The sequence below is a fragment of the Apium graveolens genome, chromosome 10, assembly GCF_009905375.1.
Source record: "Apium graveolens cultivar Ventura chromosome 10, ASM990537v1, whole genome shotgun sequence".
Lineage (NCBI taxonomy): Eukaryota > Viridiplantae > Streptophyta > Magnoliopsida > Apiales > Apiaceae > Apium > Apium graveolens.
In genome coordinates this window covers 47,333,503-47,405,591 of record NC_133656.1, presented here as the reverse complement: position 1 = coordinate 47,405,591, position 72,089 = coordinate 47,333,503, and positions in this window count along the sequence as shown.

Below are 72,089 nucleotides of genomic sequence, written 5' to 3'. Positions count from 1 at the left end.
CATTCGGCAATACCTCCCCTTCTGGAAGGGTTGTTCTTCTCAGCTTATATGAAATGAAAAGGAGAGAAAAGAACGAATTGAAGAGAATTGTATATATGTAAAAAATATTGCCATAAAATATTTGGCTTGGAATCTACCTCTGAACTATAGAGGTTTGTCATAGGAGAACAAAACATATGTGTATATAAATCCACATCAAGTATAATAGCATCGCATTTCACATGCTTAAAATATTTACTATTCTATCCATCATTCTATGGACCCATGCTCTTCCTCGAGCTTATACACAATCATCTTTGAAACTCCTTCGACATCGAAAATCGAATCTGGGATCTCATTCTAGACATCATCATTACTAGAATTCTATGCTTGCACTGCAACCTTCCTCGTATAGTAATACGACTCTCTATTGATAAGAAGGAATAAGTATTCAATAGGTGGATAATCGACTTAATTAGTCTATCGATGATAACTTATACACCACCACGACCCGATTAGTGGTACTCAATCTCAACATCCATTCCAATACAACTCTCACAGTTGCAAGTAATCGGCTCATTACTCGTAGAATTATTCCTGCATTACTATGGTCCACCGTTGACCTACTGTAGTCATTCATTTTCCATGAAATCTTAATAGCTAACCATACGGAGTCCATACATATTGTATCGAATTCTTCTAAGGAGGTAACATGATCACCGTTCATGATTCATGAAGAACACTCCTGATCCTGACGTACATTCATGACGTGAAGCAGATAAAATTGCAGAAGAGTTTCAATGAAAGCAACGATAGCAGGTTAATACCATTCTTAATCATATGTCTATATTAGGAGACATGAAGCTCAAAGGTTCGTTTATTCCTTTTTGAAACATGGTCCTGGCTTATTCTCAAGATAGTTCCTTCTAAGATAGATAGCCCGCTTATGGCGATTACACGAATCAAACCTTTACCAAACTACTATTACGGTTGGGTATTGCACAGTCATCAGAAGGAATGTCAATCTTCCGAACCGTAATACAACCTTCCCGACTTCAACCATCATCACTGTATCCCTCTCGCACGAGCGCCTATAATTATCCTCTTACATTTAAAGTGTCGGCCACCTCTTTGGCCTTTCCTGATAGTAAAATTTCCTTACAGTCAATGTCATTTTAACCACCTCCAAATAAATTTTCTACCTTATTTCAATCACTGCTTTTGTGAAGATGTTTTCCTTAAAATCTGATGAGTAAAAAAAATCACCATTTTTCCATAAGTTATTGCTTCAGTCTTTAGAGGTTAATCATTGTCACGACTGACTCTCAATCATACTTAGAACATCTTTTATCTTAGGCCCTAATTGCCCTGAACAATTTCGACCTTTACTGGTTCGATCCATATTTTCTCGTGGTTTAACACGTGCCCCACTTGGCATCATTATAATTACGTCATATTTCCTTTATCAACATTTCTATTCTTGAGAATTTTGAATATTACCTTTCTCCTTGTAAAACCTCTAAGGTTATCCTTGAATCGTTCCTCCTGTATTCCCTAGATACAGGGCATATCAAAATACCATTTACTAATACTAGAACCATTGTCTATGTACTTCTAAAAATTTCTCAACTGATCCTTAAATGTTGTTATTACCTTAATCCTTTCCAATTCATACTGTCAAAACTCATACTATCCCTATTAAGGGTGAAATGCCAACCTTTATGCATTCCCCTAGGATTCATTTTAAGTTACCGATGTTCTATCCTTAATTCCACCTTTAAAAGGTACATGCATTCTTCCATGAATAAATCAAGTCATATATCCCTGATAAGGGTGTCTTATTCAATCCTTCCCACCTCGATAGTATATGCCTAATTTCACAATAACATCCGTATTCAAAATGATGTCAATCAATATGGCCTCCAAAAGATAACAACGGTTATCCGCTTTTCTTGCCTAATTTGGTAACGATAACAAGGATGTTCTGGAAGATATTGGTCGTGTTCAACGTGAACTTCTTCTTAATAATTCCTTATTTACTTTTGTTGTTTATCTCAACAGTCACCTCATTGTTAGGATATCTTTCATACCTGGCGTCTCCCTTTCTGGGTATCAAGCCACCGGTCTTGCACTTCACATTCTTGGAGGTCACTTCCTTCATCCAATTTTCCTAATTTCTTACTTCCTTGTCTCCTTAGTCTATCCGCGTCTCATTATTTATCCTTCGAACTATCTCAACGTTTCCTTGAATCCTCCCAACTTACAGGGGATAAAATATATGTATCTCTTATGCCTTCAACCATCAATTTAACTCATGGTGAATCACCCTCATCCTGACGATTACATACTTTTCTATTTCTATTGCTACAAGTCTTTAGGGTTTCCTCATACCCAACTTCCTTATCATTCCTCAAACTCTATTGCCTTTATATTCCTTTCCACTTCAGTTTCTTTTTATTTTCCTTTCTCTTATCATTATTTCATGAACCAACCCAATATAAGCATTGATCTCAAACATCACATCGTTCTGGGATTCTTGTCATCAGAACGAATCTTGACAACTTTTACAACTTAGCTTCATATTTCATCATACTCGTCCGCCTTTGTTCTGGCTCTAAAGCTTTTACACTCTCTCCATAACCTTGGAAATTACTTTCCCGAAAATAATTGACTGAACTTTAATTAGTTTATTCTAACCTCTGGCTCCGTGCCTTTCTTGGACTTTAACCGGAGCCGGTACTGAAAAGATGTTTGAGATTGCAATACAGTCCGAATTATCGGAAAAGAACATATTGTGCCAGGAAAAGTGATGAATGAAGGCAGAGAGCCAACAAATAGATAAGAGATTAATACTGAGAAAGATGATAAGGAAATAATGAGGTATTCCTACAGAATTTGGGTTCCAAATGTTCAAGAGCTTAAAGATGAGATCTTAGATGAAAGCTAGTTTGAGGAATAAGATTTAGAGCAAACCCTGAACGTGATAGTCAGGGAGATCGCCATCAAGATAGAAGGAACCCATAACATAATGAAGTGGAAAATGAGGATCTAAAACATGTAGGATGACCCCGATTATGGGGAGGGGGAGGGAACGTTCAGACTAAGGAAACAGAAGTCGAGTAAGGAAAGGAGACCCGAGACGGTACTCCTATACGACAATTTATGGACCCTTCTAAGACAGAAATTAGACTATTATCCCCAACCACCGCCCTGAGGAAACAATGCGGTGAGAAATTCTTTCAGGACCTTTAAGTCACTAAGCTCTCAGAGTTCCAAGGAAAGGTTGACCCAGTCGAGGCAATAGCCTGGCTAAAGGAAATATAGGAATCATTTGAGATTCTAAATGATGGACGAATCACAAAAGACTATTTTTGTCACTTACCCTCCTAAGAGAGAGGCCAGAGATTAATGGGTTGAATTGATAAGGACCGTAATATTTATCTGTTTTCACTCGTTTATTATCCAAATATGTCACCGTAATTTAATACTTTAATGAATCACTTACGGGTAAAAATAATCTGACAATTCAAGAGAATAGTCTTAAAATTCTTGAAATAGTTTAAAACTATTAATATAAAACTCCCATAATTTTTTTAAAGCATTTTTGGAACACGCATGGGACCCGCATTTCACAATTTAACGAACTAACGTACGGTTAAATAATAGCCAGAAAATTACCTGAATAATTTAAAATTCTCGAAATATTTCAAGCTTAATAAAATATGGATTTGATAATTTTTTGAAGAATTCTGGAATTATATGCTAATTTTACAATTAAATAAAATCAGAAAATCATTTAAAGATAAATAATCAATAAAATATTGATTTCTAAATTTTATAAACTCCTAACAATAATAAAAAAATTATAAAGCAATAAAAATAATTTTAGAAACAATTTTAGCATTTATGAGAATAAATATTCGATAAAATCACTTTAAAAACAAAATAAATTCATACATCTCAAAAATTAATTATACAAGTAATCCTCGTACCTAACAAATTACTCGTAATTAATAATAAAACAACACACAGCTATTAGAACCATCATATGTTTTTTATTTAATAATTCCATAATTACATTTACATATCGGATCTGAAAATAGATTACTTAGCCGCTAAGTAACTATATAACGATATAATTTTATACCAGATTTGGATAATTATCAAAATAGAGTTTCATATAAAACACTTTTTACAAAAATAAGGTAATAAGACCTCCCCTTTCGGGAATACGGGTTTTATCGATCTATAAAATTATTAGTGTATCAAAAATTTTACGTTGAGACTCGTACAGGTCAAACCGTATCCCGGATCGAAAAAGTCAAACACAGAAAATGTTCAAAATTATCAGATTAGGTTATAAAGGAGTTGTCGAAAGAGTTTCGGATTGTAAAAACGTAAAAACGGTTGAGGTTGGATAATTCCCGACTTTATAAAATAATTTTGTATTTATTCAGAAAATAATTAATAAATTCATAAATCAATATAAAATTGTATAATACTCCAAAAATTACCAGAAAAATACCTTATTTATCTATATTTTATTCTGGACATAATAAAATTAATACATCTCGACTTTACCACATATAACATTCACATAACAACACCAATCATCAAATGATTGACCAAAAATCATAGAAAAATCATATAATAATCATTTATTGATAAAATAATTACACGCGCTATCCCGGATATTACATCCTTCCCCCTTTAAAGGAATCTGTCCTCAGAATCATGCTAAGGAACAAATAATGATATTTTTCAAGTCAATCTCCTACCCAGACAACTTTTCAATAAGTTTAGCTCATCACTTCAATCACTACTCAGCAGTCTTTTGCCAATATCAACATCTATTAGTTGCTCATGCAACCTAACTCAAGTCTCCATTTCATACATATGGTGCTAAATTATTCCTCCTGGTTATATACATATAGAAATCTTATGAACTCGTTGTACTTGTGACAACAAGGCCAGCTCATTCATAATCGTTCTATCTATCTCGTTGTCTCAAAGGATGTAATATATAATAGATGATGTCAAAGATTATTGGACCAAACAATGTCTTTAGCATCTCTGATCATAGTATGAAGCAAATCAAATGGATATGTGATCTGAGTAGAAGATTAATGAACAGTTATCTTCAGTAATCAGTTAAGTTTGGGATCAATACTAAGTAAGCTGTATTGTTATCTAAATTTGTATTTTGTACTTGTAACACTTAAAGTCTGTAAAAATGTAAAGGAGCAGACTGGAGTCGTTTTCCTAGAACAGTATCAAGTCTAAGGATTCTATCTAGAAGAAGATCAAGAAGATCATGCCTCAGAAGAATTTTGAAGAAGCTTGGAGTTGAATAAATCTGTTTGGAGAAATATGTTCTAAGTCAAGATCTCTACAAGTCACAGATTTAATGTTATAGATAAGTCATTCGAGAACTCCAGAATGACTTATCGAGAAGTCATTCAAGCTCCAGAGAGTACCGACGGATGAGCAGTGTCTACTCGATGAATGAGTAGTGTCTACTCGAAGGATGTACAGTATCTACTCAATGGATGAGCAATGTCTACTTGACGGATGAGCAATGTCTACTCGATGGATAAGCAACCACTACTCGACAGATAAGCAATATCCACTGGGAGTAGAGAAGTCAGGAAAACTACTCGAGAACTCAAGAAGATATCGACAAGCAAATTGAAGAACTGTAGGTTGGAGATATCGACAAGTCATTCCTTCACTAGAGAACTCAGAGTTATCGACAAGCCTACATTTATTTGAGAACTCAGAGATATCTACAAGTCAAAGTGAAGATATGAAGACTAGATATCTCAACAAGATGAAGACCTCTACAAGCCAAACTCATTACGGAGTGCTAGAGATCTCGATAAGCCTATGTACTTATCGAGATGTCAAGTGTTCTATTAAATCAAAATGGAGATCTCGAAGTACAGTCTCAAAGTACAAAATTGCAGATCAGTTCAATATCCAAGATAAACAATCAACAAACAATCCAACAGCTGGATTGAAAAGTCTACAAAAAGCAGTTTGAAGAGTGTTCAAGATCAATGACAAAGATTAACTGACAGAGGAAGATTAAAGTAAACACAGGATGCCAAAGATATGCTAATCCAGAAATGGAAGATTTATTTTTCTATAAATAGAAAAGTTAATAACTTCTTACCAGTTATTCTAAATAGTGAACTAATATTCTTGAGTACAATTATTCTAAATAGTGAACTAATATTCTTGAGTACTTGCTTGGGGAATAGTAACTAGTCATTTCTAACTATCAAATATGCTTATGTGATTATTACTCTTATTATCCGGGCAACTCAAGAGACTATTGGTTTCTATCTTTGCTCCCTCTCTAAATTAAAACACTTCACTCTTTATCATTCATCACTCTCCTATTCTCAACAAACATATAATTTCAAACTCACCTCCTGTTCATCTCTCTCTCACTCAAATGGATGCCCCAGTCTTTTACAGACTTATTCATGGAGCTTAACAGCCTGTCCATCACCTAGATGAAGACCAAATTTACTTTAATCCCTTCGGAGTTCATGTCCGTCTCAGGGGGTTGTTTGCAGCCCCTTTGATATTCCAAGAGAGATCTTTGATGAACTCTCATGGGATGATCAACTCAACATCCTTTTCTTTGAGATGGAAGTCTCTCTTGAGCAGGAGAGACATGCAAGAGTAGCTGAGTAGCAACGCCTTGCTGCTTTGGAGTTGCAGGAGAGAATCATTTCTCTTGCACACTCCATGTCCAGAGCTTACCAGCACATGGAAAGGAGGTTGGAGGCAGAGAAGAAGAAGTCCACACTAGAGTAGTTAGGATTAGGATTTACTTGTTGAAATCTATGTCTTAATGTACCATGTTTCCATTATTAATGAAAATTCAAATTCTTCTCTAGCATTCTCTTATTTGTGTAATGATTACTATGTGCTTATATATGTATTGAATATTGTCTTTTCTGCAATAAAGCTTGCAACTAAAATATCTTGCAATGTATTCGTCTAATGGAACTCCAAAAAGATACATTTGTTCAATGCATTGCAGGTCCAACACAATCTACTCAGACAACAACAGGGAATTCAGATAATCAATCCACAGGTATTAGTGCTAAAACTGCAGCTAAAACATTTCAAAACCAAACTGCAGTTCCCCCAGGCACAACAACACAAACACAAACTCAAACACAATCCTACTCAGGTTACTCTCAAAAGGAACCTATTTTACATAAGGACAGAATCCCGAAAATGTTCTTCAGTTGTTTTGTTGTTTGAGAAAAGAAACATTGTATCACTAACATGAAAAACTCATCAGATTTTCATGAATATCACTAATGCACTTTCATGTGCAAAACAGTCTTAATAAACTAATAGGTTTGAGGGTAGTACTCCTGAGGGGGAGCTATCTAAATCCTCTCCAATTCAATTGGAGGTTCCTCAAGAAGGAATAACTCCCCTCACAACTCTAGCGATAGCTGCCTTAGCAGTCAAAGCTAGAAGTACAATTGCCTATGATAATGTTTTAAGAAAGGCAAGCATAGCACATTCAAGTGCCAGTATGTTGCAAGACATACAAGGGTTTGAGGCTGGTGCAAATGATAGTAACCCAGTCAAATCCCCTCCAATTCAATTAGAGGTTCCCACTATAAGTGGAGGACAACACACTGTCATAACCACAGAGCAATCTGTGAGTCAAACTGTGACCCTAGTAAAAGATGTTTATGAACTCACTCTTCTGATGAAATGAGTATGATTAGACCTATATGGATTTCCCCTAATCATGTGATCACAGATAAACTCTTCTCAGCCACCTCTTATTTATGTAGGTCAAACAACATTTGAGCCTTTCATGTGAGAATAAGAGAAAAGATTGAGAGAAAAATAGAGAATAAGAGAGGCAGGATCCATCCTGGAAAAAGGAGAGGTAGATGAGTGTATGGATTTAGTAATTCTTGTGAGGGAACTCTGACTCTCAAAAGTTATGAGACTAGTGCAGTGAGAAGTAGTGAGACTACTTATTCTAAAGAACAGAGAGCTTATGACTTTTATCACTAACAGACTTTTTCTATAGATCTAAGTGAAATTTATATTCTATTTGATAAACTCATCACCATAAATCTCACTTAAGCTTGAAGCTGAAGACAGTTTTCCAAATGGACAATGAAAACAACTTGAACAATGTGCATCTAGCTGGATCCTTCTTCCTGGACATAATGTCAAAGGGGGAGAAGATATATCTAAATGCCAAAACGGCTAATGGATGTTGAATAAATCTAAATGCAACTCATCAAAAGAAGACCAGATGGGAAGATTGGTTTCTGCATTTTGTTAAAGTTTTGACATCATCAATCAGAACTTGTGCATAATTTCATAATAAACAAGTTTGGGGAGATTGTAATATATAATACATGATGTCAAAGATTACTGGAGCACACAATGTCATTAGCATCTCTGATCATAGTATGGAGCAAATCAAATGGACATATGATCTGAGTAGAAGATAGATGAAAAGTTATCTTCAGAAATCAATTAAGCCTGGGGTCAATCCTAAGTAAGTTGTATTGTTATCTGAATTTGTATTTTGTACTTGTAACAGTTAAAATCTGTAAAAATTCAAAGGAGCAGACTCGAGTCTTTTTCCTAGAACGGTATCAAGCCTAAGGATTTTATCTAGAAGAAGATCAAGAAGATCATGCCTCAGAAGAATTTTGAAGAAGCTTGGAGTTGAATAAATCTGTTTGGAGAAATATGTTCTAAGTCAAGATCTCTACAAGTCACAGATTTAATGTTATAGAGAAGTCATTCGAGAACTCCAGAATGACTTATCGAGAAGTCATTCAAACTCCAGAAGGTACCGAAGGATGAGCAGTGTCTACTCGATGAATGAGTAGTGTCTACTCGAAGGATATACAGTGTCTACTCAATGGATGAGCAATGTCTACTTGATGGATGAGCAATGTCTACTCAATGGATAAGCAACCACTACTCGACAGATAAGCAATATCCAATGGGAGTATATAAGTCAGGAAAACTACTCGAGAACTCAAGAAGATATCGACAAGCAAATTGAAGAACTGTAGGTTGGAGATATCGACAAGTCATTCCTTCACTAGAGAACTCAGAGTTATCGACAAGCCTACATTTATTCGAGAACTCAGAGATATCTACAAGTCAAAGTAAAGATATGAAGACTAGATATCTCAACAAGCTGAAGACCTCTACAAGCCAAACTCATTACGGAGTGCTACAGATCTCGATAAGCCTATGTACTTATCGAGATGTCAAGTGTTCTATTAAATCAAAATGGAGATCTCGAAGTACAGTCTCAAAGTACAAAATTGCATATCAGTTCAATATCCAAGATAAACAATCAACAAACAATCCAACAGCTGGATTGAAAAGTGTACAAAAAGCAGTTTGAAGAGTGTGCAAGACCAATGACAAAGATTAACTGACAGAGGAAGATTAAAGTAAACACGGGATGCCAAAGATATGCTAATCCAGAAATGGAAGATTTGTTTTTCTATAAATAGAAATGGCAAGTGACAGTTTAGAAAAGTTAATAGAATGCTTATTATCCATTGTGTAAACCAGCAGTTAACTGAGATATAAAGTTAGCACTGGTCATCTAGTTAGTAGTAACAATTTAGATTAAAATTCTTCTAACACTCTCGAGAAGAAGCTGAGCTCCTTAACTTCAAAGAGCTTAGAAATTTTGTAGCAAAACATCTTAATTTTTAATAAAAAAATTAAGTGAGTTTTGAAGACCTGTGTTCTTTATTTTCTGCAAGCTCATATTCTGCATGAACACTTTTCTATACATGATTTAATTTACTTTGTTCAACCATTAACTTTCAAGAAAAGCCTAAAATCAGAAAAATACATTCACCCCCCCCCCTCTGTGTGTGATTCATTACCTACCAAGTGGTATTAGAGCCAAATATAAAAGTAAACAGATTCAAAATCTTGGAAGAATGAATACACAGAAAATCAGTAGCATCAAAATTCCTATATTTGACAAAGCTAACTACACTCTTTGGAAAAAGAAAATGATGCTGTTTATCAGGATGGCCAATCTATTGTATATTTGGATCCTCAAGAATGGACCCTTCATTCGTATTGTAAGAGTTGAGGAATCTACAGATGGAGACATGGTCATACCAGCTCATTATGCTCCCAAAGATCAAGCTGAGTATTCTGACCCTGAAAAGGGGAAAGTCTCCCTGGATAGCAGCTTGCAATTAATATTGATTGAGTCACTTGACAATGTGATGTACTGATGTACAACAATATTGTTAACTGTGACACTGCCAAGCAAATATGGGAGAAGATTGAAATACTCTGTGAAGGAAAGGAGGAAATTAGATCTAATCAAAGAAGGATACTGATTTCATAATATGAGGGTTTCATGGCTAAGCCTAAGGAAAGCATTACGGATGTCTTTGAAAGGTTCAATAAGATGATAAATGACTTGCAGCTTCATGACAAATACTATGAAGCTGAAGAGGTGAATCTGAAGTTCTTGCTTACTCTTTCTGACCATTTGGAATAGAAAATATCAGCAATCAGGGAAGGGAGAGACTTGAGCAGAATAATTCTGGAAGTTCTATATGGAATTCTCAAAACATATGAACTAGAGATGATTCAATGGCAATCATTGAGATCTGGGCAAGGACATGTTGTAGATAGTTCAAGTGCTTTAATAGTAAATGAAGGTCATACATCTAATGATGAACCAAGATCTCATATTCCAGTTGCCTCAACAAGTGAGCAGAGAATAATTGATTCACAGGAGCAAGTTATACTAGAATTGGAAAAGGATGAGTTATATACTCTTGAAGAACTGGATGAGCTAGATCAGTCAATGGCCTATCTGGCTAGAAAATTCTCTAACATTAGAGTAAGGAAGCCAAGATAATTCAAAAGTAAAGGACAGTCCTTTAACAAAGACAACGGTTGGAGAAAGAAAGGGAAGTACAATTCGGATAGCAAGAGTGGTTACAAAACTGGATCTGTTGACAGATCTAATATAAGGTGCTTCAGCTGTGATGAACTAGGCCACTTTGCGACAGAATGCAGGAAACCCAAGGAGGCAAGGAAAAATAAGGCTTATCTTGAACTTGAAGCAAAGTATAAAGCTCTTCTGAAGAAACAGCAAAGCAAAGCTTATATTATAGAAGGTAAAAGTTGGGATGACCCTGAAAATGATGAAGATGAGGAACTTGGAAACTATGCACTCATGGCCTTGGAGCAAGGAGAATCATCCTCATCTAAATCACAGGTACCAACTCTTACCTCCACTAATTTAAATATGAATCAATATCAGGAAACTGTTGACAAGATGAGCACATAAATGTTTCACATTCATACAAGCATGGTTGCTACTAATGAAGAAGTTAGCAGATTAACAAAGTTAAATGAGAAGCTTGAAAGTGAAAAATAAGAAGTTGAGTTGTTTATAGTGGAGCTTGAAGCCTTGAAACAAGAAAATGGATATCTGAAAAACAAGCTCAAGTGTGCAAATGAGATTGAGGTTGTGTTAAGGGAAAAACTGGAGAAAAGTGAAGTAAAGTTAAGGTCCTTCAACAGCAAAAAGAAAAACACTGGTGACAGAAGAAATGCAACAAAGAGTGAAAATATTCCAGCAATGCTGAGAAATGTTGGGTTACCTGTGTTTAACACTTGTGAAGTAAACTTCAGTGAAGAAGAATTGATCATCAAGCAAGAAATTGCAGATAAGGACAATGAAAAGAAAAATGCAAGCTCAATTCAACCTTCTAAGGCTCAAGAAAATCTTATGGATAATCAAAGTACCAAGACTCCTGTTAAAGAAACCAAGATTGAAGATGCAAGAAAGAAGCAGAAAAATAGAAATGGGAGAAAAGGGATAACCAAAAGCAATAATCTGGCCTATGTTGTAGATGTTCCTGACAAGAAATGTGGAAAATGTGGATCTATAAATCATCTAACTCACCTTTGTAAAAAGGGTGTTAGTAAGCCAATAGAAGGAACATGCAAATACAATGAAGCAGATTTAAATGATCCCTACTCATTTTGTGATAAGTTTGATTGCATCTCTTGCAACTTAAAAGTGATGAAAAGTTGCACAAACTGAGAGTAGATCTTAAGGAAACAAAAATTGAGTCTACATCATAAAGGGAAAATGCACAACAATCATTGAACTCTATTTTATCTGAAACAAATCACTTTACTTCTGCTAAATCAGTTAACAAGAAGAAAGTACCCAACACTGCTTGGGTCACTAAACACACCTGAAACTTATTGTGTGCAGGGCAAAGTGAAGAAAGTCATATGGATCATTGACAGTGGATGTTCCAGACATATGACATGTGATAAGGGCTTGCTATCACGGTTTGAGGAGAAAGATGGCCCATTGGTAACCTTTGGAGACAACAACAAAGGATTCACAATGGGATATGGCAAGATTATCTCTGAAAATGTTGTCATTGATGATGTAGCACTAGTAGCTGGTCTTGAGGTGAATCTTCTCGGTGTTATCCAATTTGCAGACAAAGGATTTAAAGTTTTATTCAATAAAGAAGAGTGCACCTTTATCAGCAAGAAAACTGGTGAAATTGCTCTGAAAGGAGCAAGGAAAGGAAGCTTGTTTGTTGCAGACTTGGACTCAATAAATAAGGATGGTATTTGCTGCTTCTACACCAAGGCATCAAAAGAACAAAGCAAGTTATGGCATAAGAAGCTGTCTCACTTGAATTTCAAGGCAAATAACAACTTAGTCAAAAAGGAGTTAGTGAGAGACATGCCCAAGATGGAGTTTGCTCAAGTTGAAGTCTGTGAAGCTTGTCAGAAAGGAAAGATGAAAAGATCTAGTCATAAGTCAAAAACTGTGAATTCTATTAGTGCACCCTTGCAGCTTATGCACATGGACTTATTTGGGCCAATAAATGTCTTATCAATTTCAAGGAACATATATGCACTTGTGATGGTGGATGATTTTTCAAGATACACTTGGGTAGAGTTCATGTACTCTAAAGATGAAACTCCACATATCATAATTGAGCACATCAAGAAGATAGAAAAGTAGGCTGGAGATTACAATTTTGTGAAAAGACTGAGAAGTTACAATGGAACAGAATTCAGAAATGTTACATTAAGTGAATTATGCAAAGGCAAAGGCATTGTTCAAGAATTCTCAGCTGCCAGGACACCTCAACAAAATGGAGTAGTTGAGAGAAAGATCAGAACATTGGTTGAAGCCGCTAGAACAATGCTGCAAGATGCCTAGTTGCCAACAAGTTTCCGGCAAGAGGCTGTCAACACTGCATGTTATACTCAGAACAGATATCTCATTAACAAGGCACACGGCAAGTCATCCTACTCAATCATGTCCAAGAGAAAGCCTACTATAAAATATCTTCATGTGTTTGAAGCAAGTGTTAGATTTTGAAAGACAATTCTGAATATGTGGGAAACTTTGACTCAAAAGTTTTTGAAGCAATTTTTCTGGGATATTCACTGGAAAGAACACCCTACAAATTCTATATGATTGATCAAAAGAGGATTATGGAAAGCACAGATGTGACCTTTAATGATGACAAGTGTCCAGGCTTGGAATGTCTTGATGATAATGAAGCTGAAGCACTTGCATTTGAAAACTTCAACATTGATAGTGATTCTAATGGAGAAGATGATGTTAATGCACAACAAATGATGAATAAAGAGTCTACTGAACAGGAAAATCATGGGAATGGAAGCTCATCTCAAACACCTGAATTTTATGACACAAACTCAGGGGGAGAAAGAGAGGAAGGATCCACCAGTCATACCAATAATGGAGAAAATGATGAAAGCACAAGTCAACAAACGCACACAAGAAAGTGGGATAGAAGTCACTCCAGAGAAGCAATTATTGGTGATCCTACTGCTGGTGTGAGGACTAAAAGTGTAACAACTAATGAGTGCCTACATGCATGTTTTCTGTCTCAAGTAGAGCCTAAAAAAATTGATGAAGCTCTACTGGATCCAGACTGGATATTTGCCATGCAGGAAGAATTGAATTAGTTTGAAAGAAGCAAAGTCTGGGAGTTAGTTCCTGCACCAAAGAGCAGAAGCATTAATGGATCAAAATGGGTGTTCAGGAACAAAATGGATGAAAATGGTATAGTTACCAGAAACAAAGCAAGGTTGGTTGCAAAAGGCTACTCACAAGAAGAAGGTATTGATTATGATGAAACTTTTGCTCCTGTTCTAAGACTTGATGCTATAAGAATTTTTCTAGCATTTGCTGCACATTCAAATTTTAAAGTGTATCAAATGGATGCCAAAAGTGCCTTTCTGAATGGTGAGCTAGAAGAAGAAGTTTATGTGCAATAACCTCCTGGCTTTGAGGATCCAAAATTCCCAAATTTTGTGTATAAGTTACTCAAGGCTCTTTATGGACTAAAACAGGCACCTAGAGCTTGGTATGATACACTGTCAGATTTCCTATTAAAGCATGGTTTTACTAGAGGAACCATAGACAAGACTCTCTTCTACAAGAAATATGATGAAGATATGATCCTAGTTCAGATCTATTTGGATGATATCATCTTTGGTTCTACTAATAAGAAGTTATGCCAAAGATTCTTCAAGCTTATGTAAAGTGAATATGAAATGTGTATGATGGGGGAACTAAGTTACTTCCTTGGACTTCAAGAGAGCCAAAGAAGTGATGGTATCTTCTTCGGCCAAACTAAATATGTCAAGGATCTTTTGAAAAAGTTTGGAATGGTTGATTGTTCACCTGCATCTACACCTATGTCTACTGCAACAAAGTTGGATGAAGATAAGAAGGGAAAGAGTGTAGATATCTCAAGCTACAGAGGGATGATTGGATCATTGCTTTACTTAACAGCAAGTAGAACAGACATCATGTTTGCAACATGTCTATGTGCAAAATTTCAAGCCAATCCAAAAGAATCACATTTGATGGCTGTAAAGAGGATTTTCAAATATTTGAAGGGAACTCCAAACTTGGGATTATGGTATCCTAAGGGAACTGGTTTTCAAGCTGTTGGATACACAGATACAGATTTTGATGGATGCAGGGTTGACAGAAAGAGTACTAGTGGAAGCTGTCAATTTCTTGGACAAAGATTTGTATCTTGGTACAGTAAGAAACAACAATTTGTATCAACTTCTACATCTGAAGCTGAATACATAGCTGTAGGAAGTTGTGCTCCAGTGCTTTGGATTAGAAATCAGCTAATGGATTATGGCCTAGTGTTACATAAAATTCTTAACATGTGTGACAATACTAGTGCTATATTCCAGTTTTCTGCGCTGTTGTTGATTCTGCTACTATTACCGTTGTTATTGTAGCTAGTGTCGCTAATCTAGATATCTTTATAAATGGACCCTAAGAATAAAGATATGGGTGCTTTGATTGGGCAGCATTTTCCTGACGTACGTGCACCGTTTGAACGGTGATATTTTTGTTATACATTATCATTATGTTTTTGAATAAATTTCCTGTTATATTTCAAGAAAATGCCACCCATGAAAGCTACATAGTCTACAGAAAATAGTAGTAGCTTGGCAGAGGGTCCAATTATAAATGAAATTCTAGACTTGTTATGCCAGCAGTAGAAACAACAGTTGCAGTAAATCCAACAGATTCAGCAGTAACAACATCAACAAGGAGAGCTAAACCAAACTACTAGTTTTAAATCCTTTCAGTCTGTTAAGCCCTTAGAGTTCAAGGGCGAAGTGGATCCTATTATTGCCAGAAATTGGCTTAAGGAAATGGAAAATGCATTTACCCTCACGCAAGTAAGTGATGATCTTAAGACCGATTATGCGAGCTACTTTCTTAAGAATGAAGCAAATTATTGGTGGGAATCCACTCGTGCGTTGGAAGGAGAAGGCCCTGTTTTTTGGACGAGATTTACAGAATCGTTCTTGGAAAATTATTTTCCCGATTGTCTAAGGAATCAGTTGGAAGTCGAGTTTCTAGAACTGAAATAAGGTGAAAGAAGTATGTTGGAGTATGAGGCCAAGTTTACAGAATTGGCCCGATTAGTTCCTGAGTATGTAAGTACGGAGGTTTAGAAAGCAAGGAGGTTTCAATAAGGATTGAATCCTGAAATTCGAAGAGGAGTTGTGGCTTTACAACTCAAGACATACTCTTCTATGGTTCAGGCCACCCTGGTAATGGAAAGTGACCAGAAGTTGGCTATTAAAGAAGAAAGTGGAAAGAAAAGGAATTCTGAAGGTGATATAGATGGGAAAGACCAAGGAGAACCTAGTCAGGAGTTGCAGAATCGGTTTGGCCGAAACAGGAGTAAGAGATTCCGGAGATAGAATTTCTCTCAGGCTAGGTCTAGTGCTATTTCAGTTGCTTCCACTCCAGGCCAGTCAGTCAAGTCAGCAGTGGATTGCAAGTCCTGTAATAGGAGACACAGTGGTTCATGCAAAAAGAATACGCAATGTTTCAAGTGTGGATATAGGGTTCATTATGCATCGGAATATAATCCAGAAAATCTAGGAGTTACGTGTTACAATTGTGGAAAGGTTGGGCATATTACAAGGAGTTGTAGAACGGTTACTCAAGATACTACATCCCAAAGGCCAACATCCAGCACAGTTAGAGGTAGAATTTTCAAAAGGACCAAGAGGTCGATCGTTTAGAATTTGGACGTAGTTGCATCTGATTTGACACCTTTCGAGTTAGAAGAGTTCGATGTGATTTTAGGATCGGATTGGTTGTCTTGTAGTAAGGAAATGAGTGATTTTTAGAAGAAGCGAATTGTAAAGTGTATAGAAGCCAATGGTAAGGTAAATTTTTAGGTGCAGAAATAATATAAGAAGTTCTTCCAATTATGCGAGAAAAGGAGTACTCGGATAAGTAAATTATATTTATTGATAACATCCTCAGCTACTCAAAGATTAAGAAAGTCTGTGTAGAACGCCCAAGGATTTCCTCATGAAGATTAGCATGGAAGTAACTATACGCTAAGTTTGCAAGTATGAATTTTAGCTGAGATAAACAAAGGATTTCGATCTTTCCATTAAAAATCTCATAAGCAAAGCCGGTGTGGTACCAGATGCCTGTGCAGAGGGAAATGATTGAATGTAGTTATGATCACTGAGGAGTTAATAAAAGAATTGGAAAGAGTGGAATGTGAAGTTCAAATACCTAAAGGTGATGAGAAGTGAATATATGAGATTACTTTTCAGCCTTAATTGATGGAAATGAGTAAGAGGTGTTCGAATGTTTGGAAACCAAGTTGAAAGCGAGTACCATCTATCATCCATAGATGAAGGGCCAAAGTGAAAAGATGAATCAGACAATATAAGATATATTGAGAGTATATATTTTGGATCTAAAAGGAAACTGAGGTAATTTCCTGCCATTGATTGAGTTTTCTATGTTAATAGTTATCATGCTAGTAGGAGAATGCTACCTTGCGAAGCCTTGTATGGACATATGTATGGTTCCCCACACTATTAAGAGGAAGTGGGAGCATAAATGTTATTAGGTCCTGATTTAATTCAACACACCCAGGACGTAGTGGTGTTGATTTGGAAAAGAGTTGAAGCAGCTCGGGATAGACAAAGAAAGAAGGTTGTTCTGCATCAAAAGAGTATGGACATAGAAATAGGATCGTGGGTATTGACAAAAGTTTCATCTTGGAAGAAATTGGTTAGGTTTGATTGGAAGGGGCGAGTTGAGTCTTAAATATATGGAACCGTTCGAGGTATCGAGGAAAATAAATAGAGTTGCTCATGAATTAGTATTACAGCCGCAGTTGCAGCAAATTTATAGTGTGCGTTCTATGTGTCCATGTCAAGGCAATATGTTTCTGATTTGAACCAAGTCGTTAATTAGGAGCCAATGGGTTCTTATCCAAATCTATTCTACGTGAAATGAATGATCCAAATCCTAAATTGTTAAAAACGAGTCTTTGGGAATGAGTTTATGTCTATAGTAAATCCTCGAGTAGAAGAGTCTACTTGAGAGTTAGAGTCAGATATGCTTGACAAATATCCTCACTCGTTTAGTTAGATCAGTTTCTGAGGACAGAATCTTTTTAAGGGGGAAAGGATATAACGACTCGTGTAACACCCCCAAATCCGAGGTCGGGGATCCGGGTTGTCACGAGTTCCATTTCCCTTAATAACACCCAATCTTAATAAACAATCAACTACTCTATACTGTGACCTCACAATAAACACACACACCACAAGTTATAGTCTCAGAGATGAATATCCAAAAATAACACGAGTCATTTTATTCCAAAATTATATGCCATTACACCTTAAAAGGGTTTCTGGATAAATTTACATTTCTTTGCCATTATTACAATTCATATAGATACATAAGTCTGGTACATCAGAAGTTGATAGTCTAGCCTATTGGTAATTTCTACCTCAGCTACAGCGGCATCAACGCTTCCAGAAAACTGCGAAACGTTTCCTAACCGCTTGCGAATTGGAAGCTTGGTCCTGTTCATCTTTTGTATCTGTTGTTGTGTGATGAAAGAAGAAAGCAAGGGTGAGCAACAAGCCCACCAAAATAATATGTATAATGATTAACTATATATGAGCATTCTCATAGTACTCATGAAATTCTTGGTCAAAAAGAAATGAACCAAGTTTGTTATCTTAACGCGACCAAGTCGCAAAATATTCAGTATATATATACATATATACTTTTCACAATCTTTGAAATCCTCTGACATGTATAATATACACAGAGTTCCCATTTACAACTGTATACAAATATCGTTGCAAGGTGATCTCGTATATCTAACCTTGTCTCAACGTTTTTCTGAAAATCTTTGACATGCACAAGATAATCATTTACTAGATATAAGTTTAAAAGATGAAGTTACAAGATACTCCAATATACTTATATCTTTTCTGAATACTACTTGAACTACCACCGTTCAAGTTATAATTAGTACATCACATATATGAAGCTACAAGGCATAACTTGTATAGAACCAATCTTTGAAATATCATTCAAAAGAAATGAAGTTACGAGATACTTCATTCAATGGAAACACCATTTTGAAAACTCGACCCTGCCAACACTCAACAATCGCCCAGCCGTAGCCTTTCTATCGAAGTGCCCTGGATAGTGTTGCAGCAATATCCAACTGGATGATGAACTCATTACGGGAGTTTGTCGCGCCAGGAAGACCACTTACGATGATCAGTCGCAGTAGTACAACCCCACCATTTTCTACATGTAGAGGAGAACCTGTCGGATTTACTTTTCAACCAAACACTGGACTCCTAAGGAATGGACCGTCTTAGCGGAACTTCCAGGCCATTTTGGGCCAATATAATAAGGCTGGGCCGGCGCCACTCGACCACTTACGCCACTCCTAGTTCAGATGAAATCCATGACTCTGAAACGTAAAGCTCGTCCCCCCTTTCCCCAAGTAGAAACTTGTTGATATGGCTCCACCAAGAAATCGTATCTAGTTGGAAAGGAGAACTCACCGATATTTCCCAGGCGATGCCTGTTAATGGATTAACTTGTTCCAAGAATTTTACTTCCCGAGTGTTGGGTAAGTAATCAAAAATTCTTTTATCAAAATAACAACCTTGTTGCGAATATACAATACACCACAGAGCCGGATCCCTCAGGTTTTGAGCGAGTATTTAAATCCCCTTCGAAAGGAGGATCTTAAATATAAAAATGAGTTTTGGGATCCGCTCTAACTTTTAAAATCATTTTGAAGACTCGCAAACATTTTTAAGAATGTTTGGAGTAATGCTGATTTAATAAAATAAATCAGTCCTAATATATTAGAAAATATCTGAATATTATTATTTAAATAATATTCTCATAAAGAATAATCTTTATAAAAATAATTGAAGTAGAAGTTGTAAAACTTATACTTGAAATGAATATTAAATAACCAAAGATATACTTATACGAAAGTAATATCTTTATTTGAATAATCAAAAATGAGTTTGATCATCGACACATTATTCCTTAATGAAATAAAGAATAATAATTAGTAATTAATCGGAGTCATAAGTCCTCGACTGAATATTCAAAATAATTTTCATTAATAAAATAAACGGAGTCATAAGCCCTCGAATGAATATTCAAAATAATATTCATTAATAAAATAAACGGAGTCATAAGCCCTCGAATGAATATTTAAAATAATATTCAATAATAAAATAAACGGGGTCATAAGCCCTCGAATGAATATTTGAAATAATATTCAATAATAAAATAAACGGGGTCATAAGCCCTCGAATGAATATTTAAAATAATATTCATTAATAAAATAAAGTTATCGAATAAACCTTATTTGATTCATAGTTTTAAAAACTATTCATATATATATAAATATATATATATTATACTCGGAAGCATCGACTCCCGGTTTTAGAAAAATGTTCACCTTTGGGTCCCCTATACTAAGGGTGTATGCAAATTACCGCTTATCTCTAGCATATGTATTATCAACTGAATCAACAGATATATATATCAAGAATACGAAACAGGCATGCATATATACCATATCACATGCTACAAAATATCGCAAGAATTTGCTAATTGACCATCATGCATCTATCACAAGATAATGCATATACATATGTATACATCACAACAACAGTATAACGGATTGAAAACTTGCTTGAGCGACTGGGGGTTATAAATAGCTTGGGACGAGTCTTGTAACCTATAAACAACATATAAGTTGGAATTAAACCAAAGTCACTTATCAATCTATACTTTAACCAATTTAGACTCTAACGCTTGCTTTGCGCTTACTGATTCTCTTAAGTCGCTCGAGTACCCTCGGCTCCACTATTTTTAATAAACTAACCATTATGAGTTTTAAGTCGATTCTTTCGCGAGTGTCTTACCAACTGCCTAATACACTTTACATAATTGTTTCATACTCCAATTAGTCCTTTTTGGTCTTTAACCTATGTTTCAAAGTAAGGCGAGGGGTAATGATTCGTTCGCGAAACGTCGTTACTTAAAACAGCCGTTTCTCCTAAACCGTACAACGGAATCAAACGAACTACATATCAAAACGAAGCTCGTAACATGAAATATCTAATCATGGAAATGGTCAAAACCTAGCAGTGAGTTCACGGGTCCTAATGTTAAGAACAAAAACAGCCTAAAGTAAATCGGACATTACGACGGCTATATTTACGCGATTACCCAAATTTAAACCACTCCAAATCAACCCACAATCAATCCACAATCAGAACCCAATCAAAATTCCATCCATAACTCACCATAACAGCCCCAAAAACTCAACATTAACAATTTATACTATTCTTAATCATGAATTTGAACTACACTTAAGTTCATTAATCAACAATCCAAGAACTACCACTCCAAAAACTTCACAAAACCAACTAAACTCTACATTCACAACAAGCAAGCCTCTCATGAATTATAACAACAAAACTAAACCTAATTACTCAAATAAAGTTAGGGTTTGGAGGGGTTATACCTTCCTTGGAGAGTGGAGAATCAAGTGAATGGCTTGGAATCACCCTTAAAGTCCTTATCCAAGCTTAATCTAAACAAAACTTCAAGAACAAAAATTTTAGTTCTTGAAAAACACTATTCACCATCTTCTTCCATGATTTTTAGGAAGAGATTGTGAATGATTTAGGAGCTCAAACTTATAGGATATCCATAACTATGCATAAGGAGTCTTAGATAATTACCTTGCAATTTAAGAAAGCTTGGAACTAGGTTTTTGATTTTTCTTTCTTTGGAAAAGAAGAAAAGCCGAGAGCTTGATGAAGAATGGGGAGGAAATTTTGTGTTTTTGGTGAAAATGAATTGTTGGCTTGGTTGGTTGACATTTTGATTTATTTTGTTACCTTTTTACCATGATAATTTTTGTGTGGTTCTAATTCAACCAACACACTTGTTTGGTCATGCTTATGTCACCATGTGATGTCACCCTCCCTCCTTTGTCCTCTTCTCATTGGTTTGATGACATCATCCCCACTAATCTCTTTGATTAGCTTTTAATTATTTGGCTAATGACCGATGATCTGTTATACGATTCGCTTAACTTTCGTTTTCGTTTATCGTTTGAGGGATCATACCCGGGATCTTATTACTTAGGTTCCCTTAACCTTTCTCAATACATTATATTCCTTTTTATGATCCTCTATTAAAATCCTTGAATTTAAATCCTTTTTATCCTGTTACCTTATACTCAATTCTTTCGATATCTGGTGAATTTTCGGGAAAAAATCAAAGTGTTCGAATTTGGATTCTGACGATCTTTACATACACTTATATCCCATATAAAGTACTAATAAGATCTCAGAATAACAATAGAAGAACCCCTACATAGTGTGGCATGAAAAGTTTTCTTATTCAGCAAAATCACTATTCATAAGGGTTTCAAAAAAAAAATCCAAAAATTGGGGTTATTACAGTCTCCCCTCCTTAAAAGGATTCCGTCCCGGAATCAGATAAAAAATGAATAGGGATACTCTCTTAGCATTGCACTTTCTAACTCTCGAGTAAATTTTCCCACATTATGGTCCTACCACCAAACTCTGCCTAGTTTGATAACCCTTCTTCTAAGCACCTGTTCCTTTTCAATCTATAACCCTTCCTGGTTGCTCCATATAGGTTACGTCTGGTTGCATGTCTAGGCGCTCATATGCTCCTATTTATCTGGCATCCGAATTATACTTCCTTAACATTGATACGTGAAACACGTTATGACTTGCTACATGTTCGGGGTAGGGCTAGCTCATATGCTAACTCCCCAATACGTCTTAATATATCCAAGGGTTCAACAATTTGTGGACTTAGCTTTCATTTCTTTCCGAACCTCATCAATCCTTTCCAAGGGATACCTTTAACATTACTAGGTCCCCTATTTCCTATTCCTTGTCCTTTCGTGTCAAATCAACATACTTTTATGTCCACCTCGGGTTACTACCAGCCGTCCTCTGATTAGATCTATTACATCCTTGGTCCTTTGGACCACTACTGGTCTGAGCATCTTGCGCTCTGTAACATCATCCTATCATAAGGGAGATCGACATTGTCTTCCCTCAAGGATCTCATAAGGCGATATCTCAATACTGACATATGATCTATTGTCGTAAGAAAACTCAATCCGTGTTAAGTGATCATTCCAAATTCTTTCAAGTCTATTGCACAGACTCTCATTATAGCTTTTAGCATTAGAGCTTTTGCTTCTTAATACCCATTCTTTTCCAGTTCGTAATCGCTACTACCTTCCGTTCCTAATATTATACTGGTTATACTTTTGCTCGTTAGCGTTCTATAACCTTCTAATATCCATGTCAACCTTAGTGTCATGCATGTGTTTCCATTCCGAATACCACCATAACTTTACTACTCCTTTTTTCGGCTGTTTCTATTTTCGATAGCTTGATCCATCATATAGAAGTAAAGGAATTTGTTGAGAGATCACTATGATCATGAACACTTGTTCTATTGCATAGTTAGTACAGAAGGTGGCCAGCCTTTAGTACTTGACAAGCAATTAAACAACATGTGGTATCCTACTAGGCTTCTATCACACAGATAGATAGTCATTCGGCAATACCTCCCCTTCTGGAAGGATTGTTCTTCTCAGCTTATATGAAATGAAAAGGAGAGAAAAGAACGAATTGAAGAGAATTGTATATATGTAAAAAAAATACTGCCACAAAATATCTGGCTTGGAATCTACCTCTGAACTATAGAGGTTTGTCATAGGAGAACAAAACATATACGTATTTATGTCAACATCAAGTATTATAGCATCGTATTTCACATGCCTAAATATTTTTGCTATTCCGTCCATCATTCTATGGACCCATGCTCTTCCTCGAGCTTATACACAATCACCTTTGAAACTCCCTCGACATCGAAAATCGAATCTGGGATCTCATTCTAGACATCATCGTTACTAGAATACTATGCTTGCACTGCAACCTTCCTCGTATAGTAATAAGACTCTCTATTGATAAGAAGGAATAAATATTCAATAGGTAGATAATCGACTTAAAAAGGTCTACCAATAATAACTTATACATCACCACAACCCGATTAGTGGTACCCAATCTCAACATCCATTACAATACAACTCTCACGGTTGCAAGTAATCGGCTCATTACTCGTAGAATCATTCCTGCATTACTATGGTCCACCATTGACCTACTGTCTTCATTCACTTTCCCTGAAATCTTAATATCTAACCATACGGAGTTCATACATGTCGTATATAATTCCTCTAAGGAGTTAACATAATCACCATTCATAATTCATGAAGAACACTCCAAATTCTGACGTACTTTCATGACATGAAGCAGATAAAATTGCAGAAGAGTTTCAATTAAAGCAACGATAGCAGGTTAATATCATTCTTAATCATATGCCTTCAATAGAAGACTTAACTCAAAGGTTTGTTTGGTCCTTTTTGAAATATGGTCCTGGCTTATTCAAAAGGGTTTCAAAAAAAAAATCCAAAAATTGGGGTTATTACAACTCGCGTATTTTTGTATTATTTAAATACGTAATTATGGAATTATTAAATAAATAAAAAATATGTATAGCTTATATCAGCTATGTATTATTTTATTATAATCTATGTGTGATTTGTGGTGTACCAGGGTGTTCGTATAATTAATTATTGAGTTATAGTGAATTGTTTTCACTTTTAAAAGTGGATTTAACGCAAATTTATTTGCATAAATATTTGAAATGTCTCTAAAATTATTTTTATGGTTTTATAATTACAATAATTATTTTAGAGATTTTATAAAATTTAGAAATCAATATTTCATCAATTATTAAGCCCTGTATGATTTTCTGATTCCATTTATTGTTAAAATCCGTATTTAATTTCATAATTCTTCAAAAATTATGAAATTAATATTTATTTAAGTTTGGAATATTCCAAGAATTTTAAAATTATTTTGGAATTTTTTGGGATTAAACTCACCCGCGCTTTGTTTCATTTATTCGTTAAAAGCGGGTATAAATTGCGTTTTTTAAATTGTTTTAAGAATTATGAAAATTTTATTTTATTAGTTTCAGAATATTTTTAATATTTTAAAACTAATTTGATAATTTTCGGGTTAATTTTTACCCGTGGGATTGTTCATTATTTTGTAAAGCACGGATAAATTTGAGGCCTACAATCAAAACTTGGACACGTGTTGGAATTTCAGAATGTACACTAACGCTTGCAAATTACTGATTTGCCGAGAAAAAAATATAAAAATAATAAATAAAAAGAAACAAAAAGAAATAAAAAGAAAAACAAACACACAGTTATACATAGGGACCTTGCTTAATCCCTCTAATCTCTCCTCTCCATTTCGGTCTCGCTCTCTCTGTTTTCTCTGCACTGATCAATCTCTCTCACTCCCCTTTCTTTGTTTTCCTTCCTTTCAATTATTTCTTCTTCATGGGTAAGTCGTCACCACCGCCCCTGTCCTTTCTTCATCGCCGCCGTCCTTATTTTCCAGCGATGGCTGTGTGTATCTATTGCTGGCTTCGTGTTTATTCTATAGTTATTCCTGGTGGGATGCCTATATATGTATGTGTCTGTTACTCGCCCTTGTTGTTCTCCGCAAAGGGATGGAGGCGCGTGTATTGTTGTCCCTGTTGCGCGTGTGTTGTGTTCCTGTTTCCTTATTCGATTTATTCAGACTTAAGTTTTTTTTTATTTCTGCAGTAAATAATTGAGTAACATCCGTGAAAAATAATAATAATTTTGTGCGAGAAATCAATAATTATCGGTAAAATTTATGACGGAAACCCGACTTTATCGGGTACCCACAAATTTTACCGTCGTCGACGATGAGCCTCGGCGAGCCGACGATGGACTGTGATGATGCAGTTCTGAGTCCTAATACGAATAAAATTATAAAATGCGAATATTAGTAATAATTGAATAATACTGGTGATTGGGATTTGTGATTATTGGCTTAATTGTTGGGTTGTTTGTTCATTGAGACGTCGATTATGTTTCGACAGGTAGGCCGATAAACAAATGAGATGCTGTTGATTTCCGAAAAATTAAATTCGCTAATATGGGAGCATATCCTATGATTATCGGAACTACTTGTCGAGTGTATAGATTTGGGGCATTATTAACAACAACAACAAACTAAACCTGCACAAGCGGAATATAAATATAATAATTACTCCGAACTAATACTACTCAGGATCTTTTAAGGATCGAGTTGAAAACAAGAATCACTTACTACACTTTATTACAAACCCAAATCAAACAATCTGTCTTAAGAACTCTCTTTGTTACAAAACTTTATTCTTTCTACATTCTCACCACACAACTTTTATTCAAACTACACAAAACTTTTATTCAACCCAACAGTACTACTTATCTTGTTACACCTGATCTGGCAATTCAAAGCTCTCTTCGGGAGTAGGAAGGAACACTCTTGGTATAAGAGGGTCCCGCTGCTTGACTCGCTTCTTGACTACGCGGGTCCTGATGGGTTTCATTCTCTACCTTAACTGTAAAACAATAGGAATAACAATAAAAGGGGATGAGCCAAAATTGCTCAACAAGCCTGCAACAATATATATAGTATAAAGAGAGAGAAATAAGTGAACCAATAAGCTGCTGGTTTGATCAACCATCTGAGTCTGTATAAGATAATAATTTTCCAATACTGGCGAGTGCCAAATGAACAAGACTGGAAACAAGAACCAATATATGCACTATAACCTGCTGATCAGTCAGGATACAGTGTGGATCTATACCCAACTGCATAGACCCAACCAACATAAAGAGTACTCAGGCAACTATGGCCTATTAAATAATGGTCTGGGTAAAACCCAGCCCGTATAGTAACCATCCAGTCCAAGGTATAGCATCCGGAACAATCAGAAAGCTTTTGATATATCCCAACACCAGGATATACCAGAGTATATGTAACAAGGGTAAAAGTATTAGAATATGAATAGGGGATTCAATAAATTAGGAGAAACCAAGAATCGAAATGAAATTGAAACAAGCATTAATAAATGGGTAACAGTGTATATGAACAATGATTATCAAAGGTAACTGATATGATAAAAGGAAATATAATTCACTATTGTGAATTTAGAATAGGGGAAAAACTTGTCTTGCGCGTACTTAACCCGGTTCAACTCACCGCCTTCTGTCCCTAGCTTGCTCTGCCTTGCTAACACTGAACCAATCATAGAAAGATAGTCGTTTAGATAACTTACTATATACGTGTATCTGGAATGGATACCACGTAATCTTATCAGTCTACCCATGCGTTTCTATCTGACTCGCATATATACACATATAATGATATAGCACGTAAGGTTCACATAATCACGTAAAGCACATAGCACATAAAGCACATAATTAATTTTTTTGACTTATAATTATTTTTAGAATCGATACTAGACTCATATTTATAATAATTAACCTTATCTAATTTTATTACAATTTTTCGGGATTTATTCGACTCGATTCTACCCCTAATAGAGCCTATGAACCATTAATTATCACAAGACTACTCTCTTTCGAAAGAAATTATAACTTACAACTATTTTTATTGGATTCGTTTCATTTTTCTGAGTCTAGGGATCTTCGTTTCGCTCAAATCGGACTAACGGTTTAATTATTATGAATTAAACAAGATTTAATTAATTAATAATTAATTATAAATAATTAAATATAATTAAATAGTCCTTAATTACACTTTTAAATAATTAATTAATAATTATTATATTTCAAAATAATTAATCCCTAATTATTAGGATATATTACTATTTATTACACTTATTTATAAATTAATAATACTTACTCGATCAGATCGATTATTTACGAATAATCAATCGATTTAATTAACTGATACGCTATTTATTGAATAACTACTAATTACTCGAAGTATAATCCAACTCAACGTTTAATCACTCGCATAAATACGAGCTACTAGCAATCCTCACATAATTATCGAATCATTACATTATTATTGAAACTTTTACGATTCGCTTATCATCCGTATCCACTTGCTCAGGAACAAATCTAGCCAATTCAGTGAACTTGGTCTCGTAATCCGCAACTGATAAGTTATCTTGCTTCAGCTCCAGGAACTTGATCTCCATCTGGTTTTTCATAAAGCGAGGAAAATATTTTTCCAAGAAAAGATCAGTGAATCTATCCCAGGTCACCACACCTTCTCCTTCCAAAACTTTCTTCGATTCCCACCAGTAATTGGCTTCACCTTTTAGAAAGTAGCTTGCAAAATCCGTCTCCTGTTCTTCCTCAACTTTCACCAACGAAAAAGCCTTTTCTATTTCCTTCAACCAAGCTCTCGCCTGTGTAGGATCTGTGGAACCAGTAAATTTCAGAGGCTTTACCGACTGAAATTGCTTGAAAGTGACCGTAGGTGCTGCTGGTGGTACTTGATGTCCTGGATGAGCGGCTTGCTGTAACATCTGTTGCTGGAACTGCTGATGTTGTTGCTGCATTTGCTGTTGCATCATCAATATCTGCTGTTACATGAGATTAAACATCTGATCCATCTGGTTATTATTGTTTTGTCCCTCGGTATTTCCATTTGATGAGCCGGGTCGTGCTTTTCTTTTAGGTGCCATCTTTCTGGTGATAAAACAATGGGGTCTCTTTAATAACAGTATATTAAACATGTGTTATGTAATGGAAATAATCTTTATAATATTAAAACAGTGTTAAAACAGTTGATATGGGAAAATAAAATAGTTTATTAAATAGCCAAATAAATAAAACAGTATGGTGTGTAAATAAATCCCTTTTTAAAATACTTTAAAAAAAATCTTTTTGAAAACATAAAGGGTACAACATGATCGTAAATAAAACAACATTTGTAAATATGCAACGGTAAAATAATGAAAATAAATGTAAATGCTTAAATGACTGGAAATAAAATAAAGAAAACGTGCAAAAGACCATCTCATATATATATATATAGGTAGAACACCAGCTGCAGGTGTTAGTGCTTGATACAAAAACTTTTGATATATCGGTCGTACTGCTACTACTATTAGTCAAAGTTAGTAGCTACACTCATACAAACTAGTCATACAATATTATGCTGCCTCTATCTACAAAAATGTACATGATACAACACTCCTCTATCTGCTAGTCTCAGAACCCTGGTGGCACGTGACTCAACTCCTCCTGCAACGCCTCTAGCACTGCCTCGGTAAGTCCCAAGGCTCTCCGATATGCGGCCTCTGCACTAAGATCCTGCTGTCTCAAATCCATAAGCTGCTGAGAACTAACCCGGTGAATCTGACGTAACCTCTCCCTCACTATGTAATCTGATCGTAATGCTCGGACAGGACCATCTGCCTGCGTTTCAAACAATCCAAGAATCTCTCTGCATTGGTTCTGCCATCGAATCCTCTCCTCTCTCTCCGCCTGAAAGCGCTGATAAGTCACTGTATGATGCTCACGAAGATCCGTGCTAGAACCTCGAGAAGGTAACGGCCCATCTAACACTATCTCATCCATGAACTCTGGCTGTGGAAACTGATATACTCCAGGAACAGGGGCATAAATAGCTAATGGGGCAGGGAATAGGATAGGCTGCTCCATAGGTGCATACACTGGTGGCTCTGCCTCTGGCTCCATCTATGGAATATCTGGAATCTCAGGCTGTGGTACTGGAATCTGCGGCTCTAGGTCATCCCACTGTGAAAGATCAATCATATCAGGAACATCAAACATCGGTAACTCCAAAGGTGGAAAGTCAGGCATCTCCGGCTCAAAATAAGGAAAATAATCAACAAAGTCTGGTACCTCTGGTGGAGGTAGTATCTCTGGCACTAGTCCAGGTGGCAATGGTGGAGGTGGTGGAAATGGAGGAAACATCTGTACTGATACTGGGGCTAACACTGGTGCTGCTACTGGGTCTAACTCAGTCCGCTCCGACGAAGAAGCCATCTAATATACATAACAATAATAACACAAAAACAAATCAAACCATATTCCTAAAATCATAACTTCTAATCACATAAACACACAATCCTAATAATCTTATTTCTATCCTATCTAATTTTCCTATCTTATCTTAATCCTAACGTTCTTGTTTTCAAGGGCCAATCCTAAGCTCTGATGCCAACTATAACACCCTCCAAATCCGGGGTATAGATTTGGGGCATTATTAACAACAACAACAAACTACACCTACACAAGCGGAATATAAATATAATAATTACCCCGAACTAATACTACTCAGGATCATTTAAGGATCGAGTTGAAAACAAGAACCACTTACTACACTTTATTACAAACCCAAATAAAACAATCTGTCTTAAGAACTCTCTTTGTTACAAAACTTTATTCTATCTACATTCTCACCACACAACTTTTATTCAAACTACACAAAACTTTTATTCAACCCAACAGTACTACTTATCCTGTTACACCTGATCTGGCAATTCAAAGCTCTCTTCGGGAATAGGAAGGAACACTCTTGGTATAAGAGGGTCCCGTTGCTTGACTCGCTTCTTGACTACGCGGGTCCTGATGGGTTTCATTCTCTACCTTAACTGTAAAACAATAGGAATAACAATAAAAGGGGATGAGCCAAAATTGCTCAACAAGCCTGCAACAATATATATAGTATAAAGAGAAAGAAATAAGTGAACCAATAAGCTGTTGGTTTGATCAACCATCTGAGTCTGTATAGGATAATAATTTGCCAATACCGGCGAGTGCCAAATGAACAAGACTGAAAACAAGAACCAACATATGCACTATAACCTGCTGATCAGTTAGGATACAGTGCGGATCTATACCCAACTGCATAGACCCAACCAACATAAAGAGTACTCAGGCAACTATGGCCTATTAAATAATGGTCTGGGTAAAACCCAGCCCGTATAGTAACCATCCAGTCCAAGGTATAGCATCCGGAATAATCGAAAAGCTTTTGATATATCCCAACACCAGGATATACCAGAGTATATGTAATAAGGGTAAAAGTATTGGAATATGAATAGGGGATTCAATAAATTGGGAGAAATCAAGAATCGAAATGAAATTGAAACAAGCATTAATAAATGGGTAACAGTGTATATGAACAATAATTATCAAAGGTAACTGATATGATAAAAGGAAATATAATTCACTATTCTGAATTTAGAATAGGGGAAAAACTTGCCTTGCGCGTACTTAACCTGGTTCAACTCACCGCCTTCTGTCCCTAGCTTGCTCTGCCTTGCTAACACTGAACCAATCATAGAAAGATAGTCGTTTAGATAACTTACTATATACGTGTATCTTGAATGGATACCACGTAATCTTATCAGTCTACCCATGCGTTTCCATCTGACTCGCATATATACACATATAATGATATAGCATGTAAGGTTCACATAATCATGTAAAGCACATAGCACATAAAGCACATAATTAATTTTTTTGACTTATAATTATTTTTAGAATCGATACTAGACTCATATTTATAATAATTAACCCTATCTAATTTTATTACAATTTTTCGGGATTTATTCGACTCGATTCTACCCCTAATAGAGCCTATGAACCATTAATTATCACAAGACTACTCTCTTCCGAAAGAAATTATAACTTACAACTATTTTTATTGGATTCGTTTCATTTTTCTGAGTCTAGGGGTCTTCGTTTCGCTCAAATCGGACTAACGGTTTAATTATTATGAATTAAACAAGATTTAATTAATTAATATTTTATTATAAATAATTAATTAATTATAATTAAATAATCCTTAATTACACTTTTAAATAATTAATTAATAATTATTATATTTTAAAATAATTAATCCCTAATTATTAGGATTTATTACTATTTATTAGACTTATTTATAAATTAATAATACCTACTCGATCAGATCGATTATTTACGAATAATCAATTGATTTAATTAACTGATACGATATTTATTGAATAACCACTAATTACTCGAATTATAATCCAACTCAACGATTAATCACTCGCATAAATACGAGCTACTCGCAATCCTCACATAATTATCGAATCATTACATTATTATTGAAACTTATACGATTCGCTAATCAATTAATTATCGGTATTTAATTATACGATACAAATAATTATTACAACATTCTTCGAATAACTAACGCTCGAATAATAATTCTCATTATCGAATCATTACTCGTAATATTAACTAATTATTAGATTATTAATCATATTATTTAATTATTTTTAATCCTTATTTATTAATTAATTACCTAATTATTAATTAATTAGATAACTAATAAATAATTAGATAAATAATTAAATAATTAATTAAATAATTAAATTCGAATTTATAAATTTATAAAATAATTCAGAATTTATTTACAAAATATTTTAGATTTTTAAATCTAATTTTTATTGGATTTTTAGAATTACTAAAAACTGATTTTAATATACTATAATATAAATAAATAATTAATTAATCAAAAACACAAAAATAGTAACAGGGTTTGGGTTTTTAGGATCAAACCCGGGTCGTTTCCGGGTTGCAAACCGGGTCGACCTCGGGTCGAGGATGAACAACCGTCGCCGTCCCAGAATCCGCCGACGGTGACGGTTTCCGGCGAGGCGAAAACACGACCAAATCGTGTGATTCAAGTTCATTTCTTCCCCGTTTCTGATGCACAACAACACAAACGATGTCTCCTTCGTTCCCAGGCCTCCCTTCGTCCTCCTTCCTCGTCGAACATCACCGGAGACGAAGAACAGCGGCGGTGTCGCCGCTTTTCCGACGACCACGAAACCGAAGCCAAACACTATGAAACTGATGCCGTTCGACTCCAAAATCGACGATCTAAACGCCTATACTAACAGAATCAGCAAACAACTACTCAATCACAAAACCCGAATTCAAAAATTAAACCCGAAAATACAAATTTCAATTCAATCAATCAAACATTAAAAACAATTACGTAATCGAAAACTACAGATCATAAGCTTCAAAACGAGTACTCACATGTTCGATTTGGACTCCGGAATCACGATCAAAAGTGGCTTTGATTTTCCTGCTCTGTTCTTCACCAAACCCTAATTCCTTTTCTTTTTCTGAAATTTCTGATTATTTTCTGATTTTTAATTAAAATTAACAGAAAAATTAACAATAAATCAGGTATTTATATTTATGAAAATAATAACCCTAAATAAAATTAAGGGTCTAATTACACTCCTAATAAAAATATTTGGCCCCAATTTTTATAACTTTTGGGTATTAATATTGAATTTTCAAATATTTAATAAATACAAAATAAATGCTAAAAATTCCCAAAAATTGTGAATATTACAAAAATACAAAGAAAAATTATATATGATAATTTCATGATCATATAAAAATAAAAATGTGATTTTTGTGGGGTTTTTGGTACCCGAAGGGGTCCGGAAAAGTCGATTTTCGCGAAAAAGGTAAATTTGTAAAACGTCTAGGGGTTCAGAATAGCGATATGGTATAGGGCATTTTTAACAAAATAGGGCCAATGATTTTGTTTGAAATACTGGCTTTTAAAACATAGTTTTGAGCTGTACGGGTTTTGATATATAATTTATAACTTACAATAAAACACTCAATAATTATCCAAAACACGTTTGGATCAAAACAAACAACACGTAACACATAGCAGTTAGGGTTTAATGACTTAACACATTTAATCACATAATAATTCACATAATTTATCTTTATTATGATATAATACAAGCGTAATTTCTCGGTCGTTACAGTATATGATCGTATATATATAAATATTGTACGAAATGTATTTGCGTATCGTGATAAAGCATTTTACAAAATAGTTGACAACCCTACTTTACGAAATGTCGGGTATGTATATCTTTCGAAAAAGATTTTTGAATCGAGTTGAGAATGTTTGTACCCCTAATTGTTATATGTATTATGGTAATACGTATATTTATGAGTCAGGATTTGATATCGAATGGGTAGGTTGTTAGCGAGGATATGTCAAGCATACCTGGTCGTCAAATGTAGGGTATTTCGACTCTGTAGGTTCTAGTCGTGGGACTCAGGAATTGAAGTCGAACTAAAGATAACCTAGTGATTAATCGGCAAGTGCAGCGAGGTTCCAAGCGAAGGACCAGAGCGTGGAAGTCAGATCCAGGATAGTCTGATAGTAAGGCAATAAAGCCGAGTGTCCAAGTTAGTCCAAGGTCAATCAGATTTAGTCGTAAGCTCTACAAGGCAAGTACCCCTGACCATTCTTTTATGGTTCAGTATATATGAATAGCTGTTGTTTTATTCTCGTAATGGAACATAAAGGTTTTAAGTTACGTATCCCCTGTATTTGAAAATTTTGTTTATTATGTTTTTGGGGAAAAGTAACTTCTGAAAGTACATATCTCTAAAAGGAAATTAAAAATAAAAGGAAGTTTTGAATAGTGTGATGTGATAAAATTGTTTTGAAAAGAGATAGGTAAAAGTGGATTTGGAAACTGGATAAAACGAATCGGATATTGGATAACGTTACGTAAGTGGCTAATTCGGTTGTGCGCCTTACATAACCGATTAGTCCAACATAGATAATCAGAGACCTAGCTAGTCTATGCGGATCCGGTTATTTTGTGTGAAAGCCCTATCAGCTTTCTTAGACATTTTGTGTGATAGCCCGGCCAACTATCCTAGATAATTTGTGTGGAGGCCTGATCAGTCGTCCCTAGATAACATCCAATACATATCTGATTGTGATTTTTTGGTTCCAGTAACGGCACAAGTGAATGAGGTTCCAGTAACAGAACAAGTGAATGAGGTTCCAGTAATGGAACAAATGGTTTTGGGTCCCCGTAATGGGACAAATGGTTTTTTGGTTCCTGTAATGGAACGGAAGGTTTGGAAATGTAAATAGCATGCTAAAATTGAACTCTGGTATTTTTGCACGGTACACTACTGATGTTATTATTTTACAGAGCATGCTAGTTTTGAATCTCCAGTTTATGCATATTTTACTTGTTTTCTAACGAGTTATGAATTTTGTTCCTATAACTGCTTTACTTTAAATCATTTTACTTGTTATTCATATAGTGGTACTGCTGAGTAATTGATTTCTCACCCTTGTAGAATGTTTTATATATGTATTGCAGATGCCTAGGAGATTCTTCCATAGTAGTCAGGGCAGAGTTCCAAATCCTTTTGTGTCAGGCTCCTCTGAGGTAGTTGTGTTGGAGCAAGGATGGTCTGATGAGTTGTTGTATTAGCTTAGCTGTGTCAGGATGGTTTGTTGTAAGTCGGTTTTTTAATAGTTATAACCTAAATCATATTTAAACCTGGAAAAGGTCTTGGTAAAGGGGTCGTGGTTATATATAATTAGTGATTGGATTATATTATGTTTATTATTATTGTTATTGGTGACGTCAACTCCGGACCCCGGGGTTGAGGCTGTCACATAATCACTATTTAAAATTTTATTGCAATGTTTTTCTCTGACGTTCTGCCACATATAACGTTCCTTATTTTCTTCACGCCACATTACCTGAAAGTCATCTTCTATCTTTATATCTTGTATCATATTCTCGTAGTAATCTAAATTTCCCAAGTTGCCACGATTTAACCAACCCCTATTTCTTACTTCTGCCTTATCTGTGCGTATCTATTCATGAATGGTATAACTTATTTCGGTTCAGCATGGTTCATAGCATTTTCCACATTTCTGCTAACATATTAATCAAATAATAATATCAATTAATTACAATTTATACTTGAATCTGGTAACATGCTACTATCTTCTTGAAGCAATAACACATTCATTCCCCGAATGGCATATTTAATAATACACGGATAATCAGCTTTGGTTAACCTATTCCTAGAAATTCCAATAACACTTTCTTCGTCTCTGGTTTTCAAACGATTCTACTATATTCCTCTTACCGAACTATATTCATTTTGAAACCATTACAATATCATGTTTATCCCTTTTTGATGCAGGTTTTGGTTCTTCAGTAGCTACGACTATTACTGACATGTCCTTCTCTTTCAAAACTGAACTCTTGATGTTAATACTCATTTTGTTGTCATATCAAATTAGATATTAGTACGAATTTTGATGCTCACAACATCTCATGCTGAAGTCAACATCAATCATCTATACTTATACCACCTTTGATATTTAGCAACAAAGTAAGTATCAGCATAAATCATAAACTTAATCAAAATTACATTTCACCTTTTATCCAAAACAAAAACAGTTGGTAGATCATTTATTCTATGATTATCAAAACAATTTAGAAACAACAGTTTATATTGGAACCAATTATGCACTATGTTATTCCTGATGATCAGTCACGAAACAACACCGATATTCCGCAGCCATACCGTACCTATAGGGCGCCAAGAAAAGGCATACATTCTCCACCAATAACTTCGTTTAATCTTCCCTGTTTACGCGCATTCTTTGAATGACGCCCAGTTTATATTCTTCCCTATCTCCAATTATCGGAATTTCACTTCATTCTCATATCAGTTCTGGCACAACTAACGTTCACAGCTTGCTTATATCCTGGACTATTTTATAAAATTTCTTTATCATCCTTTTTATTCCACTTCTTCTCTTAATTAGTTCCCCATTCTCATCATTCATTATCCCTTTTAAACATAAGGGATCACTTTTTCTTGATAATACTAATCTATTCATTATTAGGTAAGCCATTTCCGGAGTTAACACTAGAATAAAGGCTTTTATTTATAATATTTATATTTTTACTAACAGAATTATTAAAATTCATCGGTAGCTATTTTCTTAGTCTTGCTTAAATCATCATTGATCGCATATTTAGCTTTCTCTAATTGATCAACATTTCTTTTTCTTGAGTTCACATGCGGACTTCGTCCGTCTTTGTCTTGCATCGGATACTTGTATTTGCGAGTTTTCCATTATTTTACAGTAACTTCCATTAAATCGTCATTCGATATGGGTAGACATCCAAGTCCTTCCTGGAACGCTATTACAGATGATAAAATCTATTTCCCTTATCTTGAACCTTAGGTTCTGCAAAATATTCTTCTCACTAGCACGTATCAACAATTTTTTATTCCTCTTGTTTATCGAAAAGGGCATATTCATCCAGATAAAATCTCGCACATGCTTACAATAATATCGCGCTAGTTCTATTAGACATCCGATTCTTACTAAGGTCTCTACTTCCTCCAAATTCTTAATTGCTTTGATTTCGGATCTGAAAATCATGTCAGAGTTTGACTTAATCTAATTGGAATCGATCTCCACTTAACTAACCATTAGTTGGTAAAATTAATCAATTAACTCTTTTAACTGATCAATTAAACCAAGTGATGACTAGCTAACTGGAATCAAAAACCAATTATATAAAGTCGGTTTGGTCATAACAATCTTTCTCAAGAACCGAGATCGCAATCATTTGGAGTACCAATGAGAATGAAATATACTACTTTATCCTTAGAAGTAGGGTAATTTCTGAAAATTTGGGCAGCACTTCCCCTATACCATCGACTATCAGTCGGACTCAAGCCGACACCATCAATCAACCAAATCATCCACAATCATATCCATCCACTTCCATCAACCAAATTCATCAATTTAACATAATTTAGAATACGTCATGTTGATAATCATATGCACTACTGACATGACATATATCTTTTAATTAGAATAGGGTCTTAAACCAACAATGATTGATATAACCATGCTTTTCTCAGTTCTTTCAGAATATTACAAAATATTACTAATGAGCTTAAGATTATCTTGTTGTTTCACAAAATCTTTATTTCACGATTCTTTTAACTTATCTCTTGCCATTACTAATTGTGTATAGTTACTTTTAAGAATTATACCGCATCCATCAAATAATCACACCAATCATCTATCTTTGACGATACACACTCAATTTCATTAAATAATTTGTTTATCTTTTAATAACCATACATGGTCTTACTTATCATCATCACAATATGGTGAAAATTAAATCATCAGATCATTATTTCTTAAAAGGTTTCACAGTTGAATCACCATTACTTCATCTCCACTTATGTTCCCATATCGAACTTTCGTCACTGGCCCGGCTATGGGTATTAAATTGACCATAACTTATTTACTCAAGTTAGAGAACCTCACAATTTCTTGAAGAACACGTTCAAAATTTGTTCGTGACTAAGATTTCTTCGATCTTGAATTTTCATGACAAGTATCTTACCACGATGAAGGGATGCTTCACGTATTAATTGCTTGTCTGAGTCATTGTTCAGAATTCCTTGATCTTCGGTTGTCGTCCCGACACTCATTTGCTCTGTATGATGTACATAACTTTACTTCCTTATTTATAGTTAATTTACTCGTTACGATTCGCTAACTATTCATCTCACGCCAAAATCTTCTAACTTGAAGTGCATCGTGTCCATGCAATTTACCGTACTGATGAAATCCTCGTAACACGAAAAACTGTCTGATTTGATATCTTTGTAATGACCACATTATTGGTGTAACCATTCTTCCTCGTCCGCCGATGTCCACCATTTATCGGCTTGCAATCATATCTATGTTCGGCATATAATTCCATCTGCTACACGGGACTATTCCATTTCTTTTAAAATCATCAAAGAATAAACTTTACGCAAGAGGAGAGTTTGTGTATATGATTTTGATTGAAAAACTGGATAAGGAATAACAATGCAATAAAGCAATTAGGAGAATTTGTAAGTCAATAAATTAAAGAAAGAAGTATGTGTGAAGATTTAGATATGAATGAGACAACCATATTTGTACTCAAGATGGCCAGTCTTTCATACGATATGGCATACATCACATAATTAGGTGGCATCCCACCAGACTCTTCGTTATTCTGACAAAGCGTCACATCACAACACTGTTTTTTTGTCAATCAAGAAGTAATATTTTGAGAAGAGAAATAATTTGAAAGGAGTACAATAAATTTTCTTTCATTTTCGTCTCATATAATTTATTACTACGAGAAGCTCGTACGTATCCAGGAATCAAGAAGAATATATGTCATCATATTAGAGGAAAGAATGACAGTGTTGGTCACCATCCACACTTCAATTAAATATACCTGCAAGGATCATTCGAATAATAGATTCCCAAATTCGGTCACATCATCACTTCAAAATATCGTCTGGAAATGCCTTCACATTAAATGCTTTAATGATTTGATCATAATTGCGTTCTCACAAAATTTATAGTCATTGCTTCGGATTTCATCTATGTTGCATAGAATAACCATCGATCATGCAATGCCTCAACTTCGTCGATAGAAATACGATTCTTCTCCAATCATCTGGAAGAGTCCTCCATTTCCTTAAATCATCCTTTGTCTGTTCGAATCACAAATCTTGTTAAATTTTAATAATTTTGGGAATTGAATAAATAATGTTTTAACATATTGATTCAATTATTAGTATTATGAAACAAAGTTTTACGTTCGTCTTTCACGGAAAAACTTTAAACTTTCTTCCTGCTTGTGGGTCTACTTGGTCCTCCGAACTAACAACACTGAGTCTAGATCCATTATTCTTTTAGGTCATTTCTATTCATAATAACAAGAACTTAAGTAGTACTTCGACAACCAAATTGTGAAACTCATTTTATGCAAAGATCTTCTAAAAGTTTATTAAGAAAATCTTTTTCGAGATCTCATTTTAAAATTTTGAAAATCAAATATTTGGTCGTCATTACTATACAAGTTACTTGCTATTCTAATAATCCGCTAATGAGATATCTAATTAAAAGAATGTCCATGTATGGGTCTCTCCACTTTGGTGTATTTCCTATTTCTCCTTGGATTCCGTTCGCATTTATTAGTTGACTAAACTTTATTTACCGTTGTGTATCATTTTATCCACAACTCTACCCCAACGCTGACGTCTAGTATTGTCTTTGACATTCTCGTCGCCGTCCTTGATGTTATGCTTAAGACCACTAGTGTAATTCGACGTTCTGTCTATAGATAAGGTCATACCTTCTTTCTAGTCTTAAGTAGACCTAATATAGTAAAGCTCATTCCTTGCACAACGCCCGATAAGTGATAAGAATCTTCTCGCAATGGTGGTGCCTTTGCAATTCGCAACTTTGGCTCTTCATCAGCTTCCATCGACTCGTTGCCTCTAGCGTGGAACCTATCCTACTACCTAATTCTAAGTTAAATCATAATACAACTCACCTAGCTTCCCTTATACAAAGTTCTCATAAGAATCAATCGCATTTTCTTTGAAACCACATGAAAAGTAGGGTAACATACCCAGCCTCCGTCGAGATGTCGACCCTTCGGAACTAAAAGATCTAATAAATCGAACTTAATAACTCGAAGTATTAAATAGCTCACTCTTGGTCAATTCTGCATATACTAACACAAATATTATTTTTCTTTTCTCTTTTCTCTTTTTCTTTTTTTCAATGGTTCTGAATGAGTGCGTTTTGCTCCATCTCATCCAACCCTAGACTACTCATAAAAATATGAGCTGGCTACTAGCCATTTGATGCCTAGCTTTATTCACAACAAACAATGAAATCCAAGATTTCCCCCCAGTTTAAAAATCAGCGTTCCTACGTCATTACGGGAATAAGAAAAATTCTAAATATAACCAAGGGATTAAATTCCAACCAACAAACAAGCATGATCATGATCTAGTTCAAAAGAAACCTATAAGACTTGTGAAAAAACTTTGTTTCTGGGCATGCAAATCAATTCATTAGGACTTAATCATCCCTCTATTCTACATCACTACACTCAAATTAACATCAACCAATCAATCAGAAATAGCTCAACCTACAATATCATGTTATATGCATGCGAATGCAACTTAGTGGACTCACATACAACATGAACAAACATGCAAAACAAAAATGCAAACAACTATTTGAACAATCAACCAAAAAAATATGAATGAACTACACTAAACAAGCAATATGAATCTATATGGATATAACACAAAAACTAATCCTTACATTATCACCCCCAAACTTAAATGTTTTTCTAACAGTCCAAATCCGGGGTTAAGATTTGGTGTCACTAAACAATCTTTACATATTTTAAAATAATATACAAATGAACCCTTAAATATGGATCGTTTACAGGTTATGGTATGAAACAAGAATCTAACCTTCTACAATCCACAACAACTACAAGACAAGTTTAAATACCTTTGTACTAATCCCCTTGTCTAATTTTTCTAACATCTTCATCCTCTCACAGTGGAGATCTTTCTAACTTCTGTTGTCTACTCAAGGCTATTCACTTTTATCCTCATTTATTTCTGAAAGAAATAAGAATTTACAAAGCAAGAGTGAGCCAAAAATGCCCAGCAAATATATAATTGAGTTCCAAGCATCAATAGACGAAATCAACATATTCTTCATTCAAAATCCCCCATAGCAGAATAGCTCGATCCATAATAACCTTGTGAGAATGCGAATATGGCATGATATTAGCATACACAAACAGGTTCCAAGCCCTTGCATACCTGTTCATACATGAAGCAGGAAAAGTAAGCGGCTCATTCGTGCCCGCCTTGCACTTCCACTATGTGCCTGGAACACACAACTTTGCCACAATATAATTCAAGTCCAAATCCTCCCTAGTCTTGCTCACCCAATCCTCAGCAGTCGGTTTCCTCGCGGATTGATTTATGACCCGACGAATAGCAGCTGGATGATAATCCACCGTCTACTCACGAACAACAGAGAACCCATTCTTTTCTGCCTTAGCATTCGCGTAAAATTCATGCACAATGCTCATCGGGACCGCAATGGGTGCCTCACAGAAAGTCTACCAACCCATCTCAACAATCATCTCCAAAAGCTTTCCACCCTTCGTCATGGGTAAGAATCCCCTCTCCTTAACAATCGACTTAGACATCAACCTAGTAAACTCTGCCTGAGCCTCCGGAGAAGAAAATCTGTTAGCCTTACCTCCCACACTAGAATCCTCAGTAGACGAGGGATTAGTGCTACTACTACCCGTGGTTCTCGCTCTTTTGGGTGCCATAACAACAAGTGAAAGAGAATTGGGTATTTGTATTTTGTAGGAAAAACTAGGGTTTTGTGAGAATAGGAGATGTATGTATATATGAAGATGGGATGTATATATATATAAGAGGTAAGGGGATAAGTGTGAGTTTAGAAGTGTTTAGGGTGTAGATTTAGGGTAATTTTCGGGCTGGGCTTGGGTTGTAACTAATTTTTCTATTTTTTTACTTTTCTTTTCTTTTCCAGACAGGTCGCGCGGCCGCCCTGCTTTGGGCGTGGGCGCGCCGTACTTCTGGAAAAAAATTCATTTTTTGATTTACTTTTTTTTTTTGCATTTTTTTCGAAGCTACTATATAATAAAGCATAGGTTGCCTCCCACGAAGCGCTTGTTTTACGTCGCTAGCTTGACGTGAAACTTCGAAATCAAGTCGTCGCAAAAACGGCGCTCACCACCTCATGGTTCACCTTATCCCCATAATAATGCTTCAACCTCTGACCATTTACTTTGAACGCTTGGTCCGGATGCTTATCAAAAATCTCCACAGCTCCATATGGAAACACAGCTTTGACAGTGAATGGACCTGACCACCTTGACTTAAGCTTTCCTGGAGAAAAGTTGGAGACGAAAGTTGAACAATAGAATTTGCTGACCAGGCACAAATGACTTGTGCATTAACCTCCCATCATGCCATCTCTTGACCTTCTCCTTATATACTTTATTGGTTTCATAAGCCTGTGGTCAGAACTCATCGAGTTCATTAAGTTGAAGCATTCTCTTCTCTCCAGCTGCAGCCATGTCCAGATTCAGCTTCTTCAAAGCCTAATACGCTTTATGCTCTAACTCCGCATACAAATGACACGTCTTTCCATACACCAACTGGAATGGTAACATTCCTAGAGGAGTCTTGAATGTTGTTCTATAGGCCCAAATAGCTTCATTGAGCTTCAAAGACCAATCTTTTCTTGACGGACTCACAACCTTCTCCAAGATTCACTTAATCTCTCGATTAGAGACTTCAGCTTGCCCATTAGTTTGAGGATGGTAGGCTGTGGCAATACGATGATTCATATGATACTTTTCCATTAATGCAGTGAACTTACAATTGCAGAAATGTGATCCTTCATCACTGATTATAACCCTTTGAGTACCGAAATGTGTGAATATCTGCTTATAAATAAAATTGATCACCACCTTAGCATCGTTGGTTGGAAAAGCTTTAACCTCAACCCATTTAGACACATAATCCACCGCCAAAAAAATATACTAATTATTCCATGATGAGATAAATGGCCCCATGAAGTCATATCCCCAAACATCGAAAATCCCAACTTCAAGAAGAACATTGAAAGGAATTTCGTCTCTCTTGGACATATTTCCAACCCTTTGGCAGCGATCACATCTTAACACGAACTGATGAGTATATTTAAACAAAGTTGGCCAGAAAAATCCCGCTTGAAGAATACGGTCAGCTGTCTTCTCTCCAGCATAATGGCCACCATACACAGTAGAATGACAGTCTCGCAAGATACCCTCCGACTCTCTATATGAAATGCACCTCCTGATAATATGATCTGCCCCCTGTTTAAACAAGAACGGATCATCCCATCGATACCACTTTACCTCATGTAGAAACTTCTTCCTTTAAGCATAAGAGAGTTCTGGGAGAATGACATTACTCATAAGATAGTTCATAATATCTGTAAACCATGGTTCGTCTTCTTGCACCCCAAAAAGTTGCTCATTGGGAAAAGATTCATTGATTAAGGTCTTATCTTGTGAAGCTTTGCCTTGATCTTCCAAACATGAGAGATGACCCACTACCTGATTTTTTGTACCTTTCCTATCTTTGATTTCCCTCGAATTCCTGAAGCAATAGAATCCAACGAATCAAGTGAGGTTTTGAATCGTTCTTCGAGACAAGGTATCGAATAGCAGCATGATTAGTAAAAACTATCACTTTTGTCCCAAGTAAATAAGATCATAATTTCTCGAAATCGTAGACAATTTCCAAAAGCTTATTCTCAGTAGTAGTGTAATTCTCCTGAGCACTATTAAGGGTTTTACTAGCATAGTAAACCACATGGAATATGTTCTTCTTCCTCTAGCCAAGAACAGCTCCAACTGCAAAATCATTAGCATCACACATCATATCGAAGGACTCATTCCAATCAGGTGCAGTAATAACAGGTGCTGCAGTCAAACTCTTTTTCAAACTCTCGAAAGCAGCCAAACATTCTTCATCAAATTTGAAAGGAATATCCTTCTCCAATAGATTGCACAAGGGTTTAGAGATTTTGGAGAAGTTTTTGATGAATCGCCGGTAGAAAACCACATGACCAAGAAAACTGCGGATTCCTTTAACTGAGATTGGTAGAGGAAGATTTTCAATAACCCCCACATTGGCCTTATCCACTTCAAGACCTTTTCTAGATAACTTGTGCCCAAGAATGATACCATGTTGTACCAAGAAGTGACATTTTTCCCAGTTGAGCACCAGATTGGTGTCAACGCATCTTTTCAGCACCAAGCTAAGATTATGTAAACACTCATCATAAGAAGTTCTGAAAATAGAAAAGTCATCCATAAACACCTCCACATTAGTACCAATCATGTCTGAGAATATGGCCATCATGCATCTCTGAAAAGTAGCAGGTACACCACAAAGTCCAAAAAAAACTCGACAGAAAGGGAAAGTGCTAAAAGGACAAGTAAAAGTGGTCTTCTCTTGATCTTCTAGGGCAATGCAAATCTGATTATATCCCGAATACCCATCCAGAAGACAATAATACTCATGGTCAGCCAACCTTTCAAGAGGGAAGTGATCCTTCCTGGTGGCTTTATTCAGCTTCCGATAATCAATGCATACTCTCCACCCTGTGACTGTCCGAGTAGGAATGAGCTCGTTCTTCTCATTAGCAAAAACTGTAATGCCTCCTTTCTTAGGCACACACTGCACTGGGTTCACCCATGAACTGTCAAAAATTGAATAGATGATCCCTGCATCCAGCCATTTAAGAATTTCCTTCTTCACAACCTCTTTCATGATAGGATTGAGTCTTCTCTGTTGTTCCACTGCTGGCTTACTTCCTTCCTCAAGCAAAATTTTATGCATGCAGTAAGAAGGGCTGATTTCCTTGATATCTGCTATAGTCCAACCAATTGCTGATTTAAACTCTCTCAAAGCTCGTAAAAGCTTGTCTTCATCACTACATGAAAGGTCAGATGCAATACTAATAAGCAAAGTAGATGCATAACCTAAAAAAGAACAACTCAAGTGATCAGGCAGTGGTTTTAGCTCAAGTGTGGGAGCTTCCTCAATAGATGGTTTAAGACGCTCCTGAGAATTTTTAAGCTTCCTTGGTGCATACTGTTGTTGAAAACCAGGAGGATTGAATTGCTTGTTTCCAAACTGCCGGTATGGCTGTTGTGGCCGTTGCAAAGCACCCTAATTATTGCTCCATCTGAAGTTAGGATGATTTCGGTTGTTAGGATGATAAGTGGCAGGAACTGGTTGCTGCGACCTCTGAAAGTTGCTCACAAACTGAGCTGATTCACTAGATATAATATATTATCCATCGCATGTGCACCGGTATAAAGCTCACAAACACTAGTTATCTGATTAACACCATAGTTGGTCAGAGAATCGACCTCCATCGCCAATGCCTTTAGCTGAGCAGTTATAACCGTAGATGTATCCACCTCCAAAATTCATGCTACCTTATTTTGTGGTAGTCTTTGAGTTGGATTCTGATATTCATTCATAGCCATCATCTCAATTAGCTCATAAGCTTCCTCATAGCTCTTAGCCCATAAAGCTCCACTTGATGCTGCATCGAGCATAGGTCTTGACTGTGCTCCCAAACCTTTATAAAAACAATTGATCACATCCAGGCAGGCATTCCATGATGATGACACTTTCTAAGAATCTCCTTATAGCACTCCCAAGCTTCATATAGAATGCTATATTAATGAGCAAGATCCTCCCAAGTTGTAATAGAACCAGCTGGTAGAGAGTGCAACCAGCTCTTAGCTTTATCCCTCAGAGAAAATGGGAAAAGTCTCAGTTTCACAGCATCTTCAAGAACATTATTGAACTTGAAGGTGCCGTAGATCTTGATGAAATCCCTAATGTGCATATTGGGATCTTCCGTTGGAGAACCACCAAACTGGACTGAATTATGTACCATCTGAATTGTGCCAGGCTTGATCTTAAAGGTATTAGCTGCTATAGCTGGCCTGACAAAGCTAGATTGAATTTCATTGATCTTTGGTTGAGAATAATCCTTCAACGCTTTCGTTGCTACTGCTAGTTCTCCTATTGTAACAAAAACTTCTTCTTCAACTTTCTCAACTTCTTAAAAAACTTCTTCTCCCAATTTTTCAACTTCGTCTGGTATTTACTTACGATATTGAGAACGTGAGAGTATCTGAAAAACATGAACAAAGTAAATATTGTAAGAAAATAATCCGAGTCAATGAACTATAACGACCATTGATGACAATCACATAAACTAAATTTAACACCGGTCCCCGGCAGCAGCGCCAAATATTTGTTCGATGTAAAACACGCGCGAAAATACATGCAAGCGTACGCGATCACAAGTAGTATAAGATTAATTCAAGTTTGTTCCCACAGAGACTGGTTTAGGTTAAGTTCAGATTAGGCACTTATGCAAAAATGTATGATTATCATCCACAGCTAAGACAAGTAACAAATTTGAGTTGATTAACTACTTAAGAGATTATATTAGCATGCATTAACTAAGAGATTAAAAGTGAATTACTTATATAAGAATAAAACATGGGATTCTAACTTCATTAAATACTTCATTCAAAGTTTATGTCTTTACCAATAGTATACGATGATGATGATAACTAATCTAGATAACACGAAATTAGTACACGCTTTCTTTCGATATACGTATACACTACTACTACTAAACATCCATAATCAAGATAGAAGTTGAGTAGACACCAATTATGCTTAGACCCTATATGTCTATAATATTTGAAAACATAACGGTTTAAGAACAAGTTATCTATTATGATTATATAGGTTGTGTAAGATAGTTAAAATTACTCCACGAATTATGCATGTCAATTCATACATAAACCTATGCTAGCATGGCAAGTTCTAAAACTCTATATTCACTGTTGCTTCAATAGAGATTAACAACCAATCTTAGATGTTAGCTATGCATCAAAGACGAATAAGAACAACCAAACTAGGAAATCATAAATAACCACACACTAAAGATTTAAAACAATCAACTATTGAAATCCATAAATATATCCGCTAGAACCCCATGACAATGATTAGTTCATGATCGAACACATCATTACCATGGCTTCCAATGAAAACATGATACTAAATAAGTTCAGAATACTACGCAAAAATATAGGAGTATTAGGGTTTAGAACAAATCAAAAACAAGCATCCAAAAGTATCTCCTAAATCGAAGAATAAAAAAGTATGAACTACTTCTTCTTCTCCTTAGTCGTCTTGTGTGCTCTAGGTCTTTTTAATGTTCTCCATGGCTTCCTTGTCATTAAAAACTTCTTCTTATTTTTATATATAAGCCCCGGATCACCCAGACTCTCCAAATAACCAAATTAGAGTAGAAACAGGATTCCGCAGCTTTCAACTGGCACGGTCGTGCAGCACTGGGGCGCGGCCGCGCTATCTCTCTCCTAACATTAGCGCGGGCACGCTTGCTTTGGCGTGGGCGCGCCTGCTCTCTGGAAAAAATCCTGCATTTTGTTGATTCTTGCTCTGATCTTCGTGCAATCTTCCACAACTCCATTCCCTGATCTCTTATCATCATAAAATCATTTGAAAGCTCAATTCCACCTCCGACTAGTGCCCTGAAACAACTAAACACAAAACACATAAAAAATACCAAATACTTGAGTCCAAAACACCAACATAAGCCGATATGAAGCGTTCCAAGTGGATATAAATTCTACTTATCAGCCATTGATGAACTAATACTTAGAAATGGCTGAAAATAATCACTGGATTATAAAATGAGATAGCAGTTAGTGTCAATGTAGTTAAAATCTGTGAATATTGATTAGCCTCTTAAGAGCATAGTTTAACTAGCAAATACTGAAATAAGAGACTGATTTTCTAATAAATCATCTGAAAGATATTGAATGTCACTTTTGAGAGTATGATTTCTTCATGAACTTAAGATATGAATAATCATTTTAGAAAGGTTGTCATTAAGTCAAAATTTAGAAGAAGAATGGGTGAGCAATTGGTGTGTTTTTGTGGTTGTATTGAAGATTGACTTACAGAAGTCGGGGCTGTGACTCTACAAATATAGGAGTCACATAAATCTAAATTTAAGAAAGGTATAGTGTAATATCTGGGATATATCGTGTAATTATTTTACAAATAAATAAATATTACGCATGTTCTGTATTTATTCTGTGAAGTATTTTTTGAGTGGTATATGTGTTTGGATGTTTAAAAATAATATAAATTGAGTATTTTAATTTTTATATGTCCAAAATAAAATATAGATAATTGTCATATCTTCCTATTTATTTTTATGTTGATTTATGATTTTATATGAATTTTACGGATTTTATAAATTCCTTTTCCGAGTAATTATAAACTATTTTATATAATCGGGAACCAGCCGACTTCACTCGTTTTTACATTTTTATAACCCGAAACTCTTCCGAGAACTCCTTCCTAACCTAATTGCAATATTCCGAGCATTTTCCATGTTTCAACTTTTTCAATCTGGTGTACGTTTGTCCCGTGCGGGTCCCGACGCAATATTTTCGATACAAAATTCGTTTCGGTAAATCAATAAAACTCGTATTTTCCATAAACAGGATCTTTTTATTAAACTATTATAATTATCACCTCGTAATACGTGTAAGCAGCCGCTGAGACCAAGACCGCAGTACAAATTGTACTGATTTGGATAATTATCCCGAAAACCGGTACCGTTTGGATCTGTTTTTATAAACGTACTATTTTATATCTGGAATAATCCAACGGGATACTAATTTTCTGTAATTATAAATAGCCTTTACCGTATTTTATTTCTAACCTAAAATCATTTACAAACAGTAATTATATAAATTTTACAGAGAAAATACATATATTCATATAACCTTTCAAGAATCAAACTACAAATCGGAGGTGTTATTGATCTTTGTTTGGAAAGATCTACTAACCAAAACGGAGGTTTTGAAGTGTTCTATCAGATTATCCAAGTTTCAGAACTGCAGAATCAAAGGTTATTTTTCTATAATTTTCATTAATTTCGAATTATTTTGATTAAAAATATGAATTTTTGTACGGATGATTGTTTGAATGATTTGATTCTTGCATGTTGTAGAGCTTGCTTTCCTGATGATTTTGATATGTCATATGACTGATTTAGAGTTCAATAACATGTTCAAAATTGAGTTTGATTTTCGAATTTTGAAATTAGGGTTTAAAATTCGTTTGAATGTTCTTGAATGAATTTGGGGGTTTCTTATTTCGGGATAGATAGATGTTCTAGAGGGGTGGGTTGTGTTCCTTATGGAATTTGCAATCGATTCGTATAAGTTTTGCAAATCGACGAGGCCTGTAGAGGAGTGAGTTGTGATTTGATGTTTCCGCCGGATTTTTCTAGAACTCGTCGGCGACAAGTTTTTGTTTCGATCGTTCTGGCCAGTTCTGGGATTATTAATGTGATTTGATTGCTTGAATAGCTTCCTGATGTTGTGTAAATTATATCTGGAGGAGATGGAGGGGTGACGGTGCCTGAGACGAGTTCTCCAGCGAGCCCGTCGTTTTCCGGCGACTAAATTGCAAAATTGCAGTTTAGTCCCTGAATTATTGAAGAAGATGAAGTAAGGTCCCCGAGGTTTCCAGATATTTCAAAAATAGGATTCCTATTTATAAAATTTTTAAAAATTATATTTCTTATTTATTTTAATTTAAAAAATTCGTTTTTAATTACTGAAAATTTCAAAAATTATTATTTTAATTCCAAAAAAATTATTTTAAATTTAAAAATAAATCTGAATTAATTAGTTAATTAATTTTAGTTAATAATTAATTGATTAATTGGTCAATTAATTCAAAATTTATTTGATTAATTGATTTAATTAATTATTAATTGATTTTAATTAATTATTTAATTAGATTTAATTATTTATAAATGATTTAAAAATTCGGAAAAATAGTTTCGAGCTTTAAAATATTATTTTAAATTGGTTTCAATGCTCGATAATTATTATAAAATTATTTTGAAGCCAGATTTGGCCAACTGAACCTTGTTTATTGCTTTAAAATTGATCCAACGACCCGTCTTGACTCCGAAAAATGTTTTAAAAATTATATTAAATACCCGAAAGACTGTTTATGACCCGAGACTTCCTTATAAATGAAATTTCATTGATTGTTTGACGTGCTATGTGCTGTATGTGACTTGTTTGTTTGACTGTCAGTCTATATGTTCAGCGTTTACTTATTTTTAGCATAACTTTCAATCCGTTAGTCGGATTTGGGTAAAACGAAGGGTAGATAGAAGTGTATACCACATAGAATCATATGAGTTGAGTATTAATAGATACTTATATTGTGTGAGCAGAAGAGGCAATACGTAGGAAAGGGAAATAGATAGTCGATGAGTAGGAGATTGTGATTGGAAATTGGTAAAATATAGCAAGATAGTACCAGGCAAGTATTTTGAACTTTCTCGAGTTATATTATAGATTATTGATAGTCCTATATTGCAAGTGCTTTGAAGCACTGAACCCTAAACCTTCATTCCAGCTATTGATCTTTGAGCCGTAAGCCTTATTCTTTCGGGACCATTGATTGTTAAATCCCCGAATACGAACCACGGATATACGATGCTACTCCAAAAATACATGCAAACTAAATACTAAACACGGAATCAGATTGCTTACATATTCAAACCATTATACCTTACGCTCTGAAAGACCAAATCCTTATAACCTTGAAACTTTGACTCTTTTATTATCCATTTCTTTCACCATTTGATAGCCATATTTCATTTGTGAAAATTGGAACCATCTCATTATTGGACATCCAATGTTGCTTATGATTTTGTTTACTGCTTTACATTATTTATTCTGTTACTATGTTAGAATTAGATTGTTTTATAAAATTATGGACCAGATTTGTGGTTAGACCAGATTGGTGGTCAAGTTAGGCCAATGTATGCCTTGGATACAGTAATTAGAGCAGACCTGTATGCCTTGCCCGGGGTTAGTGCGTGATTGATCAGTAGCCTAACCTTGGTTTTTAAAATAAAAATATAATATCCAATTCTAAATCATTATTCATTGTTCACTTGATACCTTAACTCTTTTCACTTGATGATCATTATTCTCAGTCTTGCCAATATGACTTGTTGAGATAGTTAGCTCATTTGTGCGATCTTGTTTATGTTCTTTTCCAGTTAAGAAGGAACCTGTTGGTAGCGAGGATCCCCAATCCAGTGCGAGAGCTAGGGGTCCAGGTTGATCGAGTTAAGCTAGCTGACGGCTTTTGGAATAGTTTAAGTTTATGAAGTTTGAAATAATATTTAATATTCGGTTGTAAGTTTGAATAGTTGGGATTTGGGCGTTTGTAATAAAAGTGTGTGTGTGTGGCTTGTGTATATACTTTAACCTGTTACGATCTGTGGTAGTTGGTAAATAGGGTCACTGCATATTATTATTATCTTTATTATTGTTATAAGCAGGTTATAATTAAGGTGTGTGTGTGTGTGTGGACCCCAAACTTCTGACCCGGGTTTGGAGGGCGCCACAGGTTTGATATCAGAGCTATAGGTTATAAGTCACTGACACAAGCCTAGATTGACGGGAATGGGTAGAGGGTTAGGATTAGAAGTAAGAAGTAGAAAAAAATAGAACGTCGAGAGGATGAGTGCGACGGTATAACAGGTATTAGTATAATTCGCGTTATGGTTCGAGATAGCAGCGATGGCCGACTCTTTCATCCCCGTACCAGCTGATCACTCAGAGCCCTTAGTTGGAGGACCATCTTCAGATCCACATCCTGTTGTTCCACCAGTGTTGGCTATTTTACCTCCACCTGTGTTGCAGCCCGTACCACTGCAGGCTATTCCACCCCCAGGCATGAGGCCACCTATTAGAGGACCCCCACCAGCTGATTCAGATTCCACTGGGCATTCAGTTGCAGGTGCTCCATTCTAGTCTACATTGTATCCTGTTCCTTATTATCGGTATGAGGCTCTTCTATTGGAGCGTGATTCCTTGTTTGCAGAGATCCGAGAGTTACAGCATATCATCAGGACTACAGATGTTAATCATGGTATGAGGGAGCTTCGAGAGGAGATCCATGTGACACGCAGGATTCTTGAGGCTACGCTACATGGGGCTACATTACCTGGCCGAGGCCCTGATGCATTTATGGGATGGGCTAGTGAGGTGATGGGGGATTTTGAGAGGCTAGGCGGACCAGAGTTTCCTTGGAGTTAGATCCAGAGATGGAGATGTTGATCAGTGTTGTTGTGGTTATTTAGTATGTACAGTAGTGTGTAGTATATATTAGTAGACTTTTGGGTTGTATTTATAGACTAGATCTGCTGACTAGTGAGTAGGTTTGTTGTACCCTTTTGCTTTACTTTCGAAGCATTTTAACGCTTGTACTACCTAAAACTTTTGATCTATATATATCAGTAACTTTTCCTTTCCAGCATTGTCATTTTCTTTACTGAACTTGTTTTACTATACTTTAATTATTGCACCAGTTATACCCCTGTGATACCATATACCCTATTCCCTTAACTATTTATATTCTGTAAAGAAGCATGCAATTTACTTAGTTCAACTGTTACAACTGTTTTCAAAAAGAGATAGTTCTATTTTACAAAACTTTTCTTTTATGCAAAGGATTTGATTTAAAGGCTAAATAAGTTGTTTGATTCTTTACATAAAATGCCTCCTAGAAGAAATACCCGCACCAACACCCAGAATGAAGAAACCAACAACAACAATAACAACCAAGATGATACCAACCAGAATGCAAACCCAGGACCCATAGACCCAACAATAGCCCAGATTCTTTAAATCTTGGCTCAACAAACAGTTCACCTGACACAACAGCAACAAAGAAAAACAAATCCCTAGGTAACTTTCAAAACTTTTCAGGCGGTAAACCCACTAGAATTCAAGGGTTCCTTAGATCCGATTGAAGCGAATGTTTGGTTAAAGGAGATAGAGAAGTCATTTGCTTTAGTTAAAGTGAAGGAAGAATAGAAGGTGGAGTTTGCAAGTTATTATTTGAAGAATGAGGCCACCTATTAGTGGGAGACTGTGAAGACATTAGAAGGTACATATTTTATTACTTGGGAGAGGTTCAAAGAATTGTTTTTAGAAAAGCATTTTCCCCAATTTGTTCAGGATCAAATGGAGCTGAAGTATTTAGAGCTAAAGCAAGGAAATATGCCGGTAGCTGATTATGAAAGTAAGTTTGAAGAATTGTCAAGGTATGTGCCATCATATGTAGATACTGACAGGAAGAAGGCCAAGAGATTCCAGCAAGGTCTGAAGCTATGGATCAGAGGGAAGGTAGCCATATTTGAATTGGATACCTACGCAGGAGTTGTACAGAAGGCCATGATTGCAGAAATTGAGAGTGCGATGTCACATAAAGAAAAGGAAAGTAAGAAGAGGAAGTTTGAAGGGAATGAAAGACAGTCAAAACCAGGGAAGTTTCCAAATTTTAAGAAGGGAAAGTTTTAGCCAGGGAGAAATTTTAATTTCAAGAAGCAAAATATAGGCGACGGAGGCCAGGGCAACCGTCCAGTCAATGTGAATCAGCCAAATCAGTTGAGGTTAACTTTTCCCGATTGTCAGACATGTGGGAAGAAGCATGGAGGAGTTTGTAATAAGTTGAACGTGGTTTGTTTTAAGTTTAATCAGAAAGGGCACTATTCGAGGGGGTACCGCAATCAGCCAGCGAGAGAACCAGTGAACAAGGATCAGCCTACCCGTAATCCAGCAATTAAGATTCCAGCTATTAGATTTACATGCTTTAAATGTGGAAAGCCAGGACATATAGCCAGGGATTGCAAGACACCAGCCCCAGTCAGTAATGCATTGAGAATTATGGGATCTACTCCAACAGTAAATGAGACTCTAAGGGCTAGAGTTTTTGATATGTGTGTGAAGGACGCTATCCAGGATATTGATGTCGTGGCAGGTACGCTTAATGTGAATTCTTTATATGCCAAAGTGTTAATAGATTCGAGAGCAACTCGATCATTTATTTCTCAAGATTTTGTTAGTAAGTTAAATTGTCCAGTTGAGTATTTAAATTAAATAATGACTGTGGAATTAGAAAATTAAGAACATGTCTATGTTAATCAAGTTTGTGGCAATTGTGAGATTGAGATTTCTGGTAATAAGTTTTGTCTAGATTTAATACCATTTAAGCTAGGAGAGTTTGACGTTATCTTAGGAATGGATTGGTCTAAGCACGATGCTCAGATAGATTGCCGAAATAAGAAGGTAATGGTGAAGACGCCAGACGAAAGGATAGTAACGTTTAAGGGCCAGAAACAAGCAAAGAAGTTCTTAACGATGATTCAAGCCAAAAGGTTACTACGACAAGGATGCGAGCATTTCGTTGCATATGTGATTGATAGAAGTCAGGAGTCCGCAAAACTTGAAGATATTCCGGTAGTTAATGAATTTCCAGACTTATTTCCTGATGAGTTACCAGGACTTCCTCCAGATAGAGAAATTGAGTTTACGATCGACTTAGCACCTGGAACGGAACCAGTATCCAAGGCCACGTACAGAATGGCGCCCGTTGAGATGAAGGAACTAGCAAAGCAATTGCAAGAGTTATTAGAGAGAGGAGTAATCAGACCCAGTATATCCCCGTGGGGTGCACCGGTACTATTTGTCAAGAAAAAGAATGGAAACATGAGATTGTGCATCGATTATCGGGAGCTCAACAAGCTTATAATAAAGACCAAGTATACGTTACCCAGATTTGATGATTTGTTTGACCAGTTGAAAGGAGCCAAGTATTTTTCCAAAATCGATTTGAGATCAAGATATCACCAACTAAAGATTAAGCGAGAGGATATACCAAAGACCGCTTTCAGAACAAGGTATGGATATTATGAATTTTTAGTAATGTCTTTTGGATTAACCAATGCCCCGCCGGCATTCATGGACCTGATGAACAAAATTTTCAAGGAATACTTGGACAAGTTTGTTATTGTGATTATAGATGATATTTTGATTTATTCAAAGACAAAAGAGGATCATGCAGAACATTTGAGAACAGCTTTAGAGATTTTAAGGAAGAAGAAGTTATATGCTAAATTCTCGAAGTGTGAGTTTTGGTTACAGGAAGTCCAGTTCTTAGGACATATAGTCAGTAATGAAGGGATCAAAGTGGACCCGACGAAGATTGAAGCAATTACAAATTTGAAAAGACCGAGAACACCAACAGAGGTAAGAAGTTTTTTGGGATTAACGGGATATTATCGCTGATTTGTTCAAAATTTCTTAAGGATTGCAACACCATTGACGAAGCTTACACGGAAGAATGAAAAGTTTATATGGAAAGATAAATGTGAAGAAAGTTTTCAGGAATTGAAGCAAAGATTAATCACGGCACCTGTTTTGTCACTTCCAGACGATCAAGGGAATTTCGGAATCTATAGCGATGCTTCTCATAAAGGACTTGGATGCGTTCTGATGTAGCACGATAAGGTTATTGCGTATGCGTCAAGGGAATTGAAACCACACGAACAGAAGTATCTTACTCATGATTTGGAGCTAGCAGCTATAGTATTCACTTTGAAGATTTGGAGACATTATCTATATGGAGAGAAATGAGAGATTTATACGGATCACAAAAGCTTGAAGTACATATTCACACAGAAGGAGCTTAATATGAGACAGAAAAGATGTTTAGAGTTGATTAAGGATTATGATTGCACGATTAACTATCATCCCGGTAAAGAAAATGTTGTAGCGGACGCGTTAAGTCGGAAAGAAAAGTTGAATGTGTTATCAGTACCCGAAGAGATATACAAGGAATTTCAGAAATTGGAATTGGAAATCAGAGTATGCAATCCTGATGAAGCAAAAGCGTATAGTATGACTTTCCAGCCGGAGTTTTTAGAAGAGATAAGGAAGTGTCAAGCAGAGATAATGGATCAGGACATTAATCATTTGGTAGGAGAGGAATTGTGCACACAAAAGGACGATCAAGGTATTCTTAGGTTTTCTTCTAGAATTTGGATTCCACCAGTAACGGAGTTGAAGAATGAAATTTTACAGGAAGCTCATAATTCAAGGTATTCAATCCTTCCACGAAGTACCAAGATGTACAGAGATTTAAAGGAAAATTGTTGGTGGCCCAATATGAAGAGGGAAATTGCAGAATGGGTTAGCAGATGTTATATATGTCAGAGAGTTAAAGCAGAGCATCAGAGACCAAGTGGATTGTTGCAGCCATTAGAGATTCCAGAGTGGAAGTGGGAGCATATTGCCATGGATTTCATAGTCGGATTACCAAGAACAATAGCCAATCATGATGCCATTTGGGTTATAGTGGACAGACTTACCAAATCAGCTCATTTTCTGCCTATAAATGAAAGATTTTCACTAGACAAGTTAGTCCATATGAACCTAAAAGAAATCGTAGTTCGTCATGGAGTTCCTGTGTCTATCGTATCCGATCAAGATCCGAGATTTAATTCAAGAATTTGGAAGAGTTTTCAAGAATGTTTGGGAACGAGATTAAACATTAATACGGCTTACCATCCACAGACGGATGGCCAAAGCGAAAGAACAATCCAGATAATCGAAGACATGTTACATATTTGTGCTATTGATTTCGAAGGAAGTTGGGACGAGCATTTATCCTTGGTAGAATTTGCTTACAACAACAGTTATCATGCCAGCATTGGGATGCCACCCTATGAAGCTCTTTATGGACTTAAATGTCAATCTCCTGTATATTGGGACGAAGTAGGAGAACGCAAAATACTTGGACCTGAATTAGTGCAACAAACGAAGGAAGTTGTTAAAGTTATCTAGAAGAGATTGATAGCAGCACAAGACCGTCAAAGGAAGTATACTAATCAATGAAGGAAAGATATGGAATTCGAAGAAGGAAATCTGGTAATACTGAAAGTATCGCCGTGGAAAGGATTGACAAGATTCGGGAAGAAAGGAAAACTGAGCCCTAGATATGTCGGACCTTTTGAAATTCTAAAGCGTGTTGGCAAACTAGCTTACGAGTTGGCGTTACCTCCGCACATGGAACACATTCACAATGTTTTTCATGTATAGATGTTTAAAAAGTATCATCCAGACTCCAGACATGTAATCGAATATGAGCCAGTAGAACTTCAAACAGATTTATCATATATAGAGAGTCCGATAGAGATTCTAGAAGAAAGAGAGAAAGTGTTAATAAATAAAGTGGTAAAATTAGTAAGAGTATTGTGGGAAAACCCAAAGGTTGAAGAGTCAACCTGGGAGTTAGAAAGTGATATGAGAGAAAAGTACCCTCATTTGTTTTCTTAGGAGATTCTGATGACAGAATCCTTTTAAGGGGGGAAGGATGTAATATCTGGGATATATCGTGTCATTATTTTACAAATAAATAAATATTACGCATGTTCCGTATTTATTCTGTGAAGTATTTGTTGAGTGGTATATGTGTTTGGATGTTTAAAAATAATATAAATTGAATATTTTAATTTTTATATGTCCAAAATAAAATATAGATAATTGTCATATCTTTCTATTTATTTTTATGTTGATTTATGATTTTATAGGAAATTTATGGATTTTATAAATTTTTTTTTCCGAGTAATTATAAACTATTTTATATAATCGGGAACTAGCCGACTTCACTCGTTTTTACTTTTTTATAACCCGAGACTCTTCCGAGAACTCCTTCCTAACCTAATTGCAATATTCCGAGCATTTTCCATGTTTCGACTTTTTCAATCTGCTGTACGGTTTGTCGTGTGCGGGTCCCAGCGCAATATTCTCGATAGAAAATTCATTTTGGTAAATCAATAAAACTCGTATTTTCGATAAACGGGATCTTTTTATTAAACTATTATAATTATCACATCGTAAAATGTGTAACCAGGCGCTGAGACCAAGACCGCTATACAAATTGTACTGATTTGGATAATTATCTCGAAAACCGGTAACGTTTGGATCTGTTTTTATAAATAAACGTACAATTTTATATCCCAAATGATCCAACGGGATACTAATTTTCCGTAATTATAAATAGCCTTTACCGTATTTTATTTCATACCGAAAATTATTTACAAACAGTAATTATATAATTTTACAGAGAAAATACATATATTGGTATAACCTTTCAAGAATCAAACTACAAATCGGAGGTGTTATTGATCTTTGTTTGGAAAGCTCTAATAACCAAAACGGAGGTTTTGAAGTGTTCTATCAGATTATCCAAGTTTCAGAACTGCAGAATCAAAGGTTATTTTTCTATATTTTTATTAATTTTGAATTATTTTGATTAAAAATATAAATTTTTGTACGGATGATTGTTTGAATGATTAGATGCTTGCATGTTATAGAGCTTGTTTTCCTGATGATTTTGATATGTCATATGACTGATTTGGAGTTCAATAACATGTTCAAAATTGAGTTTGATTTTCAAATTTTGAAATTAGGGTTTATAATTCGTTTGAATGTTCTTGATTGAATTTGGGGGTTTTTTATTTCGGGATAGATAGATGTTCTAGAGGGGTGGGGTGTGTTTCTTATGGAATTTGCAATCGATTCGTATAAGTTTTGCAAATCGATGAGGCCTATAGAGGAGTGAGTTGTGATTTGAAGTTTTCGCCGGATTTTTCTAGAACTCGCCGGCGGCAAGTTTTTGTTTTGAATGTTTCAGCCAGTTCTTGGATTATTAATGTGATTTGATTGCTTGAATAGGTTCCTGATGTTGTGTAGATTATATCTGGAGGAGATAGAGGGGTGACGGTGCCGGAGACGAGTTCTCTGGCGAGCCCGTCATTTTCCGGAGACTAAACTGCAAAATTGCAGTTTAGTCCCTGAATTATTGAAGAAGATGAAGTAAGGTCCCTGAGGTTTCCAGAAATTTCAAAAATAGGATTCATGTTTATAAAATGTTAAAAAATTATATTTCTTATTTATTTTAATTATAAAAATTCTTTTTTAATTACTAAAAATTCCAAAAATTATTATTTTAATTCCAAAAAAATTATTTTAAATTCAAAAATAAATTTGAATTAATTAGTTAATTAATTTTAGTTAATAATTAATTGATTAATTGGTCAATTAATTCAAAATTTAATTGATTAATTGATTTAATTAATTATTAATTGATTTTAATTAATTATTTAATTAGATTACATTATTTATAAATGATTTAAAAATTTTGAAAAATAGTTTCGAGCTTTAAAATATTATTTTAAATTATTTTAAAGGCTCGATAATTATTATAAAATTATTTTGAAGCTAGATTTGGCCAACTGAACCTTGTTTATTGCTTTAAAATTGATCCAATGACCTGTCATGACTCCGAAAAATGTTTTAAAAATCATATTAAATACCCGAAAGACTGTTTATGACCCGAGACTTCCTTATAAATGAAATTTCATTGATTGTCTGACGTGTTATGTGCTGTATGTGACTTGTTTGTTTGACTGACGGTCTACATGTTTAGCGTTTACTTGTTTTTAGCATAACTTTCAATCCGTTAGTCGAATTTGGGTAAAACGAAGGGTAGATATAAGTGTATACCAAATAGAATCATATGAGTTGAGTATTGATAAATACTTATGTTATATGAGCAGAAGAGGCAAGATGTAGGAAAGGGAAACATATAGTCGATGAGTAGGAGATTATGATTGGAAATTGGTGAAGTATAACAAACTAGTACCAGGAAAGTGTTCTGAACTTTCTCGAGATATATTGTAGATTATTGATAGTTCTATATTGCAAGTGCTTTGAAGCACTGAACCCTAAACCTTGATTCCATCTATTGATCTTTGAGCCGTAAACCTTATTCTTTCTGAACCATTGATTGTTAAATCCCCGAATACGAACCACAGATATACGATACTACTCCACAAATACAAGCAAACTAAATACCAAACACGGAATCAGATTGCTTACATATTCAAACCATTGTACCTTACGCTCTGAAAGACCAAATCCTTATAACCTTGAAACTTTGATTCTTTTGTTATCCATTTCTTTCACCATTTGATAGCCATATTTCATTTATGAAAATTGGAACCATCTCATTATTGAACATCCAATGTTGCTTATGATTTTTTTTACTGCTTTACAATATTTATTCTATTACTATGTTAGAATTGGATATTTTTATAAAATTGTGGACCAGATTCGTGGTCAGACCAGATTCGTGGTCAGACCAGATTGGTGGTCAAGTTAAGCCAATGTGTGCCTTGGATCCAGTAATTAGATCAGAGATGTGTGCCTTGCTTGGGGTTAGTGTGTGACTGATCAGCAGCCTATCCTTGGTTTTTAAAATAAAAATATAATATCCAATTCTAAATCATTATTCATTGTTCACTTGATACCTTAACTATTTTCACTTGATGATCATTATTCTCGGTCTTGTCAATATAACTTACTGGGCTAGTTAGCTCATTTGTGCGATGTTGTTTATGTTCTTTTCCAGTTAAAAAAGAACCTGTTGGTAGCGAGGATCCCCAATCCAGTGCGAGAGCTAGGGATCCAGGTTGATCGAGTTAAGCTAGCTGACAGCTTTTGGAATAGTTTATGTTTATGAAGTTTATAATAATGTATAGTATTCGGTTGTAAGTTTGAATAGTTGGGATTTGGGCGTTTGTAATATAAGCATGTGTGTGTGGCTTGTGTAAATACTTTAACCTGTTGTGATATGTGGTAGTTGGTAAATAGGTGTTAGGAATGTATGTGCATTAGTTTGATGATATGTTTAACAAAATACTTAAGTAGAAATTTAGTGTCTGTAGCCTCAACGGATAAGACCACTCTGGCTATCCGTTGATGGTGTAGCTTTACTTAGAAATAAGTCTAGTGTTGTAGCATATTTCAGTCTCTGTATTTAAAATGTAATTCTTGGAAGTTGAGAGAAACTATGAGTCATGTTGACTACTAGATGATATGCAGATAGGAAGGCCAATTGTAAATACTTCATGCCTTGTAATTTTGTATAAGTGAAGTGGTATCAACGGATGACTTAAAGACCTTCAACGGATGAGAAGCTAAGCTTCAACGGATGTCTCTATAGCTTCAACGGATAAAGTCATCAACGGATAACATCCTTCAACGGATGAATGCATCAACGGATGAAAGCTTCAACGGATAACATCCTTCAACGGATGAGTGCATCAACGGATGAAAGCTTCAACGGATGTTCTGATGATTAGCCGTTGATAAGGGGTAGTTGTACCTACAAACAGAGGCACATGGGTTGATAGAGACAACTGAGATGTGGTAGCCGAATTTCGGGAACAACAGAAAAAGCAGCCGTTCTTCTTTAGTACAAAGATGCAATAGTCAACAAAGTACTGGAGTGAACAGGAAAAGAAGCAAGTGAAGATCTTATTTTATTACTGTATTTTATATTGTTCTTCACTTGTACACTTGGTAATATATAAACCAAGTAGAAGCTAGTAATTAGAAGAGAGATTTTCCAGAGCTGTTTAGAAAAATATTGAGAGAAAATTCATCTAGTTTGTACTAGGATGCAGCTGTGATCAACATTGTTTAATCACAGATTTTCTAAAATACCATCTCTGGTGGAACAACAAATCCACCAGAAAAGTTTTTAAGGTCTGTTGTGTTCTTTACATTTGTGCTTGAATATATATCTGTCTGTATTAGCTTAAAGCAATTCACACACTTGTTCTTCTTGAACACACAACTTTCATAAACTGCTCAAAACTTGAAAAAGTTTTGAGATTTACATTCAACCCCCCTTCTGTAAATCTCATTGTTAGTCCACTAGGAATAACAATTGGTATCAGAGCAGGCTCTTGACATACAAAGAGTTTAAAGATCTTGGAATCTAACAAAGATGAGTAAGAAGGATATTGGAGTAAAGATCCCAGTTCTTGATAAAGACAGTTATCACCATTGGAAGGTGAAAATGCACCTTCATCTACTCTCCCAAGATGAAGGTTATGTAAACTGCATTGAGAATGGTCCTCACATTCCCCTCAAAGTAGCAACAGTTGCTACAGCCACAGTTGCTATTGGTCAATCCATTCCAAAACCTAGAGCAGAATGGACAATGGAAGACACAGAAGAAGTCCACAAGGATAAGAAGGCTATGAACATTTTGTTTAATGGTCTTAACATGGATATGTTTGATAATGTGATAAATTGCACAACTGCCAAAGAGGTTTGGGACACAGTTCAACTACTGTGTGAAGCTACATAACAAGTGAAAGAAAACAAAATGCAGCTTCTCATTCAACAGTATGAATACTTTCATTTTGAAGAAAATGAATCTTTAAATGAAACATTCAATAGGTTCCAAAAGCTGTTGAATGGACTGAAGCTGTATGGAAGAGTGTACCAGGTGAAGGATTCAAATCTTAAATTTTTAAGATCCTTTCCAAAGGAATGGAAACCCATGACTGTCTCCTTAAGAAACTCTCAAGATTATAAGGACTTCACTCTTGAAAGATTATATGGAATCTTGAAGACTTATGAACTAGAGCTGGAACAGGATGAGATATTGGAGAAGGGGAGAAAGAAAGGAAATTCAGTTGCATTGGTAGCTGAAGATGAGAGGAAATGCAGACAAGAAACTGCAAGATCTACATCAAACTCCAAAGATGGTATAAGAAATCAGGAATCAAGCAAGGGGAAAGAGCAAGTTGCTGAAAATGAAGACAACTCCAGCCAAGATGACTCAGATGGTATTGATGAGCATCTTGCATTTCTGTCCAGAAGATTTGCAAAGATGAAATTCAAGAAAAACACTAGAGCCACTAAACCTCACAAAAACACTGTGGACAAATCCAAGTTCAAGTGTTTCAATTGTGGTATAAGTGGACACTTTGCAAGTGAGTGCAGAAAGCCAACTTCTGAAAAGAAGAAATTTGAACAAGTAGATTATAAAAAGAAATATTTTGATCTACTCAAGCAAAAGGAGAGGGCTTTTATTACTCAAGAAAGGGACTGGGCAGCTAATGGAGATGAAGAGGATAAAGATGTGGAGTATGTCAACCTTGCTCTCATGGCTGATTCTGAAGAAAATGAAGTTAGTTCATCAAGCAATCAGGTAATCACTACTGACTTAACACAGCTTACTAAAGAAGAGTGCAATGATGCTTTTAATGACATGTCTACTGAATTGTATCATTTGCGTGTGTCTCTTAAATCTCTTGCTAAAGAAAATAGTAGGATTAGAGAGAACAATCTGTTTTTAAGTAATAGAAATGCTTTGTTAGAAGATAAGATGATTGACCTAGAGAAAACAAAGTTGCATTGTATATCTGTTGAAAATGAACTAGCTGAATCTGTTAAGAAAGTAGAAATACTTTCCAATCAATTAGAGAAAGAGCAAGAGGTGATTAAAGCCTGGAAGACATCTAGGGATGTAAGTGCTCAAATTGCTAAGGTCCAAGGAATTGAATCATTCTGTGAAACTGCCTGGGATAAAAATAAAAAGAAACTGGAATTAATTGATGGGCTGTCAACGGATGTGGAATCAACGGATGATGAAAGTTATCCGTTGAAGGAAGAAAAGGAGCATCCGTTGAAGGTTCCTCAATCAAAACAGGCAGATGTTTCTAAAAGAGAGAATCTAAAGAAACTCAACAAAAAGTTTGGTTCAACTTCAAAGAACTTTGTCAAAGAAGAAGCAAGCACATCCAAAGATGTCAGTAAGGTGAATGTAGGGCACATGACCTTAGAACAGTTAAATAATAGGCTCAAGATGGTTGAGGATAAAAAGGAATCTAAAAGAAAATCCAACAGAAATGGGAAGGTAGGAGTTAATAAACACAACAATTACACACCTGATAGGTATGCTCCTAGAAAAAGCTGTGTGCATTGTAGTAGTGTTAATCATCTATCTGCTAATTGTAAATCCATTAAGAAGACTCCCATAACTGTACCCTCTTCTATGCCTAATATGTCTGCATCACCTCTGCATGCTATGCCTGTTACGTCTCAACAAAATCCTTATGCACATTTTGTAAACATGCCATATTTTAACAATCCTTATCTTGCTGCATTTAGTATGCCTCAAATGCCATACAATATGCCTATGTGGAATAACATGTTTGCACAATCAATGCCTAATAATTTTACAAATGTGCTAAATGATTCTGTGACTAACCCTACACCTCAACCAACTACATCTAAGACCAAGGTTGACTCAAACTTACCTAAGTCTAAAGATGCAGGAGGAATGAAGTCTAGGAGAAAGGCTAACAAGACTGGACCCAAGGAAACTTGGGTACCAAAATCAAATTGATTGATTTTATGGTGTGCAGGGAAATGGAAGAAATCTATGGTACTTGGACAGTGGTTGTTCAAGACACATGACAGGAGATTTCTCCCTGCTCACAGAGTTCAAGGAGAGAGCTGGCCCTAGCATAACCTTTGGAGATGACAGCAAAGGGTTTACTATGGGATATGGCTTGATTTCATCAAGGAATGTCATCATTAATGAAGTTGCATTAGTTGATGGTCTCAAGCACAATTTACTGAGCATCAGTCAACTATGTGATAGAGGGAATACAGTTTCCTTCAATTCTGAAGCCTGTGTTGTCACTAGTAAGAAAGACAACAAAGTGGTTCTAACTGGAGTTAGAAAAGGAAATGTGTACATAGCTGACTTCAACTCTACAGATGCAGAATCCATTACTTGTCTCTTCAGCAAAGCAAGCACAGTTGAAAGTTGGCTATGGCACAAGAAGCTATCTCACTTGAATTTCAAGACAATGAATGATCTAGTCAAAAAGGACTTAGTTAGAGGAATCCCTCTAGTTGAATTCTCAAGGGATGGTTTGTGTGATGCTTGTCAGAAAGGCAAACAAAGGAAAACATCATTCAAAAAGAAGCTTGAATCAACAATTGATGAACCATTACAGCTGCTACATATGGATTTGTTTGGACCAGTCAATGTATTGTCTATTGCAAGAAAAAGATATTGCTTAGTGATTGTAGATGATTTCCCAAAGTTCTCATGGGTCTATTTTCTAGGATCAAAGGATGAAGCAAGTGAAATCATTATCAATCACATCAGGCAAGTCAACAATCATCCTGACTTGAAGGTTAGAAATATCAGGAGTGACAATGGAACTGAGTTCAAGAATTTGACATTAAGGCTGTTCTGTGAAGAAAATGGAATCATGCATGAGTTCTCAGCTCCAAGAACACCTCAGCAAAATGGGGTTGTTGAAAGAAAGAACAGATCTTTAATTGAAGCTGCCAGAACAATGCTTGAAGAATCAAAGTTACCAACATATTTCTGGGCTGAAGCTGTTAATTGTGCCTGCTTCACTCAGAATATTTCTTTGATCAATCAAGCTAAAGGCATGACTCCTTATCAGTTGTTCAAGAGAAGAAAACCAACTCTAAACTTTCTTCATGTCTTTGGATGTAAATGCTTTATAGTGAGGAATCAATCTGACCATAAAGGGAAGTTTGATGCAAAGGCTGATGAAGGGATATTTGTTGGTTATTCAGCTGGAAAATCTTATAGGGTCTACAATCTAAGAACCAACATTGTTATGGAATCTGTGCATGTTGTGTTTGATGATAAAAAGATTGATGGACTAACAGATGAGGGACATAATGAGAGACTCAAATTTGACAACATTAAGATATATTGTGATGATAGTGAAGAGGAGACTGATGGAGATGACACTTCAAAAGGGATTCAAAACATGCCCCTGGATAATGCACAAAATACTGCATCCGTTGATAGAGGCAATGCAGTATCCGTTGAAAGACATAGTGCATCATCCGTTGAAGTACAAAATGAAGCATCCGTTGATCATAGTTCATCAACGGATATTCGATTTACATCATCAGTTGATAGAACTCCAAGTTCCCTGCAAAGGACCAACAACTCAGGGGGAGTTTCAACTAGTCAACACTCTGTCTCACATCATGACAATACTGAGGCTACCTCATCTAGAGCACATCTTCCACCACAAAGGAAATGGACCAAGAATCATCCCTTTGAACTGATCATTGGTGATGCATCATCTAAAGTGCAAACAAGAAAAGCCACTCAAGATGAATGTCTGTATAGTAGTTTTCTGTCTTAGGAGGAACCTAAGAAAGTGGAAGAAGCTCTATTGGATCCAGATTGGATATTAGCTATGCAGGAAGAGCTGAACCAATTTGAGAGAAACCAAGTATAGAAGCTGGTACCCAAACCAAAGAACAAGAGTCCTATTGACACAAAGTGGGTATTCAGAAACAAGATGGATGAAAATGGCATTATCATAAGGAATAAAGCCAGACTGGTTGCTAAAGGCTATTCTCAGCAAGAGGGAATAGATTTTGATGAAACATATGCTCCTGTTGCAAGACTTGAAGCCATCAGAATATTTCTAGCCCATGCAGCCCATGCCAATTTCAAAGTCTATCAAATGGATGTCAAGAGTGCATTTCTAAATGGGAAATTAGAGGAAGAAGTCTATGTAAGTCAACCTCCAGGATTTGAAGATCCAAATTTTCCAGACTATGTGTATTATCTGTTGAAAGCACTCTATGGACTGAAGCAAGCACCTAGAGCCTGGTATGAAACCTTATCAAAATTTCTTTTGGAGAATCACTTCACTAGAGGTACTGTTGATAAAACTCTCTTCTTTAGGGATGTTAATGGCTCTAGTATACTTGTTCAAATTTATGTAGATGACATAATATTTGGCTCTATAGATGATAAACTTTGCAAAAAGTTTGCTAAGCTAATGCAAAGTAAATATGAAATGAGCCTAATGGGAGAACTAACCTATTTTCTTGGTTTACAAGTTAAACAAGTTAGTGATGGAATTTTCATTAGTCAAACTAAATATATTTATGATCTTTTAAAGAAGTTTGACTTAATGGAATGTTCATCTGCAAAAACTCCCATGGCCACTGCCACCAAACTTGAATTAAATAAGACTGAAAGGTCTGTGGATATTACAAGTTATAGAGGCATGGTTGGTTCACTTTTATATTTAACAGCTAGTAGACCAGATATAATGTTTGCTACATGTCTTTGTGCTAGATTCCAAGCTGATCCTAGGGAGTCTCACTTAATTGCTATCAAAAGGATTTTCAGATATCTCAAGGGTACACCAAATTTAGGTATTTGGTATCCTAGAGAATCTGGCTTTGATCTAATTGGTTATTCAGATGCAGACTATGCAGGTTGCAAAATAGATAGGAAAAGTACAACAGGCTCCTGCCAATTCCTGGGAAACAAGCTTGTATCATGGTTTAGCAAAAAGCAAAATTCAGTCTCTACTTCTACAGCTGAGGCTGAATACATTGCTGCTGGAAGTTGCTGTTCTCAAGTGTTATGGATGAGGAACCAACTCCTTGACTATGGACTTCATGTTGATAAAATTCCTATCTTTTGTGACAACACAAGTGCCATAGCCATAACAGAGAATCCTGTGCAGCACTCAAGGACCAAGCACATTGATATCAAGTACCACTTCATTAGGGAGCATGTCATGAATGGTACAGTGGAACTACATTTTGTTCCAAGTGAACAACAAATTGCTGACATATTTACCAAGCCACTTGATGAATCAACATTCACAAGATTGGTAAGTGAGCTAGGTATGCTTAATTACTCTTAAAATTCATGTCTTTATTGCAATTTGAATTGAAGCCTGAAATATATTAGTTGCCAAGAACAAATTTGACTTTTAACATAGTTTATTCCATCAACGGATGTTCCTTATCCGTTGAAAGTCAAAATTGCTCTATCAACGGATAGTCATTATCCGTTGAAAGACAAATACATTTCTGGAATTTTTATCCGTCAACGGATAAAACTGAAGTACCTTTCAACGGATGACAATTTGCCTTATCCGTTGAAATGTCACATCAATCGATTCAGGTGTTTAACAGCCGTTGATTCTATTCTCTTAACCGTTGATACTCATACATACATCTGTATGTATTGGTTTTAAAGGTAGTTTTTAGAATACTTACAGTTTATTCTTAAACGGCTGAAATTCATTAACGCATATTTATTGATAAATCTTTATTTTATATTTTTGTTTATTAATTTGAGAAAGCATATAAGTCCTTCTGATTGTTCATTTTTACTTTACGCTTTCTTGAAATTTCAAGCATTTACCATTTTCTCTCTGCAAAAACTTCAAGTTATTCTCTGCAATTTCTACTCACAACAATGGCACCAGTCGTGAAAATTATGTCTCAATCTGGGTTCATCTATGAAAAGAACAATTTCATAGCTTTGGTAGAAAAGAATGAAGCCCATTCAGACTATCACAAAATGATGGACTTCATCAAAAACTGTAAACTTAGCTATGCAATGCTGGAAGCCCCAACAATTTTCTGTGAAGTAGTTGAGGAGATTTGGACAACTGCTGAGTTCAACTCCATGGATATGACTATCTCCTTCACTCTCAAAGGTAAAACTCACTGTATTAACTGTGATGATTTACAAGCATGTTTTAAATTGCCTGAGAACAATGCCATGACACCACACACTGATAGTGATGTATCCAGCATGTTAGATTCCATAGGTTATTCTCTTAACTCTGCTAATTTAGGGAGTATTAGAAGAAAAGGCCTTAGGAAAGAATGGAGTTTCCTTGGGGATGCCTTTATAAAGGTTTTCTCTGGGAAAATTAGTAATTTTGATGCCATAACTTCATCTCTGGTTAATATGCTCTATATGCTTGTTTCTGATAGGTATTTTAACTTTAGCAACTATGTGATGCTAGAATTAGGTACTAGATTGGGTAACAAAGCTAATAGACCTAATAACATCTATTATGCTAGATTCTTTATGTTATTGGCTAACCATGTTGCTGAAGGTTTAGTCATAATCAATGAGAATAATAAACTCAAGTGCTGGGCACAAGAGAAAAGAGTTCTTGCAGACTTGAAGAGAATGGATCTTAACAGCAGTGTGCCATTGGTATATTTACCAATCATGAATGCACCTCAGGTAGGTGAGGTATTTGCTTCTACAACTCCTACTTCTTCCAACCCCTCTATTTCTTTATCTTCTAGTGTGGCCATGAAATCTGTGATGCCCCAACAGATTTCTACCAAGGTCACCAAAACTACACTTTCAAAATCAAAGACAAAGAAATCCACCTCTGTTGTTTCTCAAAAGACAACAGTTGTAACACCAACTATTAACCCTGAGGTGAGTGAACAGGGTGTGAGTGGTGAGGGGAGGGGTGAACATCAAAGAAACCCCCAGGATAAGGAAGGAAAGTTGAGTGCTTCCCAAGCTAGCCAAGCCACAGTTTCTCAAAAAGCTGTGGTGGTTGAAAAGGTATCTAGCACATCCCTAGTAGCATCCTCCCAAAAGGATGTTACTATTGAAAATAGTTCCAAACCAGGAACACAGAACAAAAGAGGGAGGGACACTAAAGCCAAACACTCACCAACAAAAGCCTTTATTAGAAGAAAGAAGGCCAGAACCCAATCTTCTACACAGGGTGCACACACTGCACAGATACATCCATCTGTATCTATGCCTTCTCAAACTCAGTTTGATGTGACTCCAATAAATGTGGAGTCACAGCCCCATTCTCTCACAATAATCACACATCAATCACCAAACACTTCATCACCATCTCTGGATGTGGATATGTTATTCCCATCAATTCCTGATTCTCCCTCTTTACAACTCAGGGAGAAGCCCCACTCAAATACAGGTGATCATCATCTCTTAGATGATTTGTTGGATCACCCGCAAATTCTTTCAGATATAATTGAAGGATCTGTGTCACCACATCTCAAATCAATCTACACAGATTCAACAGTTATATCACTTTCAATTTCAACTTCTTTTCCTTCTTCAACGGATATCACTCATCCGTTGACAAGTGGTTGTTCTTCAACGGATAAGCTTAACAGCAGTTATCCGTTGATAACATCAGTTTCATCTTCAACGGATATTCCACATCCGTTGACAGTCTCTACACAAATAACTGAATTAATCCCAAGTGTAGAAGACATGAATACTGTGCAATCACTCTTAGGATTGAGGGAAGGGAGTGACAATTTGAGTGAGAGGCTGGGTTGCTCCCAGGCAAAAGGAGAGATTGAGAGCTCAAAAATGCATGCTATTTCTTCCAGCATGGCAAAAGTAAGTGAGTGGAGTACCACCTTAGTAGGTGAAGGTGAGGGAGTGAGTTGTGTGAGCCAGGGGGAGCCCCTGATGCAAGAACATAGAGAAAAAGAGAGAAAAGCAGGTACAGTAGATACAAGGGTGGAACCAGCCATTGCTAATGAGTCAATGATTGTGGATGATGCTGAAAAGGAAAGACAATTTCAGCAACATTACAAAGCTGTAATTGATAACACTTCCTTGGATGCTGACACTTTTACTCATCCTGTGACAGCCTATCAACTGTTGGCTGCTCAGGGCAATGATGAGGCAGAAAGGTCACTACATCTAGTGCACACAACAGAATCTCTTCAAAGGGATAAAGCTGCCATTACCAAAATGCCTTCTACAGCTGGTGAGCCATCTGAGGAATTTGGAGCAAATTCTGATGATGATGACTCTATTTCTTTTGATGGAAGCATGGACTTAGGGGGAGATGAAGGCCCTAGTTCAATTCCAAATCTACCTGAATGGGCCTTGACTAAGGAGTATAGATCAGGGGAATTCAATGTCTCTTTAGTCAAACAAATTAACACTATTCAACAGGCCATTCAGAATACTTCACATGCAAGTATCAAGGCTATCCTTCAAGCTCACCTGGACTCACTGCATCTCATGAAGCTGCAGCAAGTGAAGCAGAATCTGAGTATGGATGATCTCAGGAAAGGATATTGCTGACTTGAAAACCTATACTTCAGAAAAATTGGATTCAGTCATGCCCTATGGTACATTGCAGGACTTGGTTTTGAGATTGAAGAAAGAATCTGTTACTGAAAAACGGTTGGCCAAGTTAGAAGACAGAGTTCAAGTTATTGAAGATTCTGTGGCCACCATTCTTCACAATCAACAATCTCAAACCAATCTCCTAATGCAGCTGGCAAAAGCACAAGGCTTGACCCCTCTCCTTGATGATAACAAAAAGGGGGAGAGTAAAAGGGAAGGGGAAGGAGAGCCATCTACAAAAGTCAACATATCTAAAGTGCTAATTCCTGTCATCACTACTTCTCCAATCATTCAAATCAAGGGCAAGCCTGATGGAATTGATTTGATTCAGCTAGCAGCAGCTGAAATTCAAGTGAAAGAGCAAAGGAGGAGAATTGATGAAAGGTTGCAACTGTTGTTTGGTTCTACACAAGACAAATCAACATCTGTGAAATACAGCACAAAAATTGAACCAATCAACATGGAGCTCATGCCAGTAGGGAGTCATAAGGATGGAGAAGCTTCTTCCAAAGAACTACAAGCTATAATTCTCAAGCCCAATGAAAGATCCAATAAGGACTCAACAAAGAATCCTTTAAAAGAAGTGGACTTTCCTCCTCCAAAAGCTGATGAGAACAAGATTTTAGGCAGGAGTATTGCTTATCTCAAAAAGACCATGGATGAGGCTGTAAGGAGAAATAGAGCTATTATCATTAGAGAGGGAAAGAGCATATGTGTGATGCAAGGACATCCCAAATTCTCAATAGCCAAGAAGGAAGAAGACAAGCAATTAAAGGCTGACAAAAGAGCACAAGCAAAGCTTGAACAACAGCTAAAGTCAAGTCTAGTTGAAAAAGAAAAAGGGATTGAAGTCAGGGGTGAAGACAAGACTACAAACCTAGATGAGGTTTTAGGGAGTATATTTGGTGAGAGTGTGGAAGAAAGAGAGGAATGGTAGAAGGGAAACAGAAGAAAGGCCAAGGCACATAGAAGGAGTGGAGATAACACTGAAGTAACCAAATCTATATCTAAACCACTACCTTCCATACCTGAACCCCTTGTTGCTGATCCCACAATAAACATCCA